This window comes from Saccoglossus kowalevskii, chromosome 22 (genome assembly GCF_978046115.1).
Source record: "Saccoglossus kowalevskii chromosome 22, keSacKowa6.1, whole genome shotgun sequence".
NCBI lineage: Eukaryota > Metazoa > Hemichordata > Enteropneusta > Harrimaniidae > Saccoglossus > Saccoglossus kowalevskii.
In genome coordinates, this window is record NC_140662.1 from 29,689,472 (window position 1) to 29,761,560 (window position 72,089).

The window sequence follows — 72,089 nt, forward strand, 5'->3', positions numbered from 1 at the left end:
AGATGTCTGGGGCATACACAAGATTCATGAGTATATAATTGGGGTATGTCACTGGGCAGAGAAGTCTGGGGCATAAACAAGATACATGAGTATATATTCGGAGTATGTCACTGGGTAGAGATGTTTGGGGCATACACAAGATACATGAGTATAAATTCGGAGTATGTCACTGGGCAGAAAAGTCCGGGGCATATACAAGATACATGAGTATATATTCGGAGTATGTCACTGGGTAGAGAAGTTTGGGGTATACACAAGATACATGAGTATATATTCGGGGTACGTCACTGGGTAGAAAAGTCTGAGGAATACAGAAGATACATGAGTATATATTCGGGGTATGTCATTGAGTAGAGAAGTCTGGGGCATACACAAGATACATGAGTATATAATTGGGGTATGTCTCTGGGCAGACAAGTCTGGGGCATACACAAGATACATGAGTATATATTCGGAGTATGTCACTTGGTAGAGAAGTCCGGGTCATACACGAGAAACATGAGTATATATTCGGGGTATGTCATTGGTAGAGGAGTCTGAGGAATACACAAGATACACGAATATATATTCGGGGTATGTCACTGGGTAGAGAAGTATGGAGAATACACAAGATACATGAGTTTATATTCGGAGTATGTCACTGGGCAGAGAAGTCTTGGGTATACACTAGATTCATGAGTATATATTCGGGATATGTCACTGAGTAGAGAAGTCTGGGGCATACACAAAATACATGCGTATATATTCGGGGTATGTCACTGGGCAGAGAAGTCTTGGGCATACACAAGAATCATGAGTATATATTCGGGATATGTCACTGGGTAGAGAAGTCTGGGGCATACACAAGATACATGAGTATATATTCGGGGTATGTCACTGGGCAGAGAAGTCTTGGTCATACACAAGATTCATGAGTATATATTCGGGGTATGTCACTGGGCAGAGAAGTCTGCTGCATACACAAGATACATGAGTATATATTCGGGGTATGTTACTGGGCATAGAAGTCTGGGCATACACAAGATACATGAGTATATATTCGGGGTATGTCACTGGGCAGAGAAGTCTGGGGAATACACAAGATACATGAGTATATATTCGGGGTATGTTACTGGGTAGAGAAGTCTGAGGAATAGACAATATACATGAGTATATATTCGGGGTATGTCACTGGGCTGAGAAGTCTGGGGCATACACAAGATACATGAGTATATATTCGGAGTATGTCACTGGGCAGAGATGTCTGTGGCATACACAAGATACATGAGTATATATTCGAGGTATATTACTGGGCAGAGAAGTCTGGGGCATACACAAGATACATGAGTATATATTCGGCGTATGTTACTGGGCAGAGAAGTCTGAGGAATAGACAATATACATGAGTATATATTCGGCGTATGTTACTGGGCAGAGAAGTCTGAGGAATAGACAATATACATGAGTTTATATTCGGAGTATGTCACTGGGCAGAGAAGTCTGGGGAATACACAATATACTTGAGTATATATTCGGGGTATGTCATTGAGTAGAGAAGTCTGGGGCATACACAAGATACATGAGTATATAATTGGGGTATGTCTCTGGGCAGACAAGTCTGGGGCATACACAAGATACATGAGTATATATTCGGAGTATGTCACTGGGTAGAGAAGTCCGGGTCATACACGAGAAACATGAGTATATATTCGGGGTATGTCATTGGTAGAGGAGTCTGAGGAATACACAAGATACACGAATATATATTCGGGGTATGTCACTGGGTAGAGAAGTATGGAGAATACACAAGATACATGAGTTTATATTCGGAGTATGTCACTGGGCAGAGAAGTCTTGGGTATACACTAGATTCATGAGTATATATTCGGGATATGTCACTGAGTAGAGAAGTCTGGGGCATACACAAAATACATGCGTATATATTCGGGGTATGTCACTGGGCAGAGAAGTCTTGGGCATACACAAGAATCATGAGTATATATTCGGGATATGTCACTGGGTAGAGAAGTCTGGGGCATACACAAGATACATGAGTATATATTCGGGGTATGTCACTGGGCAGAGAAGTCTTGGTCATACACAAGATTCATGAGTATATATTCGGGGTATGTCACTGGGCAGAGAAGTCTGCGGCATACACAAGATACATGAGTATATATTCGGGGTATGTTACTGGGCATAGAAGTCTGGGCATACACAAGATACATGAGTATATATTCGGGGTATGTCACTGGGCAGAGAAGTCTGGGGAATACACAAGATACATGAGTATATATTCGGGGTATGTTACTGGGTAGAGAAGTCTGAGGAATAGACAATATACATGAGTATATATTCGGGGTATGTCACTGGGCTGAGAAGTCTGGGGCATACACAATATACATGAGTATATATTCGGAGTATGTCACTGGGCAGAGATGTCTGTGGCATACACAAGATACATGAGTATATATTCGAGGTATATTACTGGGCAGAGAAGTCTGGGGCATACACAAGATACATGAGTATATATTCGGCGTATGTTACTGGGCAGAGAAGTCTGAGGAATAGACAATATACATGAGTATATATTCGGCGTATGTTACTGGGCAGAGAAGTCTGAGGAATAGACAATATACATGAGTTTATATTCGGAGTATGTCACTGGGCAGAGAAGTCTGGGGAATACACAATATACTTGAGTATATATTCGGGGTATGTCACTGGGAAGAGAAGTCTGGGGCATACACAAGATACATGAGTATATATTCGGGGTATGTTACTGGGCAGTGAAGTCTGAGCATACACAAGATTCATGAGTATATATTCGGGGTATGTCACTTGGCAGAGAATTCTGGGGCATACACAAGATACATGAGTATATATTCGGGGTATGTCACTGGGCAGAGAAGTCTGGGGCATACACAAGATACACGAGTATATATTCGGAGTATGTCACTGGGCAGAGAAGTCTGAGGAATACACAAGATACTTGAGTATATATTCGGGGTATGTTACTGGGTAGAGATGTCTGAGGAATACACAAGATACATGAGTATATATTCGGGGTATGTAAATGGGCAGAGAAATCTGGGGAATACACAAGATACATGAGTATATATTCGGGGTATGTCACTGGGCAGAGAAGTCTGGGGAATACACAAGATACCTGAGTATATATTCGGGGTATGTCACTGGGCAGAGAAGTCTTGGGCATACACAAGATACATGAGTATATATTCGGGGTATGTTACTGGGCGGAGAGGTCTGGGCATACACAAGATACATGAGTATATATTCGGGGTATGTTACTGGGCAGAGAAATCTGGGGAATACACAAGATACATGAGTATATATTCGGGGTATGTAACTGGGCAGAGAAATCTGGGGAATACACAAGATACATGAGTGTATATTCGGGGTATGTTACTGGGCAGAGAAGTCTGGGCATACACAAGATACATGAGTATATATTCGGGGTATGTAAATGGGCAGAGAAATCTGGGGAATACACAAGATACATGAGTATATATTCGGGGTATGTCACTGGGCAGAGAAGTCTGGGGAATACACAAGATACCTGAGTATATATTCGTGGTATGTCACTGGGTAGAGAAGTCTGGGGCATACACAAGATTCATGAGTATATAATTGGGGTATGTCACTGGGCAGAGAAGTCTGGGGCATACACAAGATACATGAGTATATATTCGGAGTATGTCACTGGGTTGAGATGTTTGGGGCATACACAAGATACATGAGTATAAATTCGGAGTATGTCACTGGGCAGAAAGTCCGGGGCATATACAAGATACATGAGTATATATTCGGAGTATGTCACTGGGTAGAGAAGTTTGGGGTATACACAAGATACATGAGTATATATTCGGGGTATGTCACTGGGTAGAAATGTCTGAGGAATACACAAGATACATGAGTATATATTCGGGGTATGTCATTGAGTAGAGAAGTCTGGGGCATACACAAGATACATGAGTATATAATTGGGGTATGTCTCTGGGCAGAGAAGTCTGCGGCATACACAAGATACATGAGTATATATTCGGAGTATGTCACTGGGTAGAGAAGTCCGGGTCATACACGAGAAACATGAGTATATATTCGGGGTATGTCATTGGTAGAGGAGTCTGAGGAATACACAAGATACACGATTATATATTCGGGGTATGTCACTGGGTAGAGAAGTATGGAGAATACACAAGATACATGAGTATATATTCGGAGTATGTCACTGGGCAGGGAAGTCTGAAGAATACACAAGATACACGAATATATATTCGGGGTATGTCACTGGGCAGAGAAGTCTTGGGCATACACAAGATTCATGAGTATATATTTGGGATATGTCACTGGGTAGAGAAGTCTGGGGCATACACAAAATACATGCGTATATATTCGGGGTATGTCACTGGGCAGAGAAGTCTTGGGCATACACAAGATTCATGAGTATATATTCGGGATATGTCACTGGGTAGAGAAGTCTGGGGCATACACAAGATACATGAGTATATATTCGGAGTATGTCACTGGGCAGAGATGTCTGTGGCATACACAAGATACATGAGTATATATTCGAGGTATAATACTGGGCAGAGAAGTCTGGGGCATACACAAGATACATGAGTATATAATTGGGGTATGTCACTGGGCAGAGAAGTCTGGGGCATACACAAGATACATGAGTATATATTCGGGGTATGTCACTGGGCAGAGAAGTCTTTGGCATACACAAGATTCATGAGTATATATTCGGGGTACGTCACTGGGCAGAGAAGTCTGGGGCATACACAAGATACATGAGTATATATTCGGGGTATGTTACTGGGCATAGATGTCTGGGCATACACAAGATACATGAGTACATATTCGGGGTATGTCACTGGGCAGAGAAGTCTGTGGAATACACAAGATACATGAGTATATATTCGGGGTATGTTACTGGGTAGAGAAGTCTGAGGAAAAGACAATATACATGAGTATATATTCGGGGTATGTCACTGGGCTGAGAAGTCTGGGGCATACACAAGATACATGAGTATATATTCGGAGTATGTCACTGAGCAGAGATGTCTGTGGCATACACAAGATACATGAGTATATATTCGAGGTATATTACTGGGCAGAGAAGTCTGGGGCATACACAAGATACATGAGTATATATTCGGCGTATGTTACTGGGCAGAGAAGTCTGAGGAATAGACAATATACATGAGTATATATTCGGCGTATGTTACTGGGCAGAGAAGTCTGAGGAATAGACAATATACATGAGTTTATATTCGGAGTATGTCACTGGGCAGAGAAGTCTGGGGAATACACAAGATACATGAGTATATAGTCGGGGTATGTCACTGGGAAGAGAAGTCTGGGGCATACACAAGATACATGAGTATATATTCGGGGTATGTTACTGGGCAGTGAAGTCTGAGCATACACAAGATTCATGAGTATATATTCGGGGTATGTCACTGGGCAGAGAAGTCTGGGGCATACACAAGATACACGAGTATATATTCGGAGTATGTCACTGGGCTGAGAAGTCTGAGGAATACACAAGATACATGAGTATATATTCGGGGTATGTTACTGGGTAGAGAAGTCTGAGGAATACACAAGATACATGAGTATATATTCGGGGTATGTTACTGGGTAGAGAAGTCTGAGGAATAGACAATATACATGAGTATATATTCGGTTTATGTCACTGGGCTGAGAAGTCTGGGGAATACACAAGATACATGAGTATATATTCGGAGTATGTCACTGGGTAGAGAAGTCTGAGGAATACACAAGATACATGAGTATATATTCGGGGTATGTTACTGGGCAGAGAAGTCTGGGCATACACAAGGTACATGAGTATATATTCGGGGTATATTACTGGGCAGAGAAGTCTGTGGCATAGACGAGATACATGAGTATATATTCGGGGTATGTCACTGGGCAGAGAAGTCTGAGGAATACACAAGATACACGAGTATATATTCGGGGTATATCACTGAGCAGTGAAGTCTGAGGAATACACAAGATACATGAGTATATAGTCGGGGTATGTCACTGGGCAGTGAAGTCTGAGGAATACACAAGATACATGAGTATATATTTGGGGTATGTCACTGGGCAGTGAAGTCTGAGGAATACACAAGATACATGAGTATATATTCGGGGTATGTCACTGGGCAGTGAAGTCTGAGGAATACACAAGATACATGAGTATATATTCGGGGTATGTCACTGGGCAGAGAAGTCTGGGGCATACACAAGATAAATGAGTATATATTCGGGGTATGTCACTGGGCAGTGAAGTCTGAGGAATACACAAGATTCATGAGTATATATTCGGGGTATGTCACTGGGCAGAGAAGTCTGCGGCATACACAAGATACATGAGTATATATTCGGGGTATGTTACTGGGCATAGAAGTCTGGGCATACACAAGATACATGAGTATATATTCGGGGTATGTCACTGGGCAGAGAAGTCTGGGGAATACACAAGATACATGAGTATATATTCGGGGTATGTTACTGGGTAGAGAAGTCTGAGGAATAGACAATATACATGAGTATATATTCGGGGTATGTCACTGGGCTGAGAAGTCTGGGGCATACACAAGATACATGAGTATATATTCGGAGTATGTCACTGGGCAGAGATGTCTGTGGCATACACAAGATACATGAGTATATATTCGAGGTATATTACTGGGCAGAGAAGTCTGGGGCATACACAAGATACATGAGTATATATTCGGCGTATGTTACTGGGCAGAGAAGTCTGAGGAATAGACAATATACATGAGTATATATTCGGCGTATGTTACTGGGCAGAGAAGTCTGAGGAATAGACAATATACATGAGTTTATATTCGGAGTATGTCACTGGGCAGAGAAGTCTGGGGAATACACAATATACTTGAGTATATATTCGGGGTATGTCACTGGGAAGAGAAGTCTGGGGCATACACAAGATACATGAGTATATATTCGGGGTATGTTACTGGGCAGTGAAGTCTGAGCATACACAAGATTCATGAGTATATATTCGGGGTATGTCACTGGGCAGAGAATTCTGGGGCATACACAAGATACATGAGTATATATTCGGGGTATGTCACTGGGCAGAGAAGTCTGGGGCATACACAAGATACACGAGTATATATTCGGAGTATGTCACTGGGCAGAGAAGTCTGAGGAATACACAAGATACTTGAGTATATATTCGGGGTATGTTACTGGGTAGAGATGTCTGAGGAATACACAAGATACATGAGTATATATTCGGGGTATGTCACTGGGCAGAGAAGTCTGGGGAATACACAAGATACATGAGTATATATTCCGGGTATGTCACTGGTCAGTGAAGTCTTAGGAATACACAAGATACATGAGTATATATTCGGGGTATGTCACGGGGCAGAGAAGTCTGGGGAATACACAAGATACATGAGTATATATTCGGGGTATGTTACTGGGTAGAGAAGTCTGAGGAATAGACAATATACATGAGTATATATTCGGTTTATGTCACTGGGCTGAGAAGTCTGGGGAATACACAAGATACATGAGTATATATTCGGAGTATTTCACTGGGTAGAGAAGTCTGAGGAATACACAAGATACATGAGTATATATTCGGGGTATGTTACTGGGCAGAGAAGTCTGGGCATACACAAGGTACATGAGTATATATTCGGGGTATATTACTGGGCAGAGAAGTCTGTGGCATAGACGAGATACATGAGTATATATTCGGGGTATGTCACTGGGCAGAGAAGTCTGAGGAATACACAAGATACACGAGTATATATTCGGGGTATATCACTGAGCAGTGAAGTCTGAGGAATACACAAGATACATGAGTATATAGTCGGGGTATGTCACTGGGCAGTGAAGTCTGAGGAATACACAAGATACATGAGTATATATTTGGGGTATGTCACTGGGCAGTGAAGTCTGAGGAATACACAAGATACATGAGTATATATTCGGGGTATGTCACTGGGCAGTGAAGTCTGAGGAATACACAAGATACATGAGTATATATTCGGGGTATGTCACTGGGCAGAGAAGTCTGGGGCATACACAAGATAAATGAGTATATATTCGGGGTATGTCACTGGGCAGTGAAGTCTGAGGAATACACAAGATTCATGAGTATATATTCGGGGTATGTCACTGGGCAGAGAAGTCTGCGGCATACACAAGATACATGAGTATATATTCGGGGTATGTTACTGGGCATAGAAGTCTGGGCATACACAAGATACATGAGTATATATTCGGGGTATGTCACTGGGCAGAGAAGTCTGGGGAATACACAAGATACATGAGTATATATTCGGGGTATGTTACTGGGTAGAGAAGTCTGAGGAATAGACAATATACATGAGTATATATTCGGGGTATGTCACTGGGCTGAGAAGTCTGGGGCATACACAAGATACATGAGTATATATTCGGAGTATGTCACTGGGCAGAGATGTCTGTGGCATACACAAGATACATGAGTATATATTCGAGGTATATTACTGGGCAGAGAAGTCTGGGGCATACACAAGATACATGAGTATATATTCGGCGTATGTTACTGGGCAGAGAAGTCTGAGGAATAGACAATATACATGAGTATATATTCGGCGTATGTTACTGGGCAGAGAAGACTGAGGAATAGACAATATACATGAGTTTATATTCGGAGTATGTCACTGGGCAGAGAAGTCTGGGGAATACACAATATACTTGAGTATATATTCGGGGTATGTCACTGGGAAGAGAAGTCTGGGGCATACACAAGATACATGAGTATATATTCGGGGTATGTTACTGGGCAGTGAAGTCTGAGCATACACAAGATTCATGAGTATATATTCGGGGTATGTCACTGGGCAGAGAATTCTGGGGCATACACAAGATACATGAGTATATATTCGGGGTATGTCACTGGGCAGAGAAGTCTGGGGCATACACAAGATACACGAGTATATATTCGGAGTATGTCACTGGGCAGAGAAGTCTGAGGAATACACAAGATACTTGAGTATATATTCGGGGTATGTTACTGGGTAGAGATGTCTGAGGAATACATAAGATACATGAGTATATATTCGGGGTATGTCACTGGGCAGAGAAGTCTGGGGAATACACAAGATACATGAGTATATATTCCGGGTATGTCACTGGTCAGTGAAGTCTTAGGAATACACAAGATACATGAGTATATATTCGGGGTATGTCACGGGGCAGAGAAGTCTGAGGAATACACAAGATACATGAGTATATATTCGGGGTATGTTACTGGGCAGAGAAGTCTGGGCATACACAAGGTACATGAGTATATATTCGGGGTATATTACTGGGCAGAGAAGTCTGTGGCATAGACGAGATACATGAGTATATATTCGGGGTATGTCACTGGGCAGAGAAGTCTGAGGAATACACAAGATACACGAGTATATATTCGGGGTATATCACTGAGCAGTGAAGTCTGAGGAATACACAAGATACATGAGTATATAGTCGGGGTATGTCACTGGGCAGTGAAGTCTGAGGAATACACAAGATACATGAGTATATATTTGGGGTATGTCACTGGGCAGTGAAGTCTGAGGAATACACAAGATACATGAGTATATATTCGGGGTATGTCACTGGGCAGTGAAGTCTGAGGAATACACAAGATACATGAGTATATATTCGGGGTATGTCACTGGGCAGAGAAGTCTGGGGCATACACAAGATAAATGAGTATATATTCGGGGTATGTCACTGGGCAGTGAAGTCTGAGGAATACACAAGATTCATGAGTATATATTCGGGGTATGTCACTGGGCAGAGAAGTCTGCGGCATACACAAGATACATGAGTATATATTCGGGGTATGTTACTGGGCATAGAAGTCTGGGCATACACAAGATACATGAGTATATATTCGGGGTATGTCACTGGGCAGAGAAGTCTGGGGAATACACAAGATACATGAGTATATATTCGGGGTATGTTACTGGGTAGAGAAGTCTGAGGAATAGACAATATACATGAGTATATATTCGGGGTATGTCACTGGGCTGAGAAGTCTGGGGCATACACAAGATACATGAGTATATATTCGGAGTATGTCACTGGGCAGAGATGTCTGTGGCATACACAAGATACATGAGTATATATTCGAGGTATATTACTGGGCAGAGAAGTCTGGGGCATACACAAGATACATGAGTATATATTCGGCGTATGTTACTGGGCAGAGAAGTCTGAGGAATAGACAATATACATGAGTATATATTCGGCGTATGTTACTGGGCAGAGAAGACTGAGGAATAGACAATATACATGAGTTTATATTCGGAGTATGTCACTGGGCAGAGAAGTCTGGGGAATACACAATATACTTGAGTATATATTCGGGGTATGTCACTGGGAAGAGAAGTCTGGGGCATACACAAGATACATGAGTATATATTCGGGGTATGTTACTGGGCAGTGAAGTCTGAGCATACACAAGATTCATGAGTATATATTCGGGGTATGTCACTGGGCAGAGAATTCTGGGGCATACACAAGATACATGAGTATATATTCGGGGTATGTCACTGGGCAGAGAAGTCTGGGGCATACACAAGATACACGAGTATATATTCGGAGTATGTCACTGGGCAGAGAAGTCTGAGGAATACACAAGATACTTGAGTATATATTCGGGGTATGTTACTGGGTAGAGATGTCTGAGGAATACATAAGATACATGAGTATATATTCGGGGTATGTCACTGGGCAGAGAAGTCTGGGGAATACACAAGATACATGAGTATATATTCCGGGTATGTCACTGGTCAGTGAAGTCTTAGGAATACACAAGATACATGAGTATATATTCGGGGTATGTCACGGGGCAGAGAAGTCTGGGAAATACACAAGATACATGAGTATATATTCGGGGTATGTTACTGGGTAGAGAAGTCTGAGGAATAGACAATATACATGAGTATATATTCGGTTTATGTCACTGGGCTGAGAAGTCTGGGGAATACACAAGATACATGAGTATATATTCGGAGTATGTCACTGGGTAGAGAAGTCTGAGGAATACACAAGATACATGAGTATATATTCGGGGTATGTTACTGGGCAGAAAAGTCTGGGCATACACAAGGTACATGAGTATATATTCGGGGTATATTACTGGGCAGAGAAGTCTGTGGCATAGACGAGATACATGAGTATATATTCGGGGTATGTCACTGGGCAGAGAAGTCTGAGGAATACACAAGATACACGAGTATATATTCGGGGTATATCACTGAGCAGTGAAGTCTGAGTAATACACAAGATACATGAGTATATAGTCGGGGTATGTCACTGGGCAGTGAAGTCTGAGGAATACACAAGATACATGAGTATATATTTGGGGTATGTCACTGGGCAGTGAAGTCTGAGGAGTACACAAGATACATGAGTATATATTCGGGGTATGTCACTGGGCAGTGAAGTCTGAGGAATACACAAGATACATGAGTATATATTCGGGGTATGTCACTGGGCAGAGAAGTCTGGGGCATACACAAGATAAATGAGTATATATTCGGGGTATGTCACTGGGCAGTGAAGTCTGAGGAATACACAAGATACACGAGTATATATTCGGGGTATGTCACTGGGCAGAGAAGTCTGGGGAATACACAATACATGAGTATATATTCGGGGTATGTCACTGGGCTGAGAAGTCTGGGGAATACACAAGATACATGAGTATGTATTCGGGGTATGTCACTGGGTAGAGAAGTCTGGGGCATACACAAGATACATGTTATATTACACTAAGCAATTGAGGTTATAGAAACGCCAGGCCCCAGAGAGACATAAATATATGAAATACAGAAGATAAAATGTCATATTACACTAATCTAAATAATTGTAGGTCTTAGAAGACTGGACTCTAAGAGACTGTCTGAACTACAAGAGATACGTTTATATCGAATTGACGTAATTCAGGGTGTCAGATGAAAATATATGACAGTATAAAATGTTGACTGATATTTCACGAAATTATTAAAATATATAAAAATAAATGTCTCGTGTGTTTGCTTCCATGTTACTCAATACACGTGTAGATTATTTGGCTGTGCAACAAAACACTTTCGACTACATCGCATAATCTGTTCCATTACTACTGTCATCTTAAATGTGTACGTCCCGAGATCATATTGAAACACTGTAAATGTGAAATCCACTAGATAATGCATACAAACATCGATGAAAAACTATCTTAACAATCTCTCCATCGTGGGCGATATTTTAGAGATAAAAAGCCCCAATCACGGAATTGCAGATCAAACAATAAAGCATTTACGTTTTGTTAATCGTTCGATATATAATTGTGTAATTTCACTTGTAATCACACTTTCCTGTGACGAACATGAGAAGCACTCTCATTGTGATCGAGTACATTTATCAAAAACATAGCTCCCCTTAAGCAACGCAGACTCGAGAATCACATGGCAATATGTTGACAAGATCAACCGATAATATTCAGTGCAATGCTTTACTGAGTACAGATAGTTTTCATTTCCATTCACCCGAAGGCAATGTATGTGCAAACAATTTGATTTAGAGAAATCTTCAGCATAGCTGTTGGCAGTTGATGGCAAGATTATGGGTGCTACATTCTTCATACACTACTCATATATAGAGTTATACCAAACACACTCTGCATCATGTGCTTTGCATGTCTTTTTTTCTATAACACTATTCAATACATATATATGTTTTGTATTTATTTGAATACTACAGTTTGTTTTCATATTCCAATGATGGCTCAACTTTCATCAACGGGCAGTTACAAAAAACGCTTTGTACGTTGACCTGCATTCGTTTCTGGGCAGGTTACTTAATTTGGAATTAGATTGCTTTTATCAAACAGAGTGTGTGGCTAGAAGCATGTCTAAATACGTGCGACACAGATGCATGTTTACCATAAGTTTATTTGTTACAGTCTGAATGTCACGGTGGGTGTTGGTGTCTGAGCGCTCAAAGTTAGTAATTTACCAAACTATCTATCGAGGGTTACATTAAGCCAACCGAAATTCTGTCACATTCGGTGATTTGTCAAGAAACTTTCCTTGAATTTGAACATTTCTTTACCTGAAGATTACAAAACAATTTTCCGGGGGCATTGAAACCGAAATTACTGTTCAACTGTAACCATGGCGACCTTACAGTTACAATAATGTCTATATTCAGGCTGAAGTCTTGCTACATACGTTGATCTACATAAATGTTATCGGTTAAAACTATTTTGAAAGCGCTGCTATCTTAAATAAGCGTTCTCTGCGTAGCAGCGGGGGAGGGTTGTGTGGTGTACGAGCACTCGGCTAAAAACAAGGTCTAAACTTTACCACTGGCCACGTTTTTCACCAATGACAGACAATTATTCTCTGACACAGTGGTCACATGACAGACAATTATTCCCTGACACAGTGGTCACATGACAAGCAATTATTCCCTGACACAGTGGTCACATGACAGACAAATATTCCCTGACACAGTGGTCACATGACATACAATTATTCCCTGACACAGTGGTCACATGACAGACAATTATTCCCTGACACAGTGGTCACATGACAGACAATTATTCCCTGACACAGTGGTCACATGACAGACAATTATTCCCTGACACAGTGGTCACATGACATACAATTATTCCCCGACACAGTGGTCACATGACAGACAATTATTCCCTGACACAGTGGTCACATGACAGACAATTATTCCCTGACACAGTGGTCACATGACAGACAATTATTCCCTGACACAGTGGTCACATGACAGACAATTATTCCCTGACACAGTGGTCACATGACATACAATTATTCCCTGACACAGTGGTCACATGACAGACAATTATTCCCTGACACAGTGGTCACATGACAGACAATTATTCCCTGACACAGTGGTCACATGACAGACAATTATTCCCTGACACAGTGGTCACATGACAGACAATTATTCCCTGACACAGTGGTCACATGACGAACAATTATTCTCTGACACAGTGGTCACATGACAAGCAATTATTCCCTGACACAGTGGTCACGTCAATATGTGGGTTTGATAAAGAAGCAGAGCGCGTAGCGCGATGAATGACGCGTGTTATTGCGAGAAGCATTGCTGATATTTCTTCTGGTGCAAGAGTAAACGTCATTGCCGCTCTTAGAAATACTATTCCTTATCTTTCATATTAGCTGTGAATGTCATGTTTATCACATGTACAACTGTATCTGCGCATCACACGATGTGGACGGTGTAGGTAAAACAATAGGAAACTGCTGATAAACTATACATTACTAGTAACATTCAAAACCATCTATCAAATATACCTTAAACAACAATGGCCGCGGAAATCTGATTGAGAGAACCACGAGACTTTGTTTTTGTTCATCAGATAGTGAAGGCATGTAATAACACAAATAATAATATTGTGTTAATATCCAACGCGTAACATATATTCGCAATCTGTATTACCCATGAAGATGTTATTAACCGTCAAATAAACAGCCGAAAGTTGCTTACAAAGTCAGAATATGCTGCAGTCGTAGTAATAAATATACGTCAGCAATTTGAGAGGATTTCTGAATGCATTAGTCATTACACACAATGTTTAAATATATTATTATGACCTCTTTGTTTCACTAGTGAGCATTACTGATAACATTTAACAACCAGTATTCTATAAATAATATTATAAAATCGTTTTTGTAGTTAATAAACGTACAGATGAGAAATCGTAAAACAAATGTATATAGGAAGAAATCGAATTTGTGTTAAAAAGTGCATTTTTTATCACTCATTCTAAAAAGAAACGCTGATTTATAGCGCCAATTTCACAATAGCAAAATATATACACATTAAGAATAAGTTACCGTACATTAATCAGTTTTTATAACCATTGTCAATAATAACGTTAGAGTAGATGTAATTTTAACAAAAAGACTAGTAATTTGCCACGCAATGCATTTTGAACTTAACACACGATTTAAAGTATGATGTGTTGTATCTTGTATGACACAGCGGTAATTAATTTCTTGTCGCTTGCGGTGCACGTGATAAATGTTTAGATCGACAAGATAATGCTTGATTAATTTCAGATAGCTTACTTACACGGACTTGCCTTTTAACTCGTATGAATAGTATTGGTCGTAAACATGCCCGTGAGATGCTACCGTTATCTGACATTCAATTTGGCATGAATCTGATTTGCAACAAAGCATATAATACTGTTATCATCATATATCATCACTGAAAAAGAAAATCTACTACAGAAAAAATGTAATAAAACGATTATGCAACAACTATGTAAAGTCTATATGTTTGTCGTTTTGACACAGTAATATTTATTTACCAATTGCGTTTGTATATAGTGAATACATTGCATTATTGTATAGTGCACTGTAGAAGAATACAGACCCGGTCATATGTAGTACATACCTATATATAAACTCAGGTATTATTAACAAACCTGGATATAAACCCGGCCATATCGTGTAAAAACCTGGATATAAACCCGGCCATATCGTGTAAAAACCTGGATATAAACCCGGCCATATCGTGTACAAACCTGGATATAAACCCGGCCATATCGTGTAAAAACCTGGATTAAACCCGGCCATATCGTGTACAAACCTGGATATAAACCCGGCCATATCGTGTACAAACCTGGATATAAGCCCGGCCATATCGTGTACAAACCTGGATATAAACCCGGCCATATCGTGTACAAACCTGGATATAAACCCAGCCATATCGTGTACAAACCTGGATATAAACCCGGCCATATCGTGTACAAACCTGCGCATACATTCCTATACATCTGGAGCACCCGCATATAAACCGTACATGTTCCAACAAGGTAGTATACGAACAACTGCTCGCCGGTTCTGCAACACAATGTAAGGCTGCAAAAGTTGAGGCACAAACATATGTGGATTATTCGAGCATTCTTAATGAAATATTGACCAAGCCAACATAGTATAATAGAGGACGTTATATCACACAGAACGGGTAAGCATTATACAGATATGAAATCACTGCGTGAATTAATTAACTTGATGGCTAACCAACTGACGTTGCTGGCGAGCGCGATTTGGCTGTATACAAAGTGCGCACTTGGAAGCTCTATTTAGAAGCCAGGCAAGTAAGCTAAGCTAAGCAAAGCAAGACTTGAACGCGCTAGGCGTGGACACTAGGCTTAGACGCTAGGCGTGGGCACTTGACTACGACGCTAGGTTTAGACACTACTTGGAGGCTAAGATGGGACACCAGGCTTATGCACTAGGCTTGGACGTTAGGTGTAGACACTGCTTGGATGATAGGATTGGGCACCAGGCTAAAGCACTAGGCTTGAGCACTAGGCTTGGGCGTTAGGTTTAGACACTGCTTGAACGCTAGGCCTTGGTACGAGGCTTAGGCATTAGGCTTCGGCACTAGGTTTGGACGTTAGCTTTAGACACTGCTTGGACGCTAGGCTGGGGCACCAGGCGTAGGCATTAGGCTTAGACACTAGGCTTGGACGGTAGCTTTAGACACTGCCTGGACGCTAGGCTTGGGCACCAGGCGTAGGCACAAGGTTGGGCAAGGGCTTAATCGCTAGGTTTGGACGCTACGTTGATACATTGCCACGCACATTGTATACTACGTCCAACGTTATAGTAGATATGTGTTATAACAGTGATACGTTATCAATCACATTATATACTACGTCCAACGTTATAGTAGATATGTGTTATAACAGTGATACGTTATCAATCACATTGTATATTACGTCCAACGTTATAGTAGATATGTGTTATAACAGTGATACGTTATCAATCACATTGTGTACTACGTCCAACGTTATAGTAGATATGAGTTATAACAGTGATACGTTATCAATCACATTGTACACTACGTCCAACGTTATAGTAGATATGTGTTATAACAGTAATACATTATCAATCACATTGTATACTACGTCCAACGTTATAGTTGATATGTGTTATAACAGTGATACGTTATTAATCACATTGTATACTACGTCCAACGTTATAGTAGATATATGTTATAACAGTAATACGTCATCAATCATATTGTATACTACGTCCAACGTTATAGTAGATATATGTTATAACAGTGATACGTTATCAATCACATTGTATACTACGTCCAACGTTATAGTAGATATGTGATATAACAGTAATACGTTACCAATCACATTGTGTACTACGTCCAACGTTATAGTAGATATGTGTTATAACAGTGATATGTTATCAAGCACATTGCGTACTACGTCCAACGTTATAGTAGATATGTGATATAACAGTGATACATTATCAATCACATTGTATACTACGTCCAACGTTATAGTAGATATGTGTTATAACAGTAATACGTTATCAATCACATTCTATACTACGTCCAATGTTATAGAAGATATATGCTATAATAGTAATACGTTATCAATCACATTGTGTACTACGTCCAACGTTATAGTAGATATGTGTTTTAACAGTGATACGTTATCAAGCACATTGTGTACTACGTCCAACGTTATAGTAGATATGTGATATAACAGTGATACATTATCAATCACATTGTATACTACGTCCAACGTTGTAGTAGATATGTGTTATAACAGTAATACGTTATCAATCACATTGTATACTACGTCAAACGTTATAGTAGATATATGATATAACAGTAATACGTTATCAATCACATTGTATACTACGTCCAACGTTATAGTAGATATGTGTTATAACAGTAATACGTTATCAATCACATTGTGTACTACGTCCAACGTTATAGTAGATATGTGATATAACAGTGATACATTATCAATCACATTTTATACTACGTCCAACGTTATAGTAGATATGTGTTATAACAGTGATACGTAATCAATCACATTGTATACTATGTCCAACGTTATAGTAGGTATGTGTTATAACAGTGATACGTTATCAATCACATTGTGTACTACGTCCAACATTATAGTAGATATGTGTTATAACAGTGATACGTTATCAATCACATTGTATACTACGTCCAACGTTATAGTAGATATGTGTTATAACAGTAATACATTATCAATCACATTGTATACTACATCCAATGTTATAGTTGATGTGTGTTATAACAGTGATACGTTATCAATCACATTGTATACTACATCCAACGTTATAGTAGATATATGTTACAACAGTAATACGTTATCAATCATATTGTATACTACGTCCAACGTTATAGTAGATATATGTTATAACAGTGATACGTTATCAATCACATTGTATACTACGTCCAACGTTATAGTAGATATGTGATATAACAGTAATACGTTATCACTCATATTCTGTACTATGTCCAACGTTATAGTAGATATGTGTTATAACAGTGATACGTTATCAAGTACATTGTGTACTACGTCCAACGTTATAGTAATTATGTGATATAACAGTGATACTATATCAACCACATTGCATACTACGTCCGACGATATAGTAGATATGTGATATAACAGTAATACGTTAAAAATCACATTGTATACTACGTCCAACGTTATATTAGATATGTGTTATAACAGTGATACGTTATCAATCACATTGTATACTACGTCCAACGTTATAGTAGATATGTGATGTAACAGTAATACGTTAAAAATCACATTGTATACTACGTCCAACGTTATAGTAGATATGTGATATAACAGTGATACGTTATCAATCACATTGTATACTACGTCCAACGTTATAGTAGATATGTGTTATAACAGTGATACATTATCAATCACATTGTATACTACATCCAACGTTATAGTAGATATGTGCTATAACAGTAATACGTTATCAATCACATTGTGTACTGCGACCAAAGTTATTGTAAATATGTCTTATAACAGTAATACTTTATCAATCACATTGTGTACTACGTCCAACGTTATAGTAGATATGTGATATAACAGTAATACGTTAAAAATCACATTGTGTACTGCGTCCAGAGTTATAGTAAATATGTCTTATAACAGTAATACTTTATCAATCACATTGTGTACTACGTCCAACGTTATAGTAGATATGTGATATAACAGTAATACGTTATCACTCACATTGTGTACTACGTCCAACGTTATAGTAGATATGTGTTATAACAGTGATACACTATCAAGCACATTGTGTACTACGTCCAACTTTATAGTAGATATGTGATATAACAGTGATACATTATCAATCACATTGTATACTACGTCTAACGTTATAGTTGATATGTGTTATAACAGTAATACGTTATCAATCATATTGTATACTACGTTCAAAGTTATAGTAGATATATGTTATAACAGTGATACATTATCAATCACATTGTATACTACGTCCAACGTTATAGTAGATATGTGCTATAACAGTAATACATTATCACTCACATTGTGTACTACGTCCAACGTTATAGTAGATATGTGTTATAACAGTGATACATTATCAAGCACATTGTGTACTACGTCCAACGTTATAGTAGATATGTGATATAACAGTGATACATTATCAATCACATTGTATACTACGTCCAACGTTATAGTAGATATGTGATATAAAAGTGATACATTATCAATCACATTGTATACTACGTCCAACGTTATAGTAGATATGTGATATAACAGTGATACATTATCAATAACATTGTATACTACGTCCAACGTTATAGTAATTATGTGATATAACAGTGATACTATATCAATCACATTGTATACTACGTCCAACGATATAGTAGATATGTGATATAACAGTAATACGTTAAAAATCACATTGTATACTACGTCCAACGTTATAGTGGATATGTGTTATAACAGTGATACGTTATCAATCACATTGTATACTACGTCCAACGTTATAGTAGATATGTGATATAACAGTAATACGTTAAAAATCACATTGTATACTACGTCTAACTTTATAGTAGATATGTGTTATAACAGTGATACGTTATCAATCACATTGTATACTACGTCCAACGTTATACTAAATATGCGCTACAACAGTAATACGTTATCAATCACATTGTGTACTGCATCCAACGCTATAGTAAATATATCTTGTAACAGTAATACGTTATCAATCACATTGTATACTAAGTCCAACGTTATAGTAGATATGTGATATAACAGTAATACGTTATCAATCACATTGTATACTACGCCCAACGTTATAGTAGATATGTGATATAAAAGTGATACGTTATCAATCACATTGTATACTACGTCCAACGTTATAGTAGATATGTGATATAACAGTGATACGTTATCAATCACATTGTATACTACGTCCAACGTTATAGTAGATATGTGTTATAACAGTAATACGTTATCAATCACATTGTATACTACGTCCAACATTGTAGTAGATATATGTTATAACAGTGATACGTTATCAATCACATTGTATACTACGTCCAACGTTATAGTAGATATGTGCTATAACAGTGATACGTTATCAATCACATTGTGTACTACGTCCAACGTTATAGTAGATATGTTGTAACAGTGATAGGTTATCAATCACACTGTATACTACGTCCAACGTTATAGTAGATATGTGACATAACAGTAATACGTTATCAATCACATTGTATACTACGTCCAACGTTATAGTAGATATGTGATATAACAGTGATACATTATCAATCACATTGTATACTACGTCCAACGTTATAGTAGATATGTGATATAAAAGTGATACATTATCAATCACATTGTATACTACGTCCAACGTTATAGTAGATATGTGATATAACAGTGATACATTATCAATAACATTGTATACTACGTCCAACGTTATAGTAATTATGTGATATAACAGTGATACTATATCAATCACATTGTATACTACGTCCAATGATATAGTAGATATGTGATATAACAGTAATACGTTAAAAATCACATTGTATACTACGTCCAATGTTATAGTGGATATGTGTTATAACAGTGATACGTTATCAATCACATTGTATACTACGTCCAACGTTATAGTAGATATGTGATATAACAGTAATACGTTAAAAATCACATTGTATACTACGTCTAACTTTATAGTAGATATGTGTTATAACAGTGATACGTTATCAATCACATTGTATACTACGTCCAACGTTATACTAGATATGCGCTACAACAGTAATACGTTATCAATCACATTGTGTACTGCGTCCAACGCTATAGTAAATATGGCTTGTAACAGTAATACGTTATCAATCACATTGTATACTACGTCCAACGTTATAGTAGATATGTGATATAACAGTAATACGTTATCAATCACATTGTACACTACGCCCAACGTTATAGTAGATATGTGATATAAAAGTGATACGTTATCAATCACATTGTATACTACGTCCAACGTTATAGTAGATATGTGATATAACAGTTATACATTATCAATCACATTGTATACTACGTCCAACGTTATAGTAGATATGTGTTATAACAGTAATACGTTATCAATCACATTGTATACTACGTCCAACGTTATAGTAGATATGTGCGTTAACAGTAATACGTTATCAATCACATTATGTACTACGTCCAACGTTATAGTAGATATGTGTTATAACAGTAATACGTTATCAATCACATTGTATACTACGTCCAACATTATAGTAGATATGCGTTATAACAGTAATACGTTATCAATCACATTGTGTACTACGTCCAACATTATAGTAGATATGCGTTATAACAGTAATACGTTATCAATCACATTGTGTACTACGTCCAACATTATAGTAGATATGCGTTATAACAGTAATACGTTATCAATCACATTGTGTACTACATCCAACGTTATAGTAGTTATGTGATATAACAGTAATACGTTATCAATCACATTGTATACTACGTCCAACGTTATAGTTGATATGTGTTATAACAGTGATACGTTATCAATCATATTGTATACTACGTCCAACGTTATAGTAGATATATGTTATAACAGTGATACGTTATCAATCACATTGTATACTACGTCCAACGTTATAGTAGATATGTGTTATAACAGTGATACGTTATCAATCATATTGTGTACTACGTCCAACGTTATAGTAGATATGTTATAACAGTGATAGGTTATCAATCACACTGTATACTACGTCCAACGTTATAGTAGATATGTGACATAACAGTAATACGTTATCAATCACATTGTATACTACGTCCAACGTTATAGTAGATATGTGTTATAACAGTGATACGTTATCAATCACTTTGTATACTACGTCCAACGTTATAGTAGATATGTGTTCTAACAGTGATACGTTATCAATCACATTGTGTACTACGTCCAACGTTATAGTAGATATGTGATATAACAGTGATACATTATTAATCACATTGTATAGTACGTCCAACGTTATAGTAGATATGTGTTATAACAGTGATACATTATCAAGCACATTGTGTACTACGTCCAACGTTATAGTAGATATGTGATATAACAGTGATACATTATCAATCACATTGTATACTACGTCCAACGTTATAGTAGATATGTGACATAACAGTAATACGTTATCAATCACATTGTATACTACGTCCAACGTTATAGTAGATATGTGTTATAACAGTGATACGTTATCAATCACTTTGTATACTACGTCCAACGTTATAGTAGATATGTGTTCTAACAGTGATACGTTATCAATCACATTGTGTACTACGTCCAACGTTATAGTAGATATGTGATATAACAGTGATACATTATTAATCACATTGTATAGTACGTCCAACGTTATAGTAGATATGTGTTATAACAGTAATACGTTATCAATCACATTGTATACTACGTCCAACATTATAGTAGATATGCGTTATAACAGTAATACGTTATCAATCACATTGTGTACTACGTCCAACATTATAGTAGATATGCGTTATAACAGTAATACGTTATCAATCACATTGTGTACTACATCCAACGTTATAGTAGTTATGTGATATAACAGTAATACGTTATCAATCACATTGTATACTACGTCCAACGTTATAGTTGATATGTGTTATAACAGTGATACGTTATCAATCATATTGTATACTACGTCCAACGTTATAGTAGATATATGTTATAACAGTGATACGTTATCAATCACATTGTATACTACGTCCAACGTTATAGTAGATATGTGTTATAACAGTGATACGTTATCAATCATATTGTGTACTACGTCCAACGTTATAGTAGATATGTTATAACAGTGATAGGTTATCAATCACACTGTATACTACGTCCAACGTTATAGTAGATATGTGACATAACAGTAATACGTTATCAATCACATTGTATACTACGTCCAACGTTATAGTAGATATGTGTTATAACAGTGATACGTTATCAATCACTTTGTATACTACGTCCAACGTTATAGTAGATATGTGTTCTAACAGTGATACGTTATCAATCACATTGTGTACTACGTCCAACGTTATAGTAGATATGTGATATAACAGTGATACATTATTAATCACATTGTATAGTACGTCCAACGTTATAGTAGATATGTGTTATAACAGTGATACATTATCAAGCACATTGTGTACTACGTCCAACGTTATAGTAGATATGTGATATAACAGTGATACATTATCAATCACATTGTATACTACGTCCAACGTTATAGTAGATATGTGATATAAAATTGATACATTATCAATCACATTGTATACTACGTCCAACGTTATAGTAGATATGTGATATAACAGTGATACATTATCAATAACATTGTATACTACGTCCAACGTTATAGTAATTATGTGATATAACAGTGATACTATATCAATCACATTGTATACTACGTCCAATGATATAGTAGATATGTGATATAACAGTAATACGTTAAAAATCACATTGTATACTACGTCCAATGTTATAGTGGATATGTGTTATAACAGTGATACGTTATCAATCACATTGTATACTACGTCCAACGTTATAGTAGATATGTGATATAATAGTAATACGTTAAAAATCACATTGTATACTACGTCTAACTTTATAGTAGATATGTGTTATAACAGTGATACGTTATCAATCACATTGTATACTACGTCCAACGTTATACTAGATATGCGCTACAACAGTAATACGTTATCAATCACATTGTGTACTGCGTCCAACGCTATAGTAAATATGTCTTGTAACAGTAATACGTTATCAATCACATTGTATACTACGTCCAACGTTATAGTAGATATGTGATATAACAGTAATACGTTATCAATCACATTGTACACTACGCCCAACGTTATAGTAGATATGTGATATAAAAGTGATACGTTATCAATCACATTGTATACTACGTCCAACGTTATAGTAGATATGTGATATAACAGTGATACGTTATCAATCACATTGTATACTACGTCCAACGTTATAGTAGATATGTGTTATAACAGTAATACGTTATCAATCACATTGTATACTACGTCCAACGTTGTAGTAGATATGTGCGATAACAGTAATACTTTATCAATCACATTATGTACTGCGTCCAACGTTATAGTAGATATGTGTTATAACAGTAATACGTTATCAATCACATTGTATACTACGTCCAACATTATAGTAGATATGCGTTATAACAGTAATACGTTATCAATCACATTGTGTACTACGTCCAACATTATAGTAGATATGCGTTATAACAGTAATACGTTATCAATCACATTGTGTACTACATCCAACGTTATAGTAGTTATGTGATATAACAGTAATACGTTATCAATCACATTGTATACTACGTCCAACGTTATAGTTGATATGTGTTATAACAGTGATACGTTATCAATCATATTGTATACTACGTCCAACCTTATAGTAGATATATGTTATAACAGTGATACGTTATCAATCACATTGTATACTACGTTCAACGTTATAGTAGATATGTGTTATAACAGTGATACGTTATCAATCATATTGTGTACTACGTCCAACGTTATAGTAGATATGTTATAACAGTGATAGGTTATCAATCACACTGTATACTACGTCCAACGTTATAGTAGATATGTGACATAACAGTAATACGTTATCAATCACATTGTATACTACGTCCAACGTTATAGTAGATATGTGTTATAACAGTGATACATTATCAAGCACATTGTGTACTACGTCCAACGTTATAGTAGATATGTGTTATAACAGTAATACGTTATCAATCACATTGTATACTACGTCCAACGTTGTAGTAGATATGTGCGATAACAGTAATACTTTATCAATCACATTATGTACTGCGTCCAACGTTATAGTAGATATGTGTTATAACAGTAATACGTTATCAATCACATTGTATACTACGTCCAACATTATAGTAGATATGCGTTATAACAGTAATACGTTATCAATCACATTGTGTACTACGTCCAACATTATAGTAGATATGCGTTATAACAGTAATACGTTATCAATCACATTGTGTACTACATCCAACGTTATAGTAGTTATGTGATATAACAGTAATACGTTATCAATCACATTGTATACTACGTCCAACGTTATAGTTGATATGTGTTATAACAGTGATACGTTATCAATCATATTGTATACTACGTCCAACGTTATAGTAGATATATGTTATAACAGTGATACGTTATCAATCACATTGTATACTACGTTCAACGTTATAGTAGATATGTGTTATAACAGTGATACGTTATCAATCATATTGTGTACTACGTCCAACGTTATAGTAGATATGTTATAACAGTGATAGGTTATCAATCACACTGTATACTACGTCCAACGTTATAGTAGATATGTGACATAACAGTAATACGTTATCAATCACATTGTATACTACGTCCAACGTTATAGTAGATATGTGTTATAACAGTGATACGTTATCAATCACTTTGTATACTACGTCCAACGTTATAGTAGATATGTGTTTTAACAGTGATACGTTATCAATCACATTGTGTACTACGTCCAACGTTATAGTAGATATGTGATATAACAGTGATACATTATTAATCACATTGTATAGTACGTCCAATGTTATATTAGATATATGTTATAACAGTAATACGTTATCAATCACATTGTATACTACGTCCAACGTTATAGTAGATATGTGTTATAACAGTAATACGTTATCAATCACATTGTATACTACGTCCAGCGTTATAGTAGATATATGCTATAACAGTAATACGTTATCAATCACATTGTATACTACGTCCAACGTTATAGTAGATATGTGTTATAACAGTAATACGTTATCAATCACATTGTGTACTACGTCCAACGTTACAGTAGATATGTGTTATAACAGTGATACATTATCAATCACATTGTGTACTACGTCCAACATTATAGTAGATATGTTATAACAGTAATACGTTATCAATCACATTGTATACTACGTCCTACGTTGTAGTAGATATGTTATAACAGTGATAGGTTATCAATCACACTGTATACTACGTCCAACGTTATAGTAGATATGTGACATAACAGTAATACGTTATCAATCACATTGTATACTACGTCCAACGTTATAGTAGATATGTGTTATAACAGTGATACGTTATCAATCACTTTGTATACTACGTCCAACGTTATAGTAGATATGTGTTCTAACAGTGATACGTTATCAATCACATTGTGTACTACGTCCAACGTTATAGTAGATATGTGATATAACAGTGATACATTATTAATCACATTGTATAGTACGTCCAACGTTATAGTAGATATGTGTTATAACAGTGATACATTATCAAGCACATTGTGTACTACGTCCAACGTTATAGTAGATATGTGATATAACAGTGATACATTATCAATCACATTGTATACTACGTCCAACGTTATAGTAGATATGTGATATAAAAGTGATACATTATCAATCACATTGTATACTACTTCCAACGTTATAGTAGATATGTGATATAACAGTGATACATTATCAATAACATTGTATACTACGTCCAACGTTATAGTAATTATGTGATATAACAGTGATACTATATCAATCACATTGTATACTACGTCCAATGATATAGTAGATATGTGATATAACAGTAATACGTTAAAAATCACATTGTATACTACGTCCAATGTTATAGTAGATATGTGTTATAACAGTAATACGTTAAAAATCACATTGTATACTACGTCTAACTTTATAGTAGATATGTGTTATAACAGTGATACGTTATCAATCACATTGTATACTACGTCCAACGTTATACTAGATATGCGCTACAACAGTAATACGTTATCAATCACATTGTGTACTGCGTCCAACGCTATAGTAAATATGTCTTGTAACAGTAATACGTTATCAATCACATTGTATACTACGTCCAACGTTATAGTAGATATGTGATATAACAGTAATACGTTATCAATCACATTGTACACTACGCCCAACGTTATAGTAGATATGTGATATAAAAGTGATACGTTATCAATCACATTGTATACTACGTCCAACGTTATAGTAGATATGTGATATAACAGTGATACGTTATCAATCACATTGTATACTACGTCCAACGTTATAGTAGATATGTGTTATAACAGTAATACGTTATCAATCACATTGTATACTACGTCCAACGTTGTAGTAGATATGTGCGATAACAGTAATACTTTATCAATCACATTATGTACTGCGTCCAACGTTATAGTAGATATGTGTTATAACAGTAATACGTTATCAATCACATTGTATACTACGTCCAACATTATAGTAGATATGCGTTATAACAGTAATACGTTATCAATCACATTGTGTACTACGTCCAACATTATAGTAGATATGCGTTATAACAGTAATACGTTATCAATCACATTGTGTACTACATCCAACGTTATAGTAGTTATGTGATATAACAGTAATACGTTATCAATCACATTGTATACTACGTCCAACGTTATAGTTGATATGTGTTATAACAGTGATACGTTATCAATCATATTGTATACTACGTCCAACGTTATAGTAGATATATGTTATAACAGTGATACGTTATCAATCACATTGTATACTATGTTCAACGTTATAGTAGATATGTGTTATAACAGTGATACGTTATCAATCATATTGTGTACTACGTCCAACGTTATAGTAGATATGTTATAACAGTGATAGGTTATCAATCACACTGTATACTACGTCCAACGTTATAGTAGATATGTGACATAACAGTAATACGTTATCAATCACATTGTATACTACGTCCAACATTATAGTAGATATGTGTTATAACAGTGATACGTTATCAATCACTTTGTATACTACGTCCAACGTTATAGTAGATATGTGTTTTAACAGTGATACGTTATCAATCACATTGTGTACTACGTCCAACGTTATAGTAGATATGTGATATAACAGTGATACATTATTAATCACATTGTATAGTACGTCCAATGTTATATTAGATATATGTTATAACAGTAATACGTTATCAATCACATTGTAAACTACGTCCAACGTTATAGTAGATATGTGTTATAACAGTAATACGTTATCAATCACATTGTATACTACGTCCAGCGTTATAGTAGATATATGCTATAACAGTAATACGTTATCAATCACATTGTATACTACGTCCAACGTTATAGTAGATATGTGTTATAACAGTAATACGTTATCAATCACATTGTGTACTACGTCCAACGTTACAGTAGATATGTGTTATAACAGTGATACATTATCAATCACATTGTGTACTACGTCCAACATTATAGTAGATATGTTATAACAGTAATACGTTATCAATCACATTGTATACTACGTCCAACGTTGTAGTAGATATGTTATAACAGTAATACGTTATCAATCATATTGTATACTACGTCCAACGTTATAGTAGATATGTGCTATAACAGTGATACGTTATCAATCACATTGTGTACTACGTCCAACGTTATAGTAGATATGTTATAACAGTGATACGTTATCAATCACACTGTATACTACGTACAACGTTATAGTAGATATGTGATATAACAGTAATACGTTATCAATCACATTGTATACTACGTCCAACGTTATAGTAGATATGTGTTATAACAGTGATACGTTATCAATTACATTGTATACTACGTCCAACGTTATAGTAGATATGTGTTATAACAGTAATACATTATCAATCACATTGGATACTACGTCCAACGTTATAGTAGATATATGTTATAACAGTGATACGCTGTCAATCACATTGTTAACAGAGCACATTTTTTTCGGTCTCTGTTGTTGTAATTACAAGTATCCGAAAGCGTTGCTTGGTAACTGTATAACGTGCATTTCTTTGGGTATAACATATAACACTTTTGGCAAAGGTCATCAAGCATACTTTTTAGATATTGTATAGATAGTAATTGAATGTTTTTTATACTCTTTTATATTAATCTTACCAAAAGAGGTCGTAGTACAAATTATACAAATAATAATATTCGTCTGTTGCTTATTTCAAAAATTTTACAACTAAGCCTCGTATACACACATATATTAAATGTATTTATTTTAGGACTAATAGTTGACATTACATTTACATTTGCGCACCTCATGCGTAGATTTATTTATTGAGGATATGGAAAACGTAGTTTACCACGTCGATCGACACTAATTTCAAAATAATGACGTCCACATCGGCTATTATTGATGCTCGTACTGTGGCATATTTTGTTGAAGTGGACATTGTTACAATTCTGCATTTGTAATTAAATACAACAATGAACTATATGTATATATTGTCCAATTATAAGCATACAATGTGGACAGTACATCATTACGACATTTGGGGTAGAGCAGTAAACCATTATATTGCCTGATGACATTGACATATAGAACATGTTTGGATATACAACAGCGTTGAACTAAGTTCATTCTTAGGTTAAGCACAGGCACTTTTGACACTTTGGGATCATTTCAAGAAATATAACAAGAAGTATAACATACTTTCATTGATTGACACACTCTGTTGTTTGGAAAAGGCGAATATATCTCCAAATCGTTTGTTTTGAATTTGAACATAAGATCTCAGCACATTCTATTGCGTGATGGATGTATTACGGTAACGATACTCCCACGTACAATCAATGTCAAGAATATAACAGTTATACTCTGCAGTACTCCGAGGTTTGTGATATCTCGAGTCAGATCTAGAACTGCCCCTTTTCATAATTTGAAAATTTGTATGCAGTAGAATTAATGACAACTCAATATAGCGTAGAGGCACAGCTTTAACTTAATCCATACGCAGTTATTTCCACATAAAACATTGTAACACGGAACACGGTTTATTGGAAAAATTCGAGAAACGCTTAATCTCACAGAACACACTCTATTAGACTTTGTCTGTCAAATGACTTCTTTACTACATAACCAAACACTCCAGCATCACGTCACAAGTTGTCAACTTAATACAACAACAACTAGAAACACTGCCGCTAGCACTCCGCATTGAATTCAACCAAATGTGCATCGCAACTACACAGGGACAGTCATCGTTCGCGTCAGTTTACAAAAAAAAAAAAAAAAAAATAACATCAAAATGAATTATAATATTTATGTTAAGTAAACAATTGCTAAATAAAGACATTGAATATTTGTTGTATATATCGGCATATATAACTAAGCGTCTATTTAGTTGTCTTTGTATCACGTATTGGACTCAAGACTATTGGCAGCAAAAATGAAGTTGTTGGTAAAGTGGACGCATCCATGTTGAAGCCATTCATAATTATTTTAATAAGAAATACATTCATTGATTTCCCCACAATGGGTTTATGTTGGTACTCTGGCATTTCAAAAGCAATTACACTTTGAGTAACACAAAAACTGGTATGCCCCTAAACATAAATTTCAACCTTCATAACCATAGGTCGTTGTATCAATAAGACTATATGTCATGTATTTGAAGTAAACTTGACGGGTGTACAATGCACATTATATGCACTACTTGTGAAATGTCCACATCCAATATCTCAAGATTTTGATATGCAATACTAATGCAATAATAATATTAACAAGAAGACATAAGGCATAGAATGAAAATCAGTGTGAATAATGGAGGTTGGCTTCGCTGTAAGTTGCACTTTTCATAAAACAATGATATTACCGTTTGACGGTAGTTGAAATGATCAGCTCTCAACTCGTGGTGTTGATCTTTGCGTGTTCGTGATTACATGACGTCAAATGCGAACAACCAATCAGCTATACGCATATGATATGGTCATTTACTCACTTCCTACGCAGTAGACATAAATTAAATGCTTGTTGGCTTGAAATAAAAGTACTCCGTCAACTTTATTCTGTTGTCGACACGTTGGCGATCTGCACCAACTAAACTCAGTACCGTACATGCAGTCTACATCGTAATTCGTCAGAGTTATTCTTCACCTTCCAAGCAGGTAATGTCAAATTTACTTTACTCGCACAGTGATATTTGTTAATGTTTTTATCACCATTCAACATTTTAATAAACTGGTGCATTATCTGAGACAATCAGGCAACATATACACTGTTTCAACTGTGGCGGTAAATCACGCTAGAATTGTTAGCATGCATTTAGATGAATAATAATTGCTTCGTCATCTAGTGGTCAGGGGAATTTCGTGAGTTGCGTGTTTATCAGAACCGATACACATACTTACAATGATAAAACGCACGATCTATCAATATAATTTGTTAGTGTCTTATCAAATCATATATCACAGTATTATTGTAATTCCTGCCAAGCATAATTTCTAATAGATAAGCATAAAGACTTTTTGCAGTTGTTTCATAAGCAAGAATCGTGATAGTACAATTATCAAGAGTATAACATTTAACGTTGAATCGCCGTTTTATTCAAATTTATACCTCCCTGATTTTTACATTGCCAGTCGAAACACGGCATCGCATTTCGGAGGGTGATTCAGTGCACGTCAGTGCTGGACTTCACTGTGCATGCTACGATATAATTTTGGGTGGTTCAGTGCACGTCAGTGCAGGACTTCACTGTGCATGCTACGATGTAATTTTGGGTGGTTCAGTGCACGTCAGTGCAGGACTTCACTGTGCATGCTACGATGTAATTTTGGGTGATTCAGTGCACGTCAGTACAGGACTTCACTGTGCATGCTTCGACGTAAACAAGGGTTGTTCTATACACGTCAGAACACGACTTCACTGTGCATGCTAAATGTAACTGAGGGTGGTTCTGTGCATGTCGAAATACGACCGCGTACGTCGAAGAACTGATCTTTGGACATTGAATCACGGGTACAATGTGAATGTCGATATGCATGTTACTATGTAAGGGAGTGCGTGATTTATAAAATGCATCTCAACATTTATTTTATCAAACGAGCATTTCCGTTTAATATATCTTAGACCACCACGTAGTCATGTGGTAATTTAAGACATTGGCGTCAAAGAAAATAACTAATAGTGTATTGCTTCATTATAGTCGAGTGTTTTTTATTACAACATATATGATTACAGTTATTATTTCATATTTTTACTGATAATGCAAGTAATGTTACCGTGTTTGAAGGACCGATACGTTAATGTCAAGTGACATTGGATCTTTTACCCACCACTTTTCATCACTTCAGTTTTTAATACAATTTACGGATTATATCATTTTCTCTACTGTTTAAAGAAAGCACGCTGTAAAATTTTCTTCCTTAACATACAATTTCTCCGAACGTATAATATGTCTATTCATTCATTCAAATACACATTTCATTAGTATCGAACAGTTGAGTTTTTATAGTTGTACAAATTATTTAGAAAACTAGAAAGACAGAGGAATCATTATCGTAGACTCAGACAGGATACTGGTTTATTACGACATTTGGTATGGTATGCTTATATTTCTGATCAGTTGGCTCATATATGAAAAGAAATGATCCCATTGCTATTTTATTCTACTTACTGTGTTTTATATTAATCAGGCAAATACCACGAAATGCTGGGGGCTGTACTGCTCGTATATTTTACAAATACTCAACAGGGTATTGAATTATATGAACAAATCACTTTGATAAATGCATTGAAAACAACTTATTATTAGTTCTATTTAAGTGTGCAATTGATACAACATTGTATTGCCATTCGATCGGAGTTTCATTATCCTATTTTTTGCATGCTGCCATAAATTACATAGTCAAAGAGATGAGATAATGCCAATAAACAACTTTCCATCACGTAAAACAGAATAAATAAAAGTTTAAATAAGTGAGCTCTTTAATTTGAATTTTACGTACATTTTCTACAAGATAAATATATGAAAAACGTTAAATGGTTTCTTGCAGATTCACTGCATTTTGATGGATAAAGTAGAAATCATTATACAGTTAGCATAATTTATCATATCACTAAGATGACGTAACTACAGATTGTCTATAGTATATCAGAACTCGAAATTAACATATTGAACAATTTGTACTGAAAGACATTTAAAAAATGAAATCCAATGTTTTGAACGAGCATTTTTCGAAATATAAACTGATTTTAATAATATAACATGAATTTCTTTTTCCAGTAAGTTATATGTAATATTTGATTAATACATTTTGTATATAATATACATAAATATAACAAGCATTATTCAAATTACTATAGTAAATAGAATTAACACCAAGAATAAAACAGTAAAACATGTGCGATAACATAGGCAGAAAAAATAAAGAACTTATTATAGCATTATTGCAGAGATTGGCTGATGAAGCATAGATCATATAAACTGATAGATACTAGGTATATAATTCTACGAAGCAGAGACATATTCAGATACTGTACAATTTATAAACCAATATAATTTGAAACAATATAAAACGTTGCTCAGATCGCAACTGTTTTTGTGTATATCGTATTGTCGTAGAATTCTATAACAAGTTTATCTTGCAACCGTCTTGCATTTGACTGATGCCACATACCAACAGCGCAAATACGGGAATTGCGCAGATATGTGAATTGTTGTCTGCGCAGATATTTGAATTGTTAACTGCGCAGATATATTAATTGTTAACTGTGCTGATATGTGAATTGTTAACTGTGCTGATATGTGAATTGTTATCTGCGCAGATATATGAATTGTTAACTGTGCTTATGTGTGAATTGTTAACTACGCAGATATGTGAATTGTTAACTACGCAGATATGTGAATTGTTAACTACGCAGATATGTGAATTGTTAACTGCGCAGATATGTGAATTGTTAACTGTGCTTATGTGTGAATTGTCAACTACACAGATATGTGAATTGTTAACTGCGCAGATATGTGAATTGTTAACTGTGCTTATGTGTGAATTGTCAACTACACAGATATGTGAATTGTTAACTGCGCAGATATGTGAATTGTTAACTGTGCTTATGTGTGAATTGTCAACTACACAGATATGTGAATTGTTAACTGTGCTTATGTGTAAATTGTTAACTGCGCAGATATGTGAATTGTTAACTGTGCTTATGTGTGAATTGTTAACTGCGCAGATATGTGAATTGTTAACTGTGCTTATGTTTGAATTGTTAACTGTGCTGATATTTTAATTGTCAACTGCGCAGATATGTGAATTGTTAACTACACAGATATGTGAATTGTGAACTGCGCAGATATGTGAATTGTTAACTGTGCTGATATGTGAAATATTAACCGCACAGATATGTGAATTGTTAACTGCGCAGATATGTGAATTGTTAACTGCGCAGATATGTGAATTGTTAACTGTGCTTATGTGTGAATTGTCAACTACACAGATATGTGAATTGTTAACTGTGCTTATGTGTAAATTGTTAACTGTGCAGATATGTGAATTGTTAACTGTGCTTATGTGTGAATTGTTAACTGTGCTGATATTTTAATTGTCAACTGCGCAGATATGTGAATTGTTAACTACGCAGATATGTGAATTGTTAACTGCGCAGATATGTGAATTGTTAACTGTGCTGATATGTGAAATGTTAACCACACAGATATTTGAATTGTTAAATGCGCAGAAATTTTAATTGTCAACTGCGCAGATATATGAATTGTTTACTGTGCTGATAGGTGAAATGTTAACTACGCAAATACAGGAATTGTTAACTGTGCTGATATGTGATTTATTAACCCACCTTTAAATTAAACGAGGTACATGCTGACAAGTTGTACTGTTCATCACATGCACTAGGGCGCCAAATCACCAATTAAACTGTGTAAAATCGTCGATAATTGTGTCAAAAAGCCTCTACAAACGAGATTTGCGAGTTTGCAGCCTTGAGGTGGTAAAGGCAGTTTGTATTAGAAGCAGATGGCAGACAAAGGCCACAGCGACTGTATAGTTTCCTGTTGTTCTTTGCTAAAGTTGTTCATATACTATAATAGCTCTCTAGAGAGTGTTAGATTACAACCACGGGCAAATCAAATTAGTCGGAGTAGAAGACGTTTTCCTGCCACACATTTCCTCTACCCACCGTATTGCACTATCGTTATCTGTGACCAGTCTTCAGGGACTGTAAACCAACACATAGCGTAGCACTCTTATTCGCACAATTAGCATAGGTCAGAGAGGTATTTCAAGTATAGATTAATGATGTTTATCAATTCAATTGTCTCTAAATCTTTACGCAAAAGGTTAATGTGTGCTCGGAAAAAAGGCATCGGTGTTGTTTTAGTGTGAATTTTAACTTGCCACCCAATGCTCATCTTTAAATATGATTGATAAATAGTTATTTTATGACAACTAAGAAAATTCATCGTGAATTCAAAACGTGCTGTCAGATTTGTCTGGACACAAAAGTGATGTTATAATCTTTGAACAGGTGAATGCAGCGAGATCTTGATTGAAATATTTATAATTATTCGGTTATGTATATTGACTGACAGTGTATTGTTTTATTTATACTGCATAAATCGGAATTGAATTTGAAATAAATGTCCTTTCCCGATGATAAGTATTTTATGAAATGTGTATCTGTATAGTTTTCCCGTAGTTATAAAGTAGCGTATGATAAACAGGCTAATAATACCAACACGAATTCACACACTCTATATTTTTTAACTAAACGAGTGAGTTTTAGAGGTATATGTAATGTTACGACGGAATACCTACTTGTATGTAAAGAGATACACATATCTAATTTGTTATTTAATCCACCCAAGGACATACCAATCACACCGTTCTACGCACAATCACATTAATGTAGCCATGCGTATAATTTATGTTGGGTATCAGCAATTTTACTAATTTCTTTGCTAATACTGATCCCGAGGGCTTGCTAATATTTGGTACATGAACACTTCGACTATTTTAGTACGTGTCAACATGTACACTAAGTATACTGTATCAATATTGAGCTGACTGGCGTTGGTTTAAAGAGGGGATTTTATAATTTGCAAACCAATTTAATGGATGTCTAAATTGCTCGTTAATGCAAAATTTAGTTAACCTTTCTTGAAATAGATTAATGGAATACGCCTGCAGTATAAAATAGGAAAACTTTATCTATGTGTAATTTGAGAATTTGCATTCATGTACGCGTGCCGTAACAATACCCGCAGTGAAAACAATACAATCTAAACCTGTAGGCTGAGTAATCGTGTCACATATACGTTCATATTAGCAGTGTATTCCACATTTCGTCGTAATACTTCAAATGTTGACATATGCGAAAACTAGATAGATCGTGAATGATACGTTAACTAGGTATATATTCCGAGAACCTACCTAAAAAAAAGACAAGAAAAAAACAAACAAAACCAAACAATTACTATGTAATAAAATAAGAATCTCCGATTCCATTTGTTTGTATAATTCAATACCCTGTGACTATTTGTAATATATGTTGTGTACAAGGACATGTACAATTCACGTTAATCTACTTTATCACTTGATTCTCTCATACTTTGGATCTGAAAAGCATAATTGTAAAAGTGTACATAAAACATATGAACTTGCAAACATTCACGAAATGCCAATTGTGTTGACGTTATATACATGTATATCGATATACGAAAATAAACGGAACGTAAAAATACCATTACGTCATAACATGTTAAAACTGGTGAAAACGTGATAACTCCTTACTAGGACTAAGTCAAATGAAGTGGAAGACTGGAAATACGTGCAAAATGGTTAATTATCGTAATAAACTAAAAAAGTGAAGGGAATATAAGATTGCCTTAAGTCATGTTATTTATCATCGTTGTGATTCGTTTCATTCACAATATAATTAAGGCACCAAACATTTGGACTTTTATGTCTGTTATAATCTCTGTACAATAAATAAAATCTATATTTAAATAACAATGTATATCTAAAATCAACACAATTTTAATTTCTTGAATCTCTGAATACATATTCATGCATTATTCACCTTGACTGAGCGATATTCTTCTCCTAACTAACCATCCATAAAGTTCATTCTTTTGTGTCCTCTCAAATTATGAAAGATAAGTGGAAAGAACGAGCACAACATTTACCTTGAAATGGATTTTTTTAGAATTGTCCATTCATGTCCATGTCACATAATACTCATACACGCGACACGAAGACACTATATGCGACACAGTGACAATGAATATGAGACATAGTCAAATATTTGTGACACAATGGCAAAACACGTAGCACGATGGACATGTATGTGAACATTGAGTATATATCCGCATATATGTATCATGGTCAATTGCAAATGCGACAAAATGTCTGCAATATAATCACAAAGTATTGTCAAAAATTAAATCTTTCAAGATGTTTCATCATTAAAAACCACCGAACAAAACACATTGTCATAAAAGTAGGAGAAGTATTAACTTCTTTGTATTTGTTTGATTTTACAGGTACCTTGACAAGCACATCACAATGAATAACCTGGTATTAGTCGTGTTCACAGTCGTCTCAATGGCAGTCATAATCAATAGCGCTCCAGTTGATAACCAAGACAGTGGCAATACACTATCAGAAAAACTCCAAACAGCTAAACAGTTTCTTATTTCCCATCTCCAAAAAAATGCAGAAGACGAAGGAGACAAAAGAGCGATTCAAGATGATGTTTATGGTTTTCCACTGGCCCTTGGCAAACGTGGCAAGCAGGACAACTTCTACGGATGGAGCATGTTCAGACGTGACGATGAGAAAGAATAGACAATGCGATGAAACAATAGAACGTTTTGATGCACATATTAATCATTATTAATATATTTCGACTACATTGTTTCAAAAATATGTCAACACTAGTACAAATGGCCTTAGCTGACATTTGACCTAGCACTCGACATATAATTTACGTATTTATAATATTGTGTACAGTATCTTTCTGTAATGTCATCTAACTGTTTTGAAATATATATTTATTATCTAGTTTAAAATATCGACCAATCATGTACAGAAAGTACAATAATCACTTTTCATTGTACATATTTCATCAGATGCCATCAATAGAGGTGAATATACAAATATATTTCAAGATATTGAAATGCATTTATATTTTCGAGACATTATTTATTGTTCCTGTCATATATACTGGCATCTATACACCGTGTCCTACTATATATATTGGCAACCATACACCTTCTCCTATCATTTAACATTTATCATTTAACTAATGTCCATACTAAATACGCAATGCCCACTATATACATTACTGTCCATAAAAAATTCGCCCTGCACACCATATATCAATATACTCTAATGTCCATACAAAATACACCCTCTCCACTATATATACTAATATCCATACATTATATACCATGCCCACTATAAATATTGACATCTATACACTGTACACTGTGTATATGAATGTGCCCCACCATAAACACCGTATGTCATGGCCACTATATATATTAACAGTCGTACACGTCATACCTCATCAGATATACTGGTACTCGTTCTCTGTATACCGTGCCAAAAATTATATATTGACATGTGTACACCTTGCCAACGATATTTACTGATATGAATACATCTATATACTCACTATACTATATACTGGCAACAAAGCATTGGCGGCCTTTGTCAACCATGTATACACTGTCCTGGTCCACCATATATACCGGCCTCCATACACTGCCTGCCTTGCCTCGCCACATATACTCTTATTCATATAAATTATACTGCAAATTTGAAAAAAATTGTAGACGTTTATTCTGCAGCCTCTTCTCGCGTTATAATTTTGTAAGTACACGTATGTTATGTAACATCTTTTTTAGATCAATGGGCTAATGACCCCTGTATATATCGCACTTGATATATGTATGTCTCATAGTGAATTACATTCTAACACAAGTAATATGCTGAACCCATGCAGCAGACAAACCATGCATCCACACAGCTCGTCGACCTGAAAATCGTTGATTCTGATCGAAGATGTATTCAAACTGGAAAATTCTATTAGTATCTTAATAAGCCGACATCAATCAGAAGAAGGGCTGTTCGGAACAAAGAAAGGTATCATGCTGGTGTAAACTAGCAAAGTAAATGCCCTGAAAATGCTGGCAACAATATCGCTGAACAAAATCTGTTTGCTATTGAAAAATGAAATCATACTTCAAAAAATGAGAGTGAAAGAACGGTATCACTGTAGTATTTCATGAAAACAAAGCTTTGTAAAATATATCTGTGTTATGTATTTATGCCCGAGGACAATTATGCTAATAAACGCTCTATCTTATCACTTATTATAACTAATGCATTATCATTACATGTCATCAGTCAATATACCCGACATATTAGTTGAGATGTTTACAGTATCAAGTCAACAGAGAAATTCCAGTAACACGTTCATATACCAGACATATTAGTTGAGACGTTTACAGTATCAAGTCAACAGAGAAATTCCAGTAACACGTTCATATACCAGACATATTAGTTGAGACGTTTACAGCATCAAGTCAACAGAGAAATTCCAGTAACACGTTCATATACCAGACATATTAGTTGATATGTTTACACCATCAAGTCAACAGAGAAATTCCAGTAACACGTTCATATACCAGACATATTAATTGAGACGTTTACAGTATCAAGCCAACAGAGAAATCACAGAAACACGTTAATATACCAGACATATTAGTTGAGACATTTGCAGCATCAAGTCAACCAAGAAATCACAGAAACACGTTAATATACCAGACATATTAGTTGAAAAGTTTACAGCATCAAGTCAACAGAGAAATCACAGAAACACGTTAATATACCAGACATATTAGTTGAGACGTTTGCAGCATCAAGTCAACAAAGAAATTCCAGTAACACGTTCATATACCAGACGTATTAGTTGAGACGTTTACACCATCAAGCCAACAGAGAAATCCCTGTAACACGTTCATATACCAGACATATTAGTTGAGACGCTTTAACCATCAGGTCAACAGAGAAATTACAGTAACACGTTCATATACCAAACATACTAGTTGAGATGTTTACAGCATCAAGCCAACAGAGAAATACCAGTAACACGTTCATATACCAGACATATTAGTTGAGACGTTTACAGCATCAAGTCAACAGATAAATTCCAGTAACACGTTCATATACCAAACATATTATTTGAGATGTTTACAGCATCAAGCCAACAGAGAAATCCCAGTAACACGTTCATATACCAGACATATTAGTTGAGACGTGTACAGCATCAAGCCAGGAGAGAAATCCCAGTAACACATTCGTATACCAGACATAATAGTTGAGATGTTTACAGCATCAAGCCAACAGAGAAATCCCAGTAACACGTTCATATACCAGACATATTAGTTGAGATGATTACAGCATCAAGCCAACAGAGAAATCCCAGTAACACGTTCATATACCAGACATATTAGTTGAGAGGTTTACAGCATCAAGCCAACAGAGAAATCCCAGTAACACGTTCATATACCAGACATATTAGTTGAGACGTTACACCATCAATCCAACAGAGAAATCCCAGTAACACGTTCATATACCAGACATATTAGTTGAAACGTTTACACCACCAGGTCAACAGAAAAATTCCAGTAACACGTTAAAATACCAGACATGTCAGTTGAGATGTTTACAGCATCAAGCCAACAGAGAAATTCCAGTAACACGTTCATATACCAGACATATTATTTGAGACGTTTACAACATCAAGTCAACAGATAAATTCCAGTAACACGTTCATATACCAAACATATTATTTGAGATGTTTACAGCATCAAGCCAACAGAGAAATCCCAGTAACACGTTCATATACCAGACATATTAGTTGAGACGTGTACAGCATCAAGCCAGGAGAGAAATCCCAGTAACACATTCGTATACCAGACATAATAGTTGAGATGTTTACAGCATCAAGCCAACAGAGAAATCCCAGTAACACGTTCATATACCAGACATATTAGTTGAGATGATTACAGCATCAAGCCAACAGAGAAATCCCAGTAACACGTTCATATACCAGACATATTAGTTGAGAGGTTTACAGCATCAAACCAACAGAGAAATCCCAGTAACACGTTCATATACCAGACATATTAGTTGAGAGGTTTACAGCATCAAACCAACAGAGAAATTCCAGTAATACGTTCATATACCAGATATATTAGTTGAGACGTTTATGCCATCAAGTCAACAGAGAAATTCCAGTAACACGTTCATATATCAGACGTATTAGTTGAGATGTTTACAGCAACAAGCCAACAGAGAAATCCCAGTAACACGCTCATATACCAGGCATATAAATTTAGACGTTTACAGCATCAAGCCAACAGAGAAATTCTAGTAATACGTTCATATCCCAGATATATTAGTTGAGACGTTTATGCCATCAAGTCAACAGATAAATTCCAGTAACACGTTCATATATCAGACATATTAGTTGAGACGTTTACAGCGTCAAGCCAACAGAGAAACCCCAGTAACACGTTCACATACCAAACATATTAGTTGAGATGTTTACAGCATCAAGCCAACAGAGAAATTCCAGTAACACGTTCATATACCAGACATATTAGTTGAGACGTTTACAGAATCAAGCCAGCAGAGAAATCCCAGTAACACATTCATATACCAGACATATTAGTTGAGATGTTTACAGCATCAAGCCAACAGAGAAATCCCAGTAACACGTTCATATACCAGACATATTAATTGAGATGTTTACAGCATCAAGCCAACATAGAAATCCCAGTAACACGTTCATATACCAGACATATTATTTGAGACGTTTACAGCATCAAGCCAACAGAGAAATCCCAGTAACACGTTCATATACCAGAAATATTAGTTGAGACGTTTACAGCATCAAGCCAGCAGAGAAATCCCAGTAACACATTCATATACCAGACATATTAGTTGAGATGTTTACAGCATCAAGTCAACAGAGAAATTCCAGTAACACGTTCATATATCAGACATATTAGTTGAGACGTTTACAGCATCAAGCCAACAGAGAAATCCCAGTAACACGTTCATATACCATACATATTATTTGAGACGTATACAGCATCAAGTCAACAGAGATATTCCAGTAACACATTAATATACCAGACATATTAATTGAGACGTTTACAGCATCAAGTCAACAGAGAAATTCCAGGAACATATTAATATACCAGACATATTAGTTGAGACGTTTACAGCATCAAGTCAACAGAGAAATTCCAATAACACGTTCATATACCAGACATATTAGTTGAGAGGTTTACAGCATCAAACCAACAGAGAAATCCCAGTAACACGTTCATATACCAGGCATATTAATTTAGACGTTTACAGCATCAAGCCAACAGAGAATTCCCAGTAACACGTTCATATACCAGACATATTAGTTGAGACGTTTACAGCATCAAGCCAACAGAGAAATCCCAGTAACACGTTCATATACCAGACATATTAGTTGAGACGTTACACCATCAATCCAACAGAGAAATCCCAATAACACGTTCATATACCAGACATATTAGTTGAAACGTTTACACCACCAGGTCAACAGAAAAATTCCAGTAACACGTTAAAATACCAGACATGTCAGTTGAGATGTTTACAGCATCAAGCCAACAGAGTAAACCCAGTAACACGTTCATATACCAGACATATTATTTGAGACGTTTACAACATCAAGTCAACAGATAAATTCCAGTAACACGTTCATATACCAAACATATTATTTGAGATGTTTACAGCATCAAGCCAACAGAGAAATCCCAGTAACACGTTCATATACCAGACATATTAGTTGAGACGTGTACAGCATCAAGCCAGGAGAGAAATCCCAGTAACACATTCGTATACCAGACATAATAGTTGAGATGTTTACAGCATCAAGCCAACAGAGAAATCCCAGTAACACGTTCATATACCAGACATATTAGTTGAGATGATTACAGCATCAAGCCAACAGAGAAATCCCAGTAACACGTTCATATACCAGACATATTAGTTGAGAGGTTTACAGCATCAAACCAACAGAGAAATCCCAGTAACACGTTCATATACCAGACATATTAGTTGAGAGGTTTACAGCATCAAACCAACAGAGAAATTCCAGTAATACGTTCATATACCAGATATATTAGTTGAGACGTTTATGCCATCAAGTCAACAGAGAAATTCCAGTAACACGTTCATATATCAGACGTATTAGTTGAGATGTTTACAGCAACAAGCCAACAGAGAAATCCCAGTAACACGCTCATATACCAGGCATATAAATTTAGACGTTTACAGCATCAAGCCAACAGAGAAATTCTAGTAATACGTTCATATCCCAGATATATTAGTTGAGATGTTTATGCCATCAAGTCAACAGATAAATTCCAGTAACACGTTCATATATCAGACATATTAGTTGAGACGTTTACAGCGTCAAGCCAACAGAGAAACCCCAGTAACACGTTCACATACCAAACATATTAGTTGAGATGTTTACAGCATCAAGCCAACAGAGAAATTCCAGTAACACGTTCATATACCAGACATATTAGTTGAGACGTTTACAGAATCAAGCCAGCAGAGAAATCCCAGTAACACATTCATATACCAGACATATTAGTTGAGATGTTTACAGCATCAAGCCAACAGAGAAATCCCAGTAACACGTTCATATACCAGACATATTAATTGAGATGTTTACAGCATCAAGCCAACATAGAAATCCCAGTAACACGTTCATATACCAGACATATTATTTGAGACGTTTACAGCATCAAGCCAACAGAGAAATCCCAGTAACACGTTCATATACCAGACATATTAGTTGAGACGTTTACAGCATCAAGCCAGCAGAGAAATCCCAGTAACACATTCATATACCAGACATATTAGTTGAGATGTTTACAGCATCAAGTCAACAGAGAAATTCCAGTAACACGTTCATATATCAGACATATTAGTTGAGACGTTTACAGCATCAAGCCAACAGAGAAATCCCAGTAACACGTTCATATACCATACATATTATTTGAGACGTATACAGCATCAAGTCAACAGAGATATTCCAGTAACACATTAATATACCAGACATATTAATTGAGACGTTTACAGCATCAAGTCAACAGAGAAATTCCAGGAACATATTAATATACCAGACATATTAGTTGAGACGTTTACAGCATCAAGTCAACAGAGAAATTCCAATAACACGTTCATATACCAGACATATTAGTTGAGAGGTTTACAGCATCAAACCAACAGAGAAATCCCAGTAACACGTTCATATACCAGGCATATTAATTTAGACGTTTACAGCATCAAGCCAACAGAGAAATTCCAGTAATACGTTCATATACCAGATATATTAGTTGAGACGTTTATGCCATCAAGTCAACAGAGAAATTCCAGTAACACGTTCATATATCAGACATATTAGTTGAGATGTTTACAGCAACAAGCCAACAGAGAAATCCCAGTAACACGTTCATATACCAGGCATATAAATTTAGACGTTTACAGCATCAAGCCAACAGAGAAATTCTAGTAATACGTTCATATCCCAGATATATTAGTTGAGACGTTTATGCCATCAAGTCAACAGAGAAATTCCAGTAACACGTTCATATATCAGACATATTAGTTGAGACGTTTACAGCGTCAAGCCAACAGAGAAATCCCAGTAACACGTTCACATACCAGACATATTAGTTGAGATGTTTACAGCATCAAGCCAACAGAGAAATTCCAGTAACACGTTCATATACCAGACATATTAGTTGAGACGTTTACAGCATCAAGCCAGCAGAGAAATCCCAGTAACACATTCATATACCAGACATATTAGTTGAGATGTTTACAGCATCAAGCCAACAGAGAAATCCCAGTAACACGTTCATATACCAGACATATTAATTGAGATGTTTACAGCATCAAGCCAACATAGAAATCCCAGTAACACGTTCATATGCCAGACATATTATTTGAGACGTTTACAGCATCAAGCCAACAGAGAAATCCCAGTAACACGTTCATATACCAGACATATTAGTTGAGACGTTTACAGCATCAAGCCAGCAGAGAAATCCCAGTAACACATTCATATACCAGACATATTAGTTGAGATGTTTACAGCATCAAGTCAACAGAGAAATTCCAGTAACACGTTCATATATCAGACATATTAGTTGAGACGTTTACAGCATCAAGCCAACAGAGAAATCCCAGTAACACGTTCATATACCATACATATTATTTGAGACGTATACAGCATCAAGTCAACAGAGATATTCCAGTAACACATTAATATACCAGACATATTAATTGAGACGTTTACAGCATCAAGTCAACAGAGAAATTCCAGGAACATATTCATATACCAGACATATTAGTTGAGACGTTTACAGCATCAAGTCAACAGAGAAATTCCAGTAACACGTTCATATACCAGACATATTAATTGAGACGTTTACAGCATCAAGCCAACAGAGAAATTCCAGTAATACGTTCATATACCAGACATATTGAGGTGATTACAACAGCCAACAGAGAAATTCCAGTAACATGATCATATACCAGACATATTAGTGGAGACGTTTACAGCATCAAGTCAACAGAGAAATTCCAGTAACACGTTCATATACCAGACATATTAGTTGAGAGGTTTACAGCATCAAGCCAACAGGGAAATCCGAGTAACACGTTCGTATACCGGACATTTTAATTGAGACGTTTACAGCATCAAGTCAATAGAGAAATTCCAGTAATACGTTCATATACGAGACATATTGGTTGAGACGTTTACAGCATCAAGTCAACAGAGAAATTCCAACAACACGTTAATATACCAGACATATTAGTTGAGACGTTCACGTCATCAAGTCAACAGAGAAATTCCAGTAACTCGTTCATATACCAGACATATTATTTCAGAGGTTTACAGCATCAAGCCAACAGAGAAATTCCAGTAACACGTTAATATGCCAGACACATTAGTTGAGAGTTTTACATCATCAAGTCAACAGAGAAATTCCAACAACACGTTAATATACCAGACATATTAGTTGAGACGTTTACGTCATCAAGTCAACAGAGAAATCCCAGTAACACGTTCATATACCAGACATATTAGTTGAGATGATTACAGCATCAAGTCAACAGAGAAATTCCAGTAACACGTTCATATACCAGACATATTAGTTGAGACGTTTACAGCATCAAGCCAGCAGAGAAATCCCAGTAACACATTCATATACCAGACATATTAGTTGAGATGTTTACAGCATCAAGCCAACAGAGAAATCCCAGTAACACGTTCATATACCAGACATATTAATTGAGATGTTTACAGCATCAAGCCAACAGAGAAATCCCAGTAACACGTTCATATACCAGACATATTATTTGAGACGTTTACAGCATCAAGCCAACAGAGAAATCCCAGTAACACGTTCATATACCAGACATATTAGTTGAGACGTTTACATCATCAAGCCAGCAGAGAAATCCCAGTAACACATTCATATACCAGACATATTAGTTGAGACGTTTACAGCATCAAGCCAGCAGAGAAATCCCAGTAACACATTCATATACCAGACATATTAGTTGAGACGTTTACAGCGTCAAGCCAACAGAGAAATCCCAGTAACACGTTCATATACCATACATATTATTTGAGACGTATACAGCATCAAGTCAACAGAGAAATTCCAGTAACACATTAATATACCAGACATATTAGTTGAGACGTTTACGTCATCAAGTCAACAGAGAAATTCCAGGAACATATTCATATACCAGACATATTAGTTGAGACGTTTACAGCATCAAGTCAACAGAGAAATTCCAATAACACGTTCATATACAGACATATTAGTTGAGAGGTTTACAGCATCAAGTCAACAGAGAAATTCCAGTAACACATTCATATACCAGACATATTAATTGAGACGTTTACAGCATCAAGCCAACAGAGAAATTCCAGTAATACGTTCATATACCAGACATATTGAGGTGATTACAACAGCCAACAGAGAAATTCCAGTAACATGATCATATACCAGACATATTAGTGGAGACGTTTACAGCATCAAGTCAACAGAGAAATTCCAGTAACACGTTCATATACCAGACATATTAGTTGAGAGGTTTACAGCATCAAGCCAACAGGGAAATCCGAGTAACACGTTCGTATACCGGACATTTTAATTGAGACGTTTACAGCATCAAGTCAATAGAGAAATTCCAGTAATACGTTCATATACGAGACATATTGGTTGAGACGTTTACAGCATCAAGTCAACAGAGAAATTCCAACAACACGTTAATATACCAGACATATTAGTTGAGACGTTCACGTCATCAAGTCAACAGAGAAATTCCAGTAACTCGTTCATGTACCAGACATATTATTTCAGAGGTTTACAGCATCAAGCCAACAGAGAAATTCCAGTAACACGTTAATATGCCAGACACATTAGTTGAGAGGTTTACATCATCAAGCCAACAGAGAAATCCCAATAACACGTTCATAAGCTAGACACATTAGTTGTGAGATTTACAGCATCAAGCCAACAGAGAAATCACAGTAACACGTTCATATACCTGACATATTAGTTGAGACGTCTACAGCATCAAGTCAACAGAGAAATTCCAATAACACATTAATATACCAGACATATTAGTTGAGACGTCTACGTCATCAAGTCAACAGAGAAATTCCAGTAACATATTCATATACCAGACATATTAGTTGAGACGTTTACAGCATCAAGTCAACAGAGAAATTCCAATAACACGTTCATATACCAGACATATTAGTTGAGAGGTTTACAGCATCAAGTTAACAGAGAAATTCCAGAAAAACGTTCATATACCAGACATATTAGTTGAGATGATTACAGCATCAAGTCAACAGAGAAATTCCAGTAACACGTTCATATACCAGACATATTAGTTGAGACGTTTACAGCATCAAGCCAGCAGAGAAATCCCAGTAACACGTTCATATACCAGACATATTAGTTGAGAGGTTTACAGCATCAAGTTAACAGAGAAATTCCAGAAAAACGTTCATATACCAGACATATTAGTTGAGACGTCTACGTCATCAAGTCAACAGAGAAATTCCAGTAACATATTCATATACCAGACATATTAGTTGAGACGTTTACAGCATCAAGTCAACAGAGAAATTCCAACAACACGTTAATATACCAGACATATTAGTTGAGACGTTTACGTCATCAAGTCAACAGAGAAATCCCAGTAACACGTTCATATACCAGACATATTAGTTGAGATGATTACAGCATCAAGTCAACAGAGAAATTCCAGTAACACGTTCATATACCAGACATATTAGTTGAGACGTTTACAGCATCAAGCCAGCAGAGAAATCCCAGTAACACATTCATATACCAGACATATTAGTTGAGATGTTTACAGCATCAAGCCAACAGAGAAATCCCAGTAACACGTTCATATACCAGACATATTAATTGAGATGTTTACAGCATCAAGCCAACAGAGAAATCCCAGTAACACGTTCATATACCAGACATATTATTTGAGACGTTTACAGCATCAAGCCAACAGAGAAATCCCAGTAACACGTTCATATACCAGACATATTAGTTGAGACGTTTACATCATCAAGCCAGCAGAGAAATCCCAGTAACACATTCATATACCAGACATATTAGTTGAGACGTTTACAGCATCAAGCCAGCAGAGAAATCCCAGTAACACATTCATATACCAGACATATTAGTTGAGACGTTTACAGCGTCAAGCCAACAGAGAAATCCCAGTAACACGTTCATATACCATACATATTATTTGAGACGTATACAGCATCAAGTCAACAGAGAAATTCCAGTAACACATTAATATACCAGACATATTAGTTGAGACGTTTACGTCATCAAGTCAACAGAGAAATTCCAGGAACATATTCATATACCAGACATATTAGTTGAGACGTTTACAGCATCAAGTCAACAGAGAAATTCCAATAACACGTTCATATACAGACATATTAGTTGAGAGGTTTACAGCATCAAGTCAACAGAGAAATTCCAGTAACACATTCATATACCAGACATATTAATTGAGACGTTTACAGCATCAAGCCAACAGAGAAATTCCAGTAATACGTTCATATACCAGACATATTGAGGTGATTACAACAGCCAACAGAGAAATTCCAGTAACATGATCATATACCAGACATATTAGTGGAGACGTTTACAGCATCAAGTCAACAGAGAAATTCCAGTAACACGTTCATATACCAGACATATTAGTTGAGAGGTTTACAGCATCAAGCCAACAGGGAAATCCGAGTAACACGTTCGTATACCGGACATTTTAATTGAGACGTTTACAGCATCAAGTCAATAGAGAAATTCCAGTAATACGTTCATATACGAGACATATTGGTTGAGACGTTTACAGCATCAAGTCAACAGAGAAATTCCAACAACACGTTAATATACCAGACATATTAGTTGAGACGTTCACGTCATCAAGTCAACAGAGAAATTCCAGTAACTCGTTCATGTACCAGACATATTATTTCAGAGGTTTACAGCATCAAGCCAACAGAGAAATTCCAGTAACACGTTAATATGCCAGACACATTAGTTGAGAGGTTTACATCATCAAGCCAACAGAGAAATCCCAATAACACGTTCATAAGCTAGACACATTAGTTGTGAGATTTACAGCATCAAGCCAACAGAGAAATCACAGTAACACGTTCATATACCTGACATATTAGTTGAGACGTCTACAGCATCAAGTCAACAGAGAAATTCCAATAACACATTAATATACCAGACATATTAGTTGAGACGTCTACGTCATCAAGTCAACAGAGAAATTCCAGTAACATATTCATATACCAGACATATTAGTTGAGACGTTTACAGCATCAAGTCAACAGAGAAATTCCAATAACACGTTCATATACCAGACATATTAGTTGAGAGGTTTACAGCATCAAGTTAACAGAGAAATTCCAGAAAAACGTTCATATACCAGACATATTAATTGAGAGGTTTACAGCCTCAAGCCAACAGAGAAATTCCAGTAATACGTTCATATACCAGACATTCTGAGATGTTTACAACATCAAGCCAACAGAGAAATTCCAGTAACATGATCATGTACCAGACATATTAGTTGAGACGTTTACAGCATCAAGTCAACAGAGAAATTCCAGTAACACGTTCATATACCAGACATATTAGTTGAGAGGTTTACAACATTAAGCCAACAGAGAAATTCTAGTAACACGTTCATATACCAGACATATTAGTTGAGATGTTTACAGCATCAAGCCAACAGAGAAATCCCAGTAACACGTTCATATACCAGACATATTAGTTGAGATGATTACAGCATCAAGCCAACAGAGAAATCCCAGTAACACGTTCATATACCAGACATATTAGTTGAGAGGTTTACAGCATCAAGCCAACAGAGAAATCCCAGTAACACGTTCATATACCAGGCATATTAATTTAGACGTTTACAGCATCAAGCCAACAGAGAAATTCCAGTAATACGTTCATATACCAGATATATTAGTTGAGACGTTTATGCCATCAAGTCAACAGAGAAATTCCAGTAACACGTTCATATATCAGACATATTAGTTGAGACATTTACAGCGTCAAGCCAACAGAGAAATCCCAGTAACACGTTCATATATCAGACATATTAGTTGAGATGTTTACAGCATCAAGCCAACAGAGAAATCCCAGTAACACGTTCATATACCAGACATATTAGTTGAGACGTTTACAGCATCAAGCCAGCAGAGAAATCCCAGTAACACATTCATATACCAGACATATTAGTTGAGATGTTTACAGCATCAAGCCAACAGAGAAATCCAAATAACACGTTCATATGCCAGACATATTAGTTGAGATGTTTACAGCATCAAGCCAACAGAGAAATCCCAGTAACACGTTCATATACCAGACATATTAGTTGAGACGTTTACAGCATCAAGCCAACAGAGAAATCCCAGTAACACGTTCATATACCAGACATATTAGTTGAGACGTTTACAGCATCAAGCCAGCAGAGAAATCCCAGTAACACGTTCATATACCAGACATATTAGTTGAGAGGTTTACAGCATCAAGCCAACAGAGAAATCCCAGTAACACGTTCATATACAAGGCATATTAATTTAGACGTTTACAGCATCAAGCCAACAGAGAAATTCCAGTAATACATTCATATACCAGATATATTAGTTGAGACGTTTATGCCATCAAGTCAACAGAGAAATTCCAGTAACACGTTCATATATCAGACATATTAGTTGAGACGTTTACAGCGTCAAGCCAACAGAGAAATCCCAGTAACACGTTCATATACCAGACATATTAGTTGAGATGTTTACAGCATCAAGCCAGCAGAGAAATCCCAGTAACACATTCATATACCAGACATATTAGTTGAGATGTTTACAGCATCAAGCCAACAGAGAAATCCCAGTAACACGTTCATATACCAGACATATTAGTTGAGAGGTTTACAGCATCAAGCCAACAGAGAAATCCCAGTAACACGTTCATATACAAGGCATATTAATTTAGACGTTTACAGCATCAAGCCAACAGAGAAATCCCAGTAACACGTTCATATACCAGACATATTAGTTGAGACGTTTACAGCATCAAGCCAACAGAGAAATCCCAGTAACACGTTCATATACCAGACATATTAGTTGAGACGTTTACATCATCAAGCCAGCAGAGAAATCCCAGTAACACGTTCATATACCAGACATATTAGTTGAGAGGTTTACAGCATCAAGCCAACAGAGAAATCCCAGTAACACGTTCATATACAAGGCATATTAATTTAGACGTTTACAGCATCAAGCCAACAGAGAAATTCCAGTAATACATTCATATACCAGATATATTAGTTGAGACGTTTATGCCATCAAGTCAACAGAGAAATTCCAGTAACACGTTCATATATCAGACATATTAGTTGAGACGTTTACAGCGTCAAGCCAACAGAGAAATCCCAGTAACACGTTCATATACCAGACATATTAGTTGAGATGTTTACAGCATCAAGCCAACAGAGAAATCCCAGTAACACGTTCATATACCAGACATATTAGTTGAGACGTTTACAGCATCAAGCCAGCAGAGAAATCCCAGTAACACATTCATATACCAGACATATTAGTTGAGATGTTTACAGCATCAAGCCAACAGAGAAATGCAAGTAACACGTTCATATGCCAGACATATTAGTTGAGATGTTTACAGCATCAAGCCAACAGAGAAATCCCAGTAACACGTTCATATACCAGACATATTAGTTGAGACGTTTACAGCATCAAGCCAACAGAGAAATCCCAGTAACACGTTCATATACCAGACATATTAGTTGAGACGTTTACAGCATCAAGCCAGCAGAGAAATCCCAGTAACACATTCATATACCTGACATATTAGTTGAGATGTTTACAGCATCAAGCCAACAGAGAAATTCCAGTAACACGTTCATATACCAGACATATTAGTTGAGACGTATACAGCATCAAGTCAACAGAGAAATTCCAGTAACAAGTTCATATACCAGACATATTAGTTGAGACATTTACGTCATCAAGTCAACAGAGAAATTCCAGTAACATATGCATATACCAGACATATTAGTTGAGAGGTTTACAGCATCAAGTCAATAGAGAAATTCCAATAACACGTTCATATACCAGACATATTAATTGAGACGATTACAGCATCAAGCCAACAGAGAAATTCCAGTAATACGTCCATATACCAGACATATTGAGATGTTTAAAACATCAAGCCAACAGAGAAATTCCAGTAACATGATCATATACCAGACATATTAGTTGAGACGTTTACAGCATCAAGCCAACAGAGAAATTCCAGTAACACGTCCATATGCCAGACACATTAGTTGAGAGGTTTACAGCATCAAGCCAACAGTGAAATCCCAGTAACACGTTCATATGCCAGACATATTAGTTGAGACGTTTACAGCATCAAGCCAACAGAGAAATCCCAGTAACACGTTCATATACCAGACATATTAGTTGAAAGGTTTACAACATCAAGCCAACAGGGAAATCCCAGTAACACGTTCATATACCAGACATATTAATTTAGGCGTTTACAGCATCAAACCAACAGAGAAAATCCTGTAATACTTTCATATACCAGACATATTAGTTGAGACGTCTACAGCATCAAGTCAAAAGAGAAATCCCAGTAACACGTTCATATACCAGACATATTTGTTGAGACGTTTACGCCATCAAGCCAACAGAGAAATTCCAGTTACACGTTCATATGCGAGACACATTAGTTGAGAGGTTTACAGCATCAAGCCAACAGTGAAATCCCAGTAACACGTTCATATGCCAGACACATTAGTTGAGAGGTTTACAGCATCAAGCCAACAGAGAAATCCCAGTAACACGTTCATATACCAGACATATTGAGATGTTTACAGCATCAAGCCAACAGAGAAATTCCAGTAACATGTTCATATGCCTGACATATTAGTTGAGACGTTTACTGCATCAAGTCAACAGAGAAATTCCAGTAACACATTAATATACCAGACATATTAGTTGAGACGTTTACGTCATCAAGTCAACAGAGAAATTCCAGTAACATATTCATATACCAGACATATTAGTTGAGACGATTACAGCATCAAGTCAACAGAGAAATTCCAATAACACGTTCATATACCAGACATATTAGTTGAGACGTCTACGTCATCAAGTCAACAGAGAAATTCCAGTAACATATTCATATACCAGACATATTAGTTGAGAGGTTTACAGCATCAAGTTAACAGAGAAATTCCAGAAAAACGTTCATATACCAGACATATTAATTGAGACGTTTACAGCCTCAAGCCAACAGAGAAATTCCAGTAATACGTTCATATACCAGACATTCTGAGATGTTTACAACATCAAGCCAACAGAGAAATTCCAGTAACATGTCATGTACCAGACATATTAGTTGAGACGTTTACAGCATCAAGTCAACAGAGAAATTCCAGTAACACGTTCATATACCAGACATATTAGTTGAGAGGTTTACAACATTAAGCCAACAGAGAAATTCTAGTAACACGTTCATATACCAGACATATTAGTTGAGATGTTTACAGCATCAAGCCAACAGAGAAATCCCAGTAACACGTTCATATACCAGACATATTAGTTGAGATGATTACAGCATCAAGCCAACAGAGAAATCCCAGTAACACGTTCATATACCAGACATATTAGTTGAGAGGTTTACAGCATCAAGCCAACAGAGAAATCCCAGTAACACGTTCATATACCAGGCATATTAATTTAGACGTTTACAGCATCAAGCCAACAGAGAAATTCCAGTAATACGTTCATATACCAGATATATTAGTTGAGACGTTTATGCCATCAAGTCAACAGAGAAATTCCAGTAACACGTTCATATATCAGACATATTTGTTGAGACGTTTACAGCGTCAAGCCAACAGAGAAATCCCAGTAACACGTTCATATATCAGACATAGTAGTTGAGATGTTTACAGCATCAAGCCAACAGAGAAATCCCAGTAACACGTTCATATACCAGACATATTAGTTGAGACGTTTACAGCATCAAGCCAGCAGAGAAATCCCAGTAACACATTCATATACCAGACATATTAGTTGAGATGTTTACAGCATCAAGCCAACAGAGAAATCCAAATAACACGTTCATATGCCAGACATATTAGTTGAGATGTTTACAGCATCAAGCCAACAGAGAAATCCCAGTAACACGTTCATATACCAGACATATTAGTTGAGACGTTTACAGCATCAAGCCAACAGAGAAATCCCAGTAACACGTTCATATACCAGACATATTAGTTGAGACGTTTACAGCATCAAGCCAGCAGAGAAATCCCAGTAACACGTTCATATACCAGATATATTAGTTGAGAGGTTTACAGCATCAAGCCAACAGAGAAATCCCAGTAACACGTTCATATACCAGGCATATTAATTTAGACGTTTACAGCATCAAGCCAACAGAGAAATTCCAGTAATACGTTCATATACCAGATATATTAGTTGAGACGTTTATGCCATCAAGTCAACAGAGAAATTCCAGTAAAACGTTCATATATCAGACATATTAGTTGAGACGTTTACAGCGTCAAGCCAACAGAGAAATCCCAGTAACACGTTCATATACCAGACATATTAGTTGAGATGTTTACAGCATCAAGCCAACAGAGAAATCCCAGTAACACGTTCATATACCAGACATATTAGTTGAGAGGTTTACAGCATCAAGCCAACAGAGAAATCCCAGTAACACGTTCATATACCAGGCATATTAATTTAGACGTTTACAGCATCAAGCCAACAGAGAAATTCCAGTAATACGTTCATATACCAGATATATTAGTTGAGACGTTTATGCCATCAAGTCAACAGAGAAATTCCAGTAACACGTTCATATATCAGACATATTTGTTGAGACGTTTACAGCGTCAAGCCAACAGAGAAATCCCAGTAACACGTTCATATATCAGACATAGTAGTTGAGATGTTTACAGCATCAAGCCAACAGAGAAATCCCAGTAACACGTTCATATACCAGACATATTAGTTGAGACGTTTACAGCATCAAGCCAGCAGAGAAATCCCAGTAACACATTCATATACCAGACATATTAGTTGAGATGTTTACAGCATCAAGCCAACAGAGAAATCCAAATAACACGTTCATATGCCAGACATATTAGTTGAGATGTTTACAGCATCAAGCCAACAGAGAAATCCCAGTAACACGTTCATATACCAGACATATTAGTTGAGACGTTTACAGCATCAAGCCAACAGAGAAATCCCAGTAACACGTTCATATACCAGACATATTAGTTGAGACGTTTACAGCATCAAGCCAGCAGAGAAATCCCAGTAACACGTTCATATACCAGATATATTAGTTGAGAGGTTTACAGCATCAAGCCAACAGAGAAATCCCAGTAACACGTTCATATACCAGGCATATTAATTTAGACGTTTACAGCATCAAGCCAACAGAGAAATTCCAGTAATACGTTCATATACCAGATATATTAGTTGAGACGTTTATGCCATCAAGTCAACAGAGAAATTCCAGTAAAACGTTCATATATCAGACATATTAGTTGAGACGTTTACAGCGTCAAGCCAACAGAGAAATCCCAGTAACACGTTCATATACCAGACATATTAGTTGAGATGTTTACAGCATCAAGCCAACAGAGAAATCCCAGTAACACGTTCATATACCAGACATATTAGTTGAGACGTTTACAGCATCAAGCCAGCAGAGAAATCCCAGTAACACATTCATATACCAGACATATTAGTTGAGATGTTTACAGCATCAAGCCAACAGAGAAATCCAAGTAACACGTTCATATGCCAGACATATTAGTTGAGATGTTTACAGCATCAAGCCAACAGAGAAATCCCAGTAACACGTTCATATACCAGACATATTAGTTGAGACGTTTACAGCATCAAGCCAACAGAGAAATCCCAGTAACACGTTCATATACCAGACATATTAGTTGAGACGTTTACAGCATCAAGCCAGCAGAGAAATCCCAGTAACACATTCATATACCTGACATATTAGTTGAGATGTTTACAGCATCAAGCCAACAGAGAAATCCCAGTAACACGTTCATATACCAGACATATTAGTTGAGATGTTTACAGCATCAAGCCAACAGAGAAATCCCAGTAACACGTTCATATACCAGACATATTAGTTGAGACGTATACAGCATCAAGTCAACAGAGAAATTCCAGTAACACATTAATATACCAGACATATTAGTTGAGACGTTTACGTCATCAAGTCAACAGAGAAATTCCAGTAACATATTCATATACCAGACATATTAGTTGAGACGTTTACAGCATCAAGCCAACAGAGAAATTCCAGTAACACGTTCATATACCAGACATATTAGTTGAGAGGTTTACAGCATCAAGTCAACAGAGAAATTCCAGTAACACGTTCATATACCAGACATATTAATTGAGACGTTTACAGCATCAAGCCAACAGAGAAATTCCAGTAATACGTTCATATACCAGACATATTGAGGTGATTACAACAGCCAACAGAGAAATTCCATTAACATGATCATATACCAGACACATTAGTTGAAACGTTTACACCACCAGATCAACAGAAAAATTCCAGTAACACGTTAATATACCAGACATGTCAGTTGAGATGTTTACAGCATCAAGTCAACAGAGAAATTCCAATAACACGTTCATATACCAGACATATTAGTTGAGAGGTTTACAGCACCAAGTCAACAGAGAAATTCCAGTAACACGTTCATATACCAGACATATTAGTTGAGACGTTTACGTCATCAAGTCAACAGAGAAATTCCTGTAACATATTCATATACCAGACATATTAGTTGAGACGTTTGCAGCATCAAGTCAGTAGAGAAATTCCAATAACACGTTCATATACCAGACATATTAGTTGAGAGGTTTACAGCATCAAGTCAACAGAGAAATTCCAGTTACACGTTCATATACCAGACATATTAATTGAGACGATTACAGCATCAAGCCGACAGAGAAATTCCAGTAATACGTCCATATACCAGACATATTGAGATGTTTAAAACATCAAGCCAACAGAGAAATTCCAGTAACATGATCATATACCAGACATATTAGTTGAGACGTTTACAGCATCAAGCCAACAGAGAATTTCCAGTAACACGTCCATATGCCAGACACATTAGTTGAGAGGTTTACAGCATCAAGCCAACAGAGAAATCCCAGTAACACGTTCATATACCAGACATATTAGTTGAGACGTTTACAGCATCAAGCCAGCAGAGAAATCCCAGTAACACATTCATATACCAGACATATTAGTTGAGATGTTTACAGCATCAAGCCAACAGAGAAATCCAAATAACACGTTCATATGCCAGACATATTAGTTGAGATGTTTACAGCATCAAGCCAACAGAGAAATCCCAGTAACACGTTCATATACCAGACATATTAGTTGAGATGTTTACAGCATCAAGCCAACAGAGAAATCCCAGTAACACGTTCATATACCAGACATATTAGTTGAGACGTTTACAGCATCAAGCCAGCAGAGAAATCCCAGTAACACGTTCATATACCAGACATATTAGTTGAGAGGTTTACAGCATCAAGCCAACAGAGAAATCCCAGTAACACGTTCATATACCAGGCATATTAATTTAGACGTTTACAGCATCAAGCCAACAGAGAAATTCCAGTAATACGTTCATATACCAGATATATTAGTTGAGACGTTTATGCCATCAAGTCAACAGAGAAATTCCAGTAAAACGTTCATATATCAGACATATTAGTTGAGACGTTTACAGCGTCAAGCCAACAGAGAAATCCCAGTAACACGTTCATATACCAGACATATTAGTTGAGATGTTTACAGCATCAAGCCAACAGAGAAATCCCAGTAACACGTTCATATACCAGACATATTAGTTGAGACGTTTACAGCATCAAGCCAGCAGAGAAATCCCAGTAACACATTCATATACCAGACATATTAGTTGAAATGTTAACAGCATCAAGCCAACAGAGAAATCCAAGTAACACGTTCATATGCCAGACATATTAGTTGAGATGTTTACAGCATCAAGCCAACAGAGAAATCCCAGTAACACGTTCATATACCAGACATATTAGTTGAGACGTTTACAGCATCAAGCCAACAGAGAAATCCCAGTAACACGTTCATATACCAGACATATTAGTTGAGACGTTTACAGCATCAAGCCAGCAGAGAAATCCCAGTAACACATTCATATACCTGACATATTAGTTGAGATGTTTACAGCATCAAGCCAACAGAGAAATCCCAGTAACACGTTCATATACCAGACATATTAGTTGAGATGTTTACAGCATCAAGCCAACAGAGAAATCCCAGTAACACGTTCATATACCAGACATATTAGTTGAGACGTATACAGCATCAAGTCAACAGAGAAATTCCAGTAACACATTATTATACCAGACATATTAGTTGAGACGTTTACGTCATCAAGTCAACAGAGAAATTCCAGTAACATAATCATATACCAGACATATTAGTTGAGACGTTTACAGCATCAAGCCAACAGAGAAATTCCAGTAACACGTTCATATACCAGACATATTAGTTGAGAGGTTTACAGCATCAAGTCAACAGAGAAATTCCAGTAACACGTTCATATACCAGACATATTAATTGAGACGTTTACAGCATCAAGCCAACAGAGAAATTCCAGTAATACGTTCATATACCAGACATATTGAGGTGATTACAACAGCCAACAGAGAAATTCCATTAACATGATCATATACCAGACACATTAGTTGAAACGTTTACACCACCAGGTCAACAGAAAAATTCCAGTAACACGTTAATATACCAGACATGTCAGTTGAGATGTTTACAGCATCAAGTCAACAGAGAAATTCCAATAACACCTTCATATACCAGACATATTAGTTGAGAGGTTTACAGCACCAAGTCAACAGAGAAATTCCAGTAACACGTTCATATACCAGACATATTAGTTGAGACGTTTACGTCATCAAGTCAACAGAGAAATTCCAGTAACATATTCATATACCAGACATATTAGTTGAGACGTTTGCAGCATCAAGTCAGTAGAGAAATTCCAATAACACGTTCATATACCAGACATATTAGTTGAGAGGTTTACAGCATCAAGTCAACAGAGAAATTCCAGTTACACGTTCATATACCAGACATATTAATTGAGACGATTACAGCATCAAGCCAACAGAGAAATTCCAGTAATACGTCCATATACCAGACATATTGAGATGTTTAAAACATCAAGCCAACAGAGAAATTCCAGTAACATGATCATATACCAGACATATTAGTTGAAACGTTTACAGCATCAAGCCAACAGAGAAATTCCAGTAACACGTCCATATGCCAGACACATTAGTTGAGAGGTTTACAGCATCAAGCCAACAGTGAAATCCCAGTAACACGTTCATATGCCAGACATATTAGTTGAGACGTTTACAGCATCAAGCCAACAGGGAAATCCCAGTAACACGTTCATATACCAGACATATTAGTTTAGAGGTTTACATCATCAAGCCAACAGGGAAATCCCAGTAACACGTTCATATACCAGACATATTAATTTAGGCGTTTACAGCATCAAACCACCAGAGAAATTCCTGTAATACTTTCATATACCAGACATATTAGTTGAGACGTCTACAGCATCAAGTCAAAAGAGAAATCCCAGTAACACGTTCATATACCAGACATATTTGTTGAGACGTTTACGCCATCAAGCCAACAGAGAAATTCCAGTAACACGTTCATATGCGAGACACATTAGTTGAGAGGTTTACAGCATCAAGCCAACAGTGAAATCCCAGTAACACGTTCATATGCCAGACACATTAGTTGAGAGGTTTACAGCATCAAGCCAACAGAGAAATCCCAGTAACACGTTCATATACCAGACATATTGAGATGTTTACAGCATCAAGCCAACAGAGAAATTCCAGTAACATGTTCATATGCCTGACATATTAGTTGAGACGTTTACTGCATCAAGTCAACAGAGAAATTCCAGTAACACGTTAATATACCAGACATATTAGTTGAGACGTTTACGTCATCAAGTCAACAGAGAAATTCCAGTTACACGTTCATATACCAGACATATTAATTGAGACGATTACAGCATCAAGCCAACAGAGAAATTCCAGTAATACGTCCATATACCAGACATATTGAGATGTTTAAAACATCAAGCCAACAGAGAAATTCCAGTAACATGATCATATACCAGACATATTAGTTGAGACGTTTACAGCATCAAGCCAACAGAGAAATTCCAGTAACACGTCCATATGCCAGACACATTAGTTGAGAGGTTTACAGCATCAAGCCAACAGTGAAATCCCAGTAACACGTTCATATGCCAGACATATTAGTTGAGATGTTTACAGCATCAAGCCAACAGAGAAATCCCAGTAACACGTTCATATACCAGACATATTAGTTGAGACGTATACAGCATCAAGTCAACAGAGAAATTCCAGTAACACATTAATATACCAGACATATTAGTTGAGACGTTTACGTCATCAAGTCAACAGAGAAATTCCAGTAACATATTCATATACCAGACATATTAGTTGAGACGTTTACAGCATCAAGCCAACAGAGAAATTCCAGTAACACGTTCATATACCAGACATATTAGTTGAAAGGTTTACAGCATCAAGTCAACAGAGAAATTCCAGTAACACGTTCATATACCAGACATATTAATTTAGGCGTTTACAGCATCAAACCACCAGAGAAATTCCTGTAATACTTTCATATATCAGACATATTAGTTGAGACGTCTACAGCATCAAGTCAAAAGAGAAATCCCAGTAACACGTTCATATACCAGACATATTTGTTGAGACGTTTACGCCATCAAGCCAACAGAGAAATTCCAGTAACACGTTCATATGCGAGACACATTAGTTGAGAGGTTTACAGCATCAAGCCAACAGTGAAATCCCAGTAACACGTTCATATGCCAGACACATTAGTTGAGAGGTTTACAGCATCAAGCCAACAGAGAAATCCCAGTAACACGTTCATATACCAGACATATTGAGATGTTTACAGCATCAAGCCAACAGAGAAATTCCAGTAACATGTTCATATGCCTGACATATTAGTTGAGACGTTTACTGCATCAAGTCAACAGAGAAATTCCAGTAACACATTAATATACCAGACATATTAGTTGAGACGTTTACGTCATCAAGTCAACAGAGAAATTCCAGTTACACGTTCATATACCAGACATATTAATTGAGACGATTACAGCATCAAGCCAACAGAGAAATTCCAGTAATACGTCCATATACCAGACATATTGAGATGTTTAAAACATCAAGCCAACAGAGAAATTCCAGTAACATGATCATATACCAGACATATTAGTTGAGACGTTTACAGCATCAAGCCAACAGAGAAATTCCAGTAACACGTCCATATGCCGGACACATTAGTTGAGAGGTTTACAGCATCAAGCCAACAGTGAAATCCCAGTAACACGTTCATATGCCAGACATATTAGTTGAGACGTTTACAGCATCAAGCCAACAGAGAAATCCCAGTAACACGTTCATATACCAGACATATTAGTTGAGAGGTTTACATCATCAAGCCAACAGGGAAATCCCAGTAACACGTTCATATACCAGACATATTAATTTAGGCGTTTACAGCATCAAACCACCAGAGAAATTCCTGTAATACTTTCATATACCAGACATATTAGTTGAGACGTCTACAGCATCAAGTCAAAAGAGAAATCCCAGTAACACGTTCATATACCAGACATATTTGTTGAGACGTTTACGCCATCAAGCCAACAGAGAAATTCCAGTAACACGTTCATATGCGAGACACATTAGTTGAGAGGTTTACAGCATCAAGCCAACAGTGAAATCCCAGTAACACGTTCATATGCCAGACACATTAGTTGAGAGGTTTACAGCATCAAGCCAACAGTGAAATCCCAGTAACACGTTCATATACCAGACATATTGAGATGTTTACAGCATCAAGCCAACAGAGAAATTCCAGTAACATGTTCATATGCCTGACATATTAGTTGAGACGTTTACAGCATCAAGCCAACAGAGAAATCCCAGTAACACGTTCATATACCAGACATATTAGTTGAGAGGTTTACAGCATCAAGCCAACAGGGAAATCCCAGTAACACGTTCATATACCAGACATATTAATTTAGGCGTTTACAGCATCAAACCACCAGAGAAATTCCTGTAATACTTTCATATATCAGACATATTAGTTGAGACGTCTACAGCATCAAGTCAAAAGAGAAATCCCAGTAACACGTTCATATACCAGACATATTTGTTGAGACGTTTACGCCATCAAGCCAACAGAGAAATTCCAGTAACACGTTCATATGCGAGACACATTAGTTGAGAGGTTTACAGCATCAAGCCAACAGTGAAATCCCAGTAACACGTTCATATGCCAGACACATTAGTTGAGAGGTTTACAGCATCAAGCCAACAGAGAAATCCCAGTAACACGTTCATATACCAGACATATTGAGATGTTTACAGCATCAAGCCAACAGAGAAATTCCAGTAACATGTTCATATGCCTGACATATTAGTTGAGACGTTTACTGCATCAAGTCAACAGAGAAATTCCAGTAGCACATTAATATACCAGACATATTAGTTGAGACGTTTACGTCATCAAGTCAACAGAGAAATTCCAGTTACACGTTCATATACCAGACATATTAATTGAGACGATTACAACATCAAGCCAACAGAGAAATTCCAGTAATACGTCCATATACCAGACATATTGAGATGTTTAAAACATCAAGCCAACAGAGAAATTCCAGTAACATGATCATATACCAGACATATTAGTTGAGACGTTTACAGCATCAAGCCAACAGAGAAATTCCAGTAACACGTCCGTATGCCAGACACATTAGTTGAGAGGTTTGCAGCATCAAGCCAACAGTGAAATCCCAGTAACACGTTCATATGCCAGACATATTAGTTGAGATGTTTACAGCATCAAGCCAACAGAGAAATCCCAGTAACACGTTCATATACCAGACATATTAGTTGAGACGTATACAGCATCAAGTCAACAGAGAAATTCCAGTAACACATTAATATACCAGACATATTAGTTGAGACGTTTATGTCATCAAGTCAACAGAGAAATTCCAGTTACACGTTCATATACCAGACATATTAATTGAGACGATTACAGCATCAAGCCAACAGAGAAATTCCAGTAATACGTCCATATACCAGACATATTGAGATGTTTAAAACATCAAGCCAACAGAGAAATTCCAGTAACATGATCATATACCAGACATATTAGTTGAGACGTTTACAGCATCAAGCCAACAGAGAAATTCCAGTAACACGTCCATATGCCGGACACATTAGTTGAGAGGTTTACAGCATCAAGCCAACAGTGAAATCCCAGTAACACGTTCATATGCCAGACATATTAGTTGAGACGTTTACAGCATCAAGCCAACAGAGAAATCCCAGTAACACGTTCATATACCAGACATATTAGTTGAGAGGTTTACATCATCAAGCCAACAGGGAAATCCCAGTAACACGTTCATATACCAGACATATTAATTTAGGCGTTTACAGCATCAAACCACCAGAGAAATTCCTGTAATACTTTCATATACCAGACATATTAGTTGAGACGTCTACAGCATCAAGTCAAAAGAGAAATCCCAGTAACACGTTCATATACCAGACATATTTGTTGAGACGTTTACGCCATCAAGCCAACAGAGAAATTCCAGTAACACGTTCATATGCGAGACACATTAGTTGAGAGGTTTACAGCATCAAGCCAACAGTGAAATCCCAGTAACACGTTCATATGCCAGACACATTAGTTGAGAGGTTTACAGCATCAAGCCAACAGTGAAATCCCAGTAACACGTTCATATACCAGACATATTGAGATGTTTACAGCATCAAGCCAACAGAGAAATTCCAGTAACATGTTCATATGCCTGACATATTAGTTGAGACGTTTACAGCATCAAGCCAACAGAGAAATCCCAGTAACACGTTCATATACCAGACATATTAGTTGAGAGGTTTACAGCATCAAGCCAACAGGGAAATCCCAGTAACACGTTCATATACCAGACATATTAATTTAGGCGTTTACAGCATCAAACCACCAGAGAAATTCCTGTAATACTTTCATATATCAGACATATTAGTTGAGACGTCTACAGCATCAAGTCAAAAGAGAAATCCCAGTAACACGTTCATATACCAGACATATTTGTTGAGACGTTTACGCCATCAAGCCAACAGAGAAATTCCAGTAACACGTTCATATGCGAGACACATTAGTTGAGAGGTTTACAGCATCAAGCCAACAGTGAAATCCCAGTAACACGTTCATATGCCAGACACATTAGCTGAGAGGTTTACAGCATCAAGCCAACAGAGAAATCCCAGTAACACGTTCATATACCAGACATATTGAGATGTTTACAGCATCAAGCCAACAGAGAAATTCCAGTAACATGTTCATATGCCTGACATATTAGTTGAGACGTTTACTGCATCAAGTCAACAGAGAAATTCCAGTAGCACATTAATATACCAGACATATTAGTTGAGACGTTTACGTCATCAAGTCAACAGAGAAATTCCAGTTACACGTTCATATACCAGACATATTAATTGAGCCGATTACAACATCAAGCCAACAGAGAAATTCCAGTAATACGTCCATATACCAGACATATTGAGATGTTTAATACATCAAGCCAACAGAGAAATTCCAGTAACATGATCATATACCAGACATATTAGTTGAGACGTTTACAGCATCAAGCCAACAGAGAAATTCCAGTAACACGTCCATATGCCAGACACATTAGTTGAGAGGTTTGCAGCATCAAGCCAACAGTGAAATCCCAGTAACACGTTCATATGCCAGACATATTAGTTGAGATGTTTACAGCATCAAGCCAACAGAGAAATCCCAGTAACACGTTCATATACCAGACATATTAGTTGAGACGTATACAGCATCAAGTCAACAGAGAAATTCCAGTAACACATTAATATACCAGACATATTAGTTGAGACGTTTACGTCATCATGTCAACAGAGAAATTCCAGTAACATATTCATATACCAGACATATTAGTTGAGACGTTTACAGCATCAAGCCAACAGAGAAATTCCAGTAACACGTTCATATACCAGACATATTAGTTGAGAGGTTTACAGCATCAAGTCAACAGAGAAATTCCAGTAACACGTTCATATACCAGACATATCAATTGAGACGTTTACAGCATCAAGCCAACAGAGAAATTCCAGTAATACGTTCATATACCAGACATATTGAGGTGATTACAACAGCCAACAGAGAAATTCCATTAACATGATCATATACCAGACACATTAGTTGAAACGTTTATACCACCAGGTCAACAGAAAAAATCCAGTAACACGTTAATATACCAGACATGTCAGTTGAGATGTTTACAGCATCAAGCCAACAGAGAAATTCCAGTAACACGTTCATATACCAGACATATTAGTTGAGACGTATACAGCATCAAGTCAACAGAGAAATTCCAGTAACAAGTTCATATACCAGACATATTAGTTGAGACGTTTACGTCATCAAGTCAACAGAGAAATTCCAGTAACATATTCATATACCAGACATATTAGTTGAGACGTTTACAGCATCAAGTCAATAGAGTAATTCCAATAACACGTTCATATACCAGACATATTAGTTGAGACCTTTGCAGCATCAAGTCAGTAGAGAAATTCCAATAACACGTTCATATACCAGACATTTTAGTTGAGAGGTTTACAGCATCAAGTCAACAGAGAAATTCCAGTTACACGTTCATATACCAGACATATTAATTTAGACGATTACAGCATCAAGCCAACAGAGAAATTCCAGTAATACGTCCATATACCAGACATATTGAGATGTTTAAAACATCAAGCCAACAGAGAAATTCCAGTAACATGATCATATACCAGACATATTAGTTGAGACGTTTACAGCATCAAGCCAACAGAGAAATTCCAGTAACACGTCCATATGCCAGACACATTAGTTGAGAGGTTTACAGCATCAAGCCAACAGTGAAATCCCAGTAACACGTTCATATGCCAGACATATTAGTTGAGACGTTTACAGCATCAAGCCAACAGAGAAATCCCAGTAACACGTTCATATACCAGACATATGAGTTGAGAGGTTTACAGCATCAAGCCAACAGGTAAATCCCAGTAACACGTTCATATACCAGACATATTAATTTAGGCGTTTACAGCATCAAACCACCAGAGAAATTCCAGTAATACTTTCATATACCAGACATATTAGTTGAGACGTCTACAGCATCAAGTCAAAAGAGAAATCCCAGTAACACGTTCATAAACCAGACATATTTGTTGAGACGTTTACGCCATCAAGCCAACAGAGAAATTCCAGTAACACGTTCATATGCGAGACACATTAGTTGAGAGGTTTACAGCATCAAGCCAACAGTGAAATCCCAGTAACACGTTCATATGCCAGACACATTAGTTGAGACGTTTACAGCATCAAGCCAACAGAGAAATCCCAGTAACATATTCATATACCAGACATATTAGTTGAGACGTTTACAGCATCAAGTCAACAGAGAAATTCCAATAACACGTTCATATACCAGACATATTAGTTGAGAGGTTTACAGCACCAAGTCAACAGAGAAATTCCAGTAACACGTTCATATACCAGACATATTAATTGAGACGTTTACAGCATCAAGCCAACAGTGAAATCCCAGTAACACGTTCATATGCCAGACATATTAGTTGAGACGTTTACAGCATCAAGCCAACAGAGAAATCCCAGTAACACGTTCATATACCAGACATATTAGTTGAGAGGTTTACAGCATCAAGCCAACAGGGAAATCCCAGTAACACGTTCATATACCAGACATATTAATTTAGGCGTTTACAGCATCAAACCACCAGAGAAAATCCTGTAATACTTTCATATACCAGACATATTAGTTGAGACGTCTACAGCATCAAGTCAAAAGAGAAATCCCAGTAACACGTTCATATACCAGACATATTTGTTGAGACGTTTACGCCATCAAGCCAACAGAGAAATTCCAGTAACACGTTCATATGCGAGACACATTAGTTGAGAGGTTTACAGCATCAAGCCAACAGTGAAATCCCAGTAACACGTTCATATGCCAGACACATTAGTTGAGAGGTTTACAGCATCAAGCCAACAGAGAAATCCCAGTAACACGTTCATATACCAGACATATTGAGATGTTTACAGCATCAAGCCAACAGAGAAATTCCAGTAACATGTTCATATGCCTGACATATTAGTTGAGACGTTTACAGCATCAAGCCAACAGAGAAATCCCAGTAACACGTTCATATACCACACATATTAGTTGAGAGGTTTACAGCATCAAGCCAACAGGGAAATCCCAGTAACACGTTCATATACCAGACATATTAATTTAGGCGTTTACAGCATCAAACCACCACAGAAATTCCTGTAATACTTTCATATACCAGACATATTAGTTGAGACGTCTACAGCATCAAGTAAAAAGAGAAATCCCAGTAACACGTTCATATACCAGACATATTTGTTGAGACGTTTACGCCATCAAGCCAACAGAGAAATTCCAGTAACACGTTCATATGCGTGACACATTAGTTGAGAGGTTTACAGCATCAAGCCAACAGTGAAATCCCAGTAACACGTTCATATGCCAGACACATTAGTTGAGAGGTTTACAGCATCAAGCCAACAGAGAAATCCCAGTAACACGTTCATATACCAGACATATTGAGATGGTACAGCATCAAGTCAACAGAGAAATTCCAGTAACACATTAATATACCAGACATATTAGTTGAGACGTTTACGTCATCAAGTCAACAGAGAAATTCCAGTTACACGTTCATATACCAGACATATTAATTGAGACGATTACAGCATCAAGCCAACAGAGAAATTCCAGTAATACGTCCATATACCAGACATATTGAGATGTTTAAAACATCAAGCCAACAGAGAAATTCCAGTAACATGATCATATACCAGACATATTAGTTGAGACGTTTACAGCATCAAGCCAACAGAGAAATTCCAGTAACACGTCCATATGCCGGACACATTAGTTGAGAGGTTTACAGCATCAAGCCAACAGTGAAATCCCAGTAACACGTTCATATGCCAGACATATTAGTTGAGACGTTTACAGCATCAAGCCAACAGAGAAATCCCAGTAACACGTTCATATACCAGACATATTAGTTGAGAGGTTTACATCATCAAGCCAACAGGGAAATCCCAGTAACACGTTCATATACCAGACATATTAATTTAGGCGTTTACAGCATCAAACCACCAGAGAAATTCCTGTAATACTTTCATATACCAGACATATTAGTTGAGACGTCTACAGCATCAAGTCAAAAGAGAAATCCCAGTAACACGTTCATATACCAGACATATTTGTTGAGACGTTTACGCCATCAAGCCAACAGAGAAATTCCAGTAACACGTTCATATGCGAGACACATTAGTTGAGAGGTTTACAGCATCAAGCCAACAGTGAAATCCCAGTAACACGTTCATATGCCAGACACATTAGTTGAGAGGTTTACAGCATCAAGCCAACAGTGAAATCCCAGTAACACGTTCATATACCAGACATATTGAGATGTTTACAGCATCAAGCCAACAGAGAAATTCCAGTAACATGTTCATATGCCTGACATATTAGTTGAGACGTTTACAGCATCAAGCCAACAGAGAAATCCCAGTAACACGTTCATATACCAGACATATTAGTTGAGAGGTTTACAGCATCAAGCCAACAGGGAAATCCCAGTAACACGTTCATATACCAGACATATTAATTTAGGCGTTTACAGCATCAAACCACCAGAGAAATTCCTGTAATACTTTCATATATCAGACATATTAGTTGAGACGTCTACAGCATCAAGTCAAAAGAGAAATCCCAGTAACACGTTCATATACCAGACATATTTGTTGAGACGTTTACGCCATCAAGCCAACAGAGAAATTCCAGTAACACGTTCATATGCGAGACACATTAGTTGAGAGGTTTACAGCATCAAGCCAACAGTGAAATCCCAGTAACACGTTCATATGCCAGACACATTAGCTGAGAGGTTTACAGCATCAAGCCAACAGAGAAATCCCAGTAACACGTTCATATACCAGACATATTGAGATGTTTACAGCATCAAGCCAACAGAGAAATTCCAGTAACATGTTCATATGCCTGACATATTAGTTGAGACGTTTACTGCATCAAGTCAACAGAGAAATTCCAGTAACACGTTCATATACCAGACATATTAGTTGAGACGTTTACAGCATCAAGCCAGCAGAGAAATCCCAGTAACACGTTCATATACCAGACATATTAGTTGAGAGGTTTACAGCATCAAGCCAACAGAGAAATCCCAGTAACACGTTCATATACCAGGCATATTAATTTAGACGTTTACAGCATCAAGCCAACAGAGAAATTCCAGTAATACGTTCATATACCAGATATATTAGTTGAGACGTTTATGCCATCAAGTCAACAGAGAAATTCCAGTAAAACGTTCATATATCAGACATATTAGTTGAGACGTTTACAGCGTCAAGCCAACAGAGAAATCCCAGTAACACGTTCATATACCAGACATATTAGTTGAGATGTTTACAGCATCAAGCCAACAGAGAAATCCCAGTAACACGTTCATATACCAGACATATTAGTTGAGACGTTTACAGCATCAAGCCAGCAGAGAAATCCCAGTAACACATTCATATACCAGACATATTAGTTGAAATGTTTACAGCATCAAGCCAACAGAGAAATCCAAGTAACACGTTCATATGCCAGACATATTAGTTGAGATGTTTACAGCATCAAGCCAACAGAGAAATCCCAGTAACACGTTCATATACCAGACATATTAGTTGAGACGTTTACAGCATCAAGCCAACAGAGAAATCCCAGTAACACGTTCATATACCAGACATATTAGTTGAGACGTTTACAGCATCAAGCCAGCAGAGAAATCCCAGTAACACATTCATATACCTGACATATTAGTTGAGATGTTTACAGCATCAAGCCAACAGAGAAATCCCAGTAACACGTTCATATACCAGACATATTAGTTGAGATGTTTACAGCATCAAGCCAACAGAGAAATCCCAGTAACACGTTCATATACCAGACATATTAGTTGAGACGTATACAGCATCAAGTCAACAGAGAAATTCCAGTAACACATTATTATACCAGACATATTAGTTGAGACGTTTACGTCATCAAGTCAACAGAGAAATTCCAGTAACATAATCATATACCAGACATATTAGTTGAGACGTTTACAGCATCAAGCCAACAGAGAAATTCCAGTAACACGTTCATATACCAGACATATTAGTTGAGAGGTTTACAGCATCAAGTCAACAGAGAAATTCCAGTAACACGTTCATATACCAGACATATTAATTGAGACGTTTACAGCATCAAGCCAACAGAGAAATTCCAGTAATACGTTCATATACCAGACATATTGAGGTGATTACAACAGCCAACAGAGAAATTCCATTAACATGATCATATACCAGACACATTAGTTGAAACGTTTACACCACCAGGTCAACAGAAAAATTCCAGTAACACGTTAATATACCAGACATGTCAGTTGAGATGTTTACAGCATCAAGTCAACAGAGAAATTCCAATAACACCTTCATATACCAGACATATTAGTTGAGAGGTTTACAGCACCAAGTCAACAGAGAAATTCCAGTAACACGTTCATATACCAGACATATTAGTTGAGACGTTTACGTCATCAAGTCAACAGAGAAATTCCAGTAACATATTCATATACCAGACATATTA

General features: G+C 36.6%; 1 protein-coding gene across 1 annotated transcript; it reads left to right on the forward strand.

Annotated features, from left to right (window-relative positions):
* Positions 1-31,354: 31,354 nt before the first annotated feature.
* Positions 31,355-38,489, forward strand: LOC144347609 (uncharacterized). Its single transcript, XM_078007432.2, has 2 exons — positions 31,355-31,454; positions 37,850-38,489. Exon 2 carries the CDS (start codon positions 37,872-37,874, stop codon positions 38,151-38,153), a length of 282 nt encoding a protein of 93 aa, XP_077863558.1. The 5' UTR covers positions 31,355-31,454; positions 37,850-37,871; the 3' UTR covers positions 38,154-38,489.
* Positions 38,490-72,089: the final 33,600 nt, after the last annotated feature.

Excerpts from the sequence above, each read along its gene's own strand:
- LOC144347609 (XM_078007432.2), top strand. The coding sequence starts at position 37,872 with ATGAATAACCTGGTATTAGTCGTGTTCACAGTCGTCTCAATGGCAGTC.